Genomic DNA, 72,089 nt, shown 5'->3' on the forward strand with positions numbered 1-72,089 from the left:
GAGTGAGAAGATTCCACCTTCGCCAACAAAGGCAGGATAGCCAATGCTATAAGTCTTGGAATTTAGAGAGCAATTCAGGAAGAAATAAAGCCTGGGCTAATTATACTGAGTGGATAAGTCCCTTAGATAATTCCACAATTGCTCCCAAGTCACAGTACTAGGACTTGCATAAACTATAGAGCACATCTACGGGTTCGAACTGTTCCCATTAACCATAAAAGTAATGCATTGGTGCATGGAGGAAAGAATATGGACATGCAGATGGAAATCTCATCCTCATAAGATATCTTATTATTGAAATCTTCTAAAAATTGTATGATTTAAGAATTTCAAGGTAAAACATCTTCTCATAAAAGATCTTGTATTTAATGTTATTGTATTGCATGATTGCATATTAGTTTGATGTTTGAGGTTCTGAAAATCTCTAAGTTGAACCTCATCTCTAGAGCCTATATCTAGATTCTTCTTGACTTGATTCAAATTGATTCTTAATTCCCTCAAATTGATTCCTTCATTTTGATTTAAATATCATTTCTTATCATTAAATTGATTTGTCTTTGACCCCTATTCTATTTAAGCTATTCTTCTTTGGATCAAAACTCTTTGAACTTTTTTCTATATTGAGAAGCCAACCTTGGATCAAAGAAGTCGACTCATGGTTCTTAGGATGCTAGGATTCTTTCTTAGAGCTTTATGACTCTAGCAATCCAACTTTTTTTATTGCATCCGTCATCTGTCTAGGATACAACTTTCATACATCTTGTATACTTTTCATGTTCATATCACTTTGTTAATCATATTTGGCAAATCAATGAAATATAATTTTTTATGAAAATACAATTATTTAATTAAATATTAACTTAGTTTATGAAACTTTTGAAGGAGAAAAATATGTTCTTGCAAAGCTTATTTTTTAAAATGAATGAGCATGTTTTAAAAGGAAAAGAGGGAGAATTAAGAAAAATAAATTTTTTGGCATTTATTATATAAAATGGAGGAGAAAATACTATTCAAAATTATAGGAGAAATCATAATCATTTTTGAACTTAATAAGAAAAATCATTATTAATCTTAAAAAAGAGATCATTAATAAATAATTATACTTTGCTTGTCATATGGATTTATTTGAGCATTCTTATAGTTTTGATCATTTGATTCATTTTAAGCAACCATTCATACTTCATATATTTTGATCATATCATCAGTTTTTAATAATTAATTGATATCAAAAAATCATTTTTTACCTCAAAAAAAATTTATACTTTGTTCTAATTGATTGATATTAAAAAATAAATTTGAAAAATGCTCTTCTCAAATCTTTTGAAATTAATATCAAGCAAAATATTTCAAAAAAGCTATCATTTATCTTTAAAGCTAAATATTTAAAAAAATAATTTTAATTAATTGATATCAAGCAGCTTACTATTTATCTTGTGGTTTATTGATTTATTTTTTGGCAAAAAGAGAAGAATGCCTTTATCTCAAATTTAATTTTGCATATCTATAGTTTTGATATGATGTAGTTTAAGAAAAACTAAAAAAATTTCATACATTTTCTAAACTTAACTTCTTGATATTTCTTAAGAAAATAAAGAGATGATTTTTTTAAAGAATAATTGAGAATCTCTTTATGATTTGCTTTAAATATTCTATTGATATCAAGCCATATTTGAAACATGTTTTCATATTATATTATGATCAAGAAAATGTCTAAATTTAAAACTTGATCTTTAAATCGCTAATTATGCCATGATGGGTTATTTTCAAGAAATGATTTTAAAATATGTTCTTTTTAAATCTCTAATTGGTATCAAGAAAAATATTCAAAAAACTTGCTGTTTGTGCTTATTTTCAAAATAATTGATATAAAAAATTGGTATAAAGCAGTTTATTTTTACAATTGGTATCAAAAAACCTATCTTTTGATTAAAAAAAAATATTTTATTCTAAGCTTATTTTGCTTTGATATCATATTTTGCTCAGCTTCATTCATGATACCTTTTCTAAATTTAATTGATTGATACTTATTAAGAAAAGAAAGAGATAAGTTTCCAAAAATATCTCATGCTTGGCCTTAAAACTCTAAATTCTTAGTATTAAAAAGCTCTATCTCTCTTGAAATATTTAAAGCTCAAATCTAATTCCTAACTAAATTTGAGAATTTATTTATTACATCTATATTATTAAAAGGGGAGGATATATTTTTAAGACTATATTGTTCAAAAATGCAATCTTCTATTTTTTCTAAGAGAATCGACCCCTAGACAGCTCCGGTCGACCCCTGAGGAACTAGGTCGATCTCTGGCACAGGATCTACAATAACAGTTAGTTTTTTGTACTTCTCAAATAGCTAGTTTTCTACTTCAATAGCTAGTTCAAGCCTGCTAATGGCCAAAATTCATTCTCCAACCTCTTCTAAGCATATTAAAGATTAAATTTGTTGCTCAGCTATGCAACCCAAGAGGGGGGGTGAATTGGGTTTTAAAAATTTTAAGCTTAACTAATTACTTATGAAAAGTATTTGTCAAAAGCTTGATGAATGAGGAGAAAGACTTTAGTTCAAGATTAATTACCTAAAGCAAGAATGCAAGGATATAATGAAGAAATAAAGAGAAACAATAAAGCACACCACAAACACAAAGATTTATAGTGGTTCGGTGCCAACCTTGCACCTACATCCACTCCTCAAGCTCCTACTTGGGAATTCCAATCCACTATACTTGTATTCAACTCGAATACAAACGTCGGAAACTCTGACACTAGCTATCCCAAACTAGTCCACTTGTTTTTCGGGTACAAGCCAACCCAATACACTCCGATTTCAGGCTCGGATCAACCTTTTCTTGTTTTGAAAATCCTCCAAAACAAAAACAATTACTCACAAAGAGTAAGACAGTTTAGAGCATAAATAAGAACAAGAATAGCTCCTTAAATGAGCGAATATAACATTAAATACACTTTACTCAAATGAAAAAGCCCCTTTTGGATTTCCTCAAGGTGGATGAAGAGTTGAATGAACGCTTGAGGAATAGGTGAGCTTTGATTGAAGGCTTCTTGAAGGCTTTGAAAGAGCTCTTGATTAAGGTTGAAAAGTTGGCTTGAGAAACCCTCTCTTTGAATGCTCTTGAATGCCCTCTAGAATGCTCTTGCTTTTCTCTTTCAAGATCTCTTGTATGTCTCTTGTGTATATTGTGTATCTCTGCTTTGTTTTCCACCTTTTGAAACCTTTTATAGCTTTAAGAAACAAGGAAAAACATTCTAGGCAGAAAAAGAGCCGTTAGAGCACTTAAAGTGAGCATTAAAAGCAACTAAAATGGGCAAAAAAACTAACCGTTGCGGACAATTCCCGTCGCAGGGGTCGACTCATGAGTCGACTCATGCTTCAGGGGTCGACTCATGAGTCGACCTCTGTTGCAAAAACCAGAGATTTGGGTTTCTGGATATTTTGGCCCAAAACAGCAGAAGTCGACTCATGAGTCGACTCATGCCTTGTGGGTCGACTCATGAGTCGACTCACAGGTCGTGCCAAGCCAGAAAACCAACATGCCAAGAGAAATTTTAGCATGCCAAGCAGCTCATTGTGCCATGAGTTGACTCATGAGTCGACTCATGCACTTCAAACATTCATAACTTCAAAAATATAAGTCCAAAAACAATGAAATTTTCATCAATAGATTACAAATCATTTGTTCTACCAAATGATACTATCAAATCAGGGTTTTAGTAAAATTATGATTTTGCCCCTGAAGAGCATAAAGACTTTTTCAAATAAAAATATTTGTATCCCTTCAATCTGCTTTATAATCATCAAAATCAATCTAGGAGCAACAATCTCCCCCTTTTTGATGATGATAAAATACTTGAACAAAAGCATTTATGTGAATGCATTATAGATTTATATGCTTGAAAAGAGTATGATTCTTTTGGCATGTGATATAAATGGTCATATGCAAAAATAATTTGCCCATTTGCTTAAAGATTTGAAGATATGCTCATTGGATTATGTGATTTTGATGTTAGAGCAGAAAACTTATTTTTGTTATCAAAGTAAGCTGTATTTTGAAAATTTGCTCATTCTCATTTGATTTTAGTTTTAGCATCAGAGCAAAAATAATTATGTGTGCCAAAGCATGTTTAAGAGTTGATTTGGAAAGTGTATTAGAGCATTTTAAGTTTAAGATGTATCAGAGCAAGAGAAAAAAAATTTTGCAATGTATCAGAGCAAGAAAAATAATTTTACAATGTATCAGAAAAAAAAATTTTACAATTTATCAGAGCAAGTTAAAAATTTTAAAATGTATCAGAGTAAGTTAAATTTCTTAAGATGTATCAAGGCAAGTTGAATTTCTTAAGATGTATCAAGGCAAATAAAATTTCAAAAGATGTATCAGAGCAAGTTGGAAGTTTAAAGTATATCAGAGCATATTTAAAGAAGTAATTTAAAAGTTACTTATTTGCATTGTACTTAGCACTGTATTTTTGATATTGTTCTTTAAATTCTCCAATTCATTCATTAATTTCTCATAATTTGTAGTTTTGCTTTTGATGGGTTGCTTTTTCTTTAATTGCTCATAATTTATGGTTTTGCTTTTGATGGATTTTTTTGTTTAATTTCTTCCCCTTTTTGACATCATCAAACATGGTTAACTCCTCCTTTTTCTGAAACATTCTTTAATTTCTCCTCCTTTAGAGTTTATCATAGATGTTTGCTCCCCCTTAATACAGCAATTATTAACAGCAAACAACAACAAGGAGAATATATATAACCAAAATATGATCGACATCATTACAAAAGGTAGAAATATAAGTAAAAGATGATACCATAAAACCATAATTGTATCAATACATAGTTCATAATATAAAAGTCAACCAGCTAATTGTCAATACATGGCCCCAAAATATAGATCCTAGAACAAGACACTAACACCTAGGATCTAGTAATGATCATGACAAGTCATGGATCGGAGTCATCAGATATGGGATGAGAAGCTGATGGATCTCGATCAGAAGTGCGTCCTCTACCCCGTCTGCCTCTGGCATGAGCAGGAGAGCGAGATGAACTGGGTGGCTGAGAACGCTGAGAGGCTAAGGACTGAACAAAAAGGGTGAGTCTGATGGAATCAAGTACGTTCAGTGCTCTGGAAACAGACTGAAGTAGAGTAGTGAACTGAGTGGATGCATGCTCACTCGATCCTCGGATCTCTCTCCTCAGTAACTCATATCCACCCTCCAGTGCTCCTCTGAGCCTGCCAGCCTCTGCAGTGAGGTCTGTGACCTCAATAGTGGACTCCTGTGGCTGAGGATGGGCCAAAGCAAGGACTTGCCCCTGCAAGTCAAGAACTCTGCCAGTCAGTCTCCAGACGGTGTCCTCAAGCTGCTGAATCTGGATGGACTGATCTGATATCATCTGAAACACAGTGGATATGTGGGGAGTCATGGTCTGATCAGAAGAAGTGGCTCCTGGTGCAAAAGTAGTACTGCTCCACTGACTAGATAGCAAAGAGGCCACACGCTGTGATATCTGCTCGATCTGATCGTCAGCCAGTCTGAACTCTGATTGAGGTGCTCTGCTCTCTGGCTGATACACTGGTGTGGACATCCTAGTAAACTCTGAAGGGCCAGCCTCTGTATCAGGAAAGAACTGGATATTTGGTGATGCTGCCCTGAAGTCATGGATAGGAGATGATGGACCTTCTTCTTCAGCTCTGTCTTCAGTTCTGTCTTCAGCTCTCTCCTCAGCTCTCTCTTCAGAGCCCTTGATCCAACCACCATCAGTCTTTGTAAATCTCATTCGGTGCAGGGTGTGTTGGTTGAAAGTGTCCACATGAGAGAGCTTAGTAGATGCCTCCCCCTCACAGCTGACTCCAAACCTCCTAAATACTCGAGTAAGGGCCATACCAAAAGGCAAGTGTGCCTTGGATCTGTTCAAAGTCTCTCTCATGGCCTCTATCATAAGTGCAGGGAGGTTCAGGGGGGTCTGAGTGATGACATGAAACATGATACAAACATCTCTGCTGGAAAGTAAATCATGCCTACCACTCCTAGGAAAGAAGAGCTTCGTTACCATCTGATGCAGGATCCTCATCTCAATGGACAAAATCTTTGCTTCCAATTTATTTAAACTCCCTGAGTAAGTTCCCCCTAGAATAACACTGATCCCCTCTTCTTTTACTGGGAGTTCCATATAAGAGTAACCCTCACTAGGCAAATGAAGTATTTCTCCCAATATACTAGAATCCAAGCAAATATCAATACCCTTGACTGTTGAAGTCACTGACCCATTTTCATAATGTAGATTCTGGTAGAATTCTCTAACTAGGTCAACATAGATGACTTCCTTAAGGGAGCAGTAGAAACCCCATCCTTGGTTTTTAATCTTAGTTGCAAATGTAAAACCCTCTTTTTCAAAGAACCAAAAATTTATATTCTTTTCGGTTTCAACTTTTCTATCAGATAGAGGATTCTTACTGGGGCTTAGGGAGGATTGAGGGGGACCTTGAGCAGATACTGAAGCTGGAGTGGGAGCAGTGGAAGACTGAGCAGCTTGCCTTTTCTTTCGGACATTTTCTTCAAGCTCACGGACTGACTTTCTTCTTTGGGGAACTTCATCTTCGGAGCCATATTCACTACAGTAGCAGGCAAGGAGACTTGGAGGAACAAGTGAATGAGTGGAGGAGGGATCACAAGAGAGTGAAGAGGAATTTTGGTGGAGAAAAGAGGTAGATTTGGGAAGAACGGTGGAGTGCTAGGGCACGCTCCAACCGTGTCAAACAATGGGAGAAAGCACAAAAATCCCTTTCCAAGGTGGCGATTTTTGGTGGAGAGGAGGAGGGAGAAGTGCCTCGAGCTAGATCCTTGGATTTGGAGCAAATGGAAATGGGGAAGTCGGCTTTTGGAAGGAGGAAGATGAAAGGATGGGTCGGCTCACGAACAGGATCCCATATAAAAATAATGAGCCCGTGGGAAGTTTGAAGAAATAACAAGTTTGCCATTGAGTCGACTCATGGGGGTCGACTCATGAAGTTCAGAAATTCAGAAAAAATATGAATAAATTCCAAAAAAATTTGAAATTTTGGAAGAAGGAGTTTTGCTCAAAGATAAGTTTTTAGAATAATAAACTTGAGCTTTTGGGACCAGGATAGATGTTGAAAATTGAGCTCTAAGAATTTTTGACATCAATTCTTGGAAATTGAGAAAAATTTAGGCATATGGATCAAGAATTCCTAGATTTCTCTTAATTTCACAGAATCTATCCTCACTAAAGGCCTTTGTAAAGATATCAGCTAATTGATTTTCAGTGCAAACATATTCAAGAATTATATTTTTGTTTTGAACATGTTCTCTTATAAAATGATGTCTTATTTCAATATGTTTGGATCTTGAGTGTTGAATTAGATTTTTAGATAGATTTATGGCACTTGTGTTGTCACATCTTATTGGTATTTTATTAAGTTTGATTCCAAAATCTTCGAGTTGTTGCTTAATCCACAAAATTTGAGCACAACAACTTCCGGCTGTAATGTATTCGGCCTCAGCCGTAGACAGTGCCACCGAATTTTGTTTCTTGCTAAACCATGAGATTAGGTTAACTCCAAAAAATTGGCAAGTTCCACTTGTGCTTTTTCTATCTAATTTACATCCAGCAAAATCAGCATCTGAATATCCTAATAAATCAATTTATGAGTTCTTAGAGTACCATAACCCTAGAGTTTGAGTACCATTTAAGTATCTAAGGATTCTTTTAACAGCATTCAAATGAGATTCTTTAGGATTAGATTGATATCTAGCACATAAACAAACACTAAATATGATATCAGGCCTACTTGCAGTTAAATATAATAATGAGCCAATCATACCTCTATAGTATTTTAAGTCTACACATTTACCTTCATCATCCTTGTCAAGCTTACATGAGGGACTCATTGGTGTGCCAATTGGTTTGGAGTTCTCCATTCCAAATCTTTTGAGTAGTTCCTTGGTGTACTTGCTTTGGGTGATGGAGATTCCCTCTTTTGATTGTTTGATTTGGAGTCCGAGGAAGAAGGTGAGTTCTCCCATCATGCTCATCTCGAACTCCCCCTGCATAAGCTTAGCAAAGTCTTGACAAAGGGATTCATTAGTAGACCCAAAAATTATGTCATCAACATAAATTTGTATAACTAGCATATCATTTTGATTTCTTTTAATAAAGAGGGTTGTATCTACATTACCTCTTGAAAAACTATTATTTAGTAGAAATTTGCTTAGCCTATCATACCATGCTCTAGGTGCTTGTTTTAATCCATATAAAGCTTTATTTAATCTAAAGACATGATTAGGAAAAGCATGATTTTCAAATCCAGGGGGTTGTTCTACATATACTTCTTCAGCAATATATCCATTTAAAAATACACTTTTAACATCCATTTGAAATAATTTGAATTTCATAAAGCAAGCATATGCAAGTAGAAGTCTAATAGCTTCTAATCTAGCAACAGGTGCAAAGGTTTCATCAAAATCAATTCCTTCTTCTTGATTATATCCCTTAGCAATCAGTCTTGCTTTATTTCTAATTACATTACCATGCTCATCTAATTTGTTTCTAAAGACCCATTTTGTGCCAATTATTGAATAATTTTTAGGTCTTGATACTAAGGTCCAAACATTATTTCTTTCAAATTGATTAAGTTCCTCTTGCATTGTATTCATCCAATTATGATCATTTTCAGCTTCTTCAAAAGTTTTAGGTTCAAGATGAGATACAAAAGCACAATAATTAAATACATCTCTAAGTGAAGAATGAGTTTTTACCCCATGCATAGGATCACCAATAATTAACTCCTTAGGGTGGTTGTGAACATACCTCCATTCCTTGGGTAGGTCATTTGTACCTTGAGGTTGTTCTTGAATTTCTTCACCTCTCTCATCTTGTTTATCTTCTTGATCCTTATCTTTTGGAGTTGCTGAATCTTTCAGAGTGATCTCCTTCATACCTTCTATTAGTGGATCTGCATCATCAACATCCTCATTCTTCCTTGAAAGAAGATCGTTAGATTCATCAAAAACAACATGTATGGACTCCTCAACTACTAAAGTTCTTTTATTGAAAACTCTAAATGCTTTACTAGTGGAGGAGTAACCTAGAAAGATTGCTTCATCTGATTTTGCATCAAATTTACCAAGTCTTTCTTTGCCATTATTTAATACAAAACATCGGCAACCAAAAACATGAAAATATGCAATATTTGGTTTTCTTCCTTTCCAAAGTTCATAGGGGGTTTTCTTTAAAAATTGTCTAATCAAAGCACGATTTAAAATGTAACATGCTGTGTTAATTGCTTCCGCCCAAAAATATCTTGGAAGGTTGCTTTCACAAAGCATGGTACGGGCCATTTCTTCTAAGGTTCTATTTTTTCTTTCAACTATCCCATTTTGTTGGGGTGTCCTAGGAGCAGAGAAGTTATGGCCAATTCCATTTTCATCACAAAAATTTTCAAAGTCTTGATTTTCAAATTCAGTTCCATGATCACTTCTAATATTTTGAATTGAAAACCCTTTTTCATTAGTGACTTTTCGGTGAAATTTAGTGAAAATATGAAAAGTTTCATCTTTGTGTGCCAAAAAGAAAATCCAAGTAAAACGAGAGTAATCATCTATAATTATAAAACCATATCATTTTCCTCCTAGACTAGTGGTTCTAGTTGGTCCAAATAAGTCCATATGCAAAAGCTCTAAAGGTCTAGAAGTTGAAACAATGTTTTTGGATTTAAATGAAACTCTAGTTTGTTTACCTAATTGACATGCATCACAAATTCTATCCTTTTCAAAATTCAGTTTTGGCAAACCAAGAACTAATTCTTTCTTAATTAATTTTGAAAGAGAATGCATGCTTATGTGTGCAAGTCTACGATGCCAAAGCCAACTAGTCTCATTAACTTTAGCATTCAAGGAAACTAGGCATTGCATGTCTAATTTAGCTAAATTATTTAAATCTACCATATAAACATTGCCATACCTATGTCCTATAAATTTAATGCCATCGTTAATAGGACTAGTCACAATGCAAACAGATGATTCAAAAATAACTTTATATCCTTTATCACAAAATTGACTAATGCTAAGTAAGTTATGCTTTAAACCTTTAACTAACAAAACATTTTCAATGTATTTGGAGGGAGTGATACCAATGTTACCTATCCCGATGATCTTTCCTTTGCCAGTATCTCCAAAGGTGACCATCCCTCCATCTTTAGCATCAAGCGTGATGAATTGTGATTCATCACCAATCATGTGTCTCGAGCATCCACTGTCAAGATATCATTTCCTGTTTCCTCCTTGGGATGCTAGACACACCTGCAAGCAAAAGTCAAATTTTTGTCTTAGGTACCCAAGCTTTCTTGAATCCTTTTAGGTTAGTCAAAATGGTTCCTTTTGGAACCCACATTTTCTTTATAGTTGTGTTTGCAGATTTGTTAAAAAGGCATGTGTATGATTTATGTCCTATTCTACCACATTTGAAACAAGTAATATTTGTAGACTTGTTACTTGAATAATTTACATAAATATTCTTCAGAAATTTTTGTTTCTTCAAGGGGTTATAGCCAAGTCCAGCCTTATCATAAACAGCTTTTTGATTATCAAGAATCATATTTAGTTTATTTGAACTTAAGGTGAACTTATCTACTATAGGTTTCAGCTTGTTAATTTCATTCTTTAAGCTTTGATTTTCTTGAAGCAAGGTGGATTTTTCAATTGAAAGGCTTTCAGCTTGTTTTACTAAGGACTGATTTTTCAATTTCAGTTCTTTATTTTTCATCCCTAGTTTCTTTAATTCATCAATTAAATCATAGAATGCTTCATGCAATTCTTCAAAAGTAAATTCACTAGGGGATTCAGAAATTACCTCATTTTCGTGTGCCATAAGGCACAGGTTGGCTTATTCTGTTGAGATTTCCTCATCGGAGCTTGAGTCATCACTCGCACTCCAAGTCGCCATCATTGCTTTCTTTTTGAACTTTTTGAGACCTTTCTTCAGTTGTGGACATTCGGATCTGAAATATCCCGGCTTCTTGCACTCGTAGCATATAAGGGGTTGATCTTTCTCTTTCTCTTTGCTTTGTTCCCCTTTTGTGAATGACTTCTTTCTCATCCCCTGTTTCCTTTTTCTTAGAAACTTCTTAAATCTTCGGGTGATGAGTGCCATCTCTTCATCCTGTTCTTCATCTTCAGTGTCATCCGTTTTATCATCAGGCGAAGCTGTGGATTTGAGGGCAATGGTTCTTTTCTTTTTGACTTCATCCTCTTGATGTTGCTTCATGCTTAGTTCATGAGTCATCAAGGATCTAAGAAGCTCTTCTAGAGGTAGAGTGTTCAAGTCCTTTGCTTCTTGGATGGCAGTCACCTTGGCTTCCCAAGTTCTTGGCAATGACCTGAGAATCTTCCTTACAAGCTCACTGTTAGTATAAGATTTGCCAAGACTCTTCAAACCATTAATTATATCAGTAAAATGAGTAAACATAGCAGTTATGGACTCATCATGCTCCATTTTAAACAATTCATATTTATGCACAAGCATATTTATTTTAGACTCTTTTACTTGATTTGTTCCCTCATGGGTTACTTCTAACCTATCCCATATTTCTTTAGCAGATGCACAAGTAGAAATGCGATTAAATTCATTTGCATCAAGTGCACAATAAAGAATATTCATAGCTTTAGCATTTAATTATGCCAATTTCTTATCAACCTCATCCCATTCTTTCTCGGATTTGGTTGACTCCTCACCATCTATAATCTTGGTGGGTGTGTGAGGACCGTTCACTATGATACTCCACATATCATAGTCGAGTGCTTGTATGAATATCTTCATCCGAGCTTTCCAATAGGTATAATTAGACCCATTGAAAAGTGGAGGTCGGTTGGTAGATTGCCCCTCGGCTAGAGAAGTACCGACATGGGTTGTCATAGATCTTTGGCTCTTTGATTGTTAGATCAAAGAAGGGCTAGAGCACCGGGCTCTGATACCACTTGTTGCCCAGCTATGCAACCCAAGAGGGGGGGTGAATTGGGTTTTAAAAATTTTAAGCTTAACTAATTACTTATGAAAAGTATTTGTCAAAAGCTTGATGAATGAGGAGAAAGACTTTAGCTCAAGATTAATTACCTAAAGCAAGAATGCAAGGATATAATGAAGAAATAAAGAGAAACAATAAAGCACACCACAAACACAAGGATTTATAGTGGTTCGGTGCCAACCTTGCACCTACATCCACTCCCCAAGCTCCTACTTGAGAATTCCAATCCACTATACTTGTATTCAACCCGAATACAAACGTCGGAAACTCCGACACTAGCTATCCCAAGCTAGTCCACTTGTTTTCTGGGTATAAGCCAATCCAATACACTCCGATTTCAGGTTCGGATCAACCTTCCCTTGTTTTGAAAATCCTCCAAAACAAAAACAATTACTCACAAAGAGTAAGACAGTTTAGAGCACAAATAAGAACAAGAATAGCTCCTTAAATGAGCGAATATAACATTAAATACACTTTACTCAAATGAAGAAGCCCCTTTTGGATTTCCTCAAGGTGGATGAAGAGTTGAATGAACGCTTGAGGAATAGGTGAGCTTTGATTGAAGGCTTCTTGAAGGCTTTGAAAGAGCTCTTGATTAAGGTTGAAAAGTTGGCTTGAGAAACCCTCTCTTTGAATGCTCTTGAATGCCCTCTAGAATGCTCTTGCTTTTCTCTTTCAAGATCTCTTGTATGTCTCTTGTGTATATTGTGTATCTCTGCTTTGTTTTCCACCTTTTGAAACCTTTTATAGCTTTAAGAAACAAGGGAAAATATTCTAGGCAGAAAAAGAGCCGTTAGAGCACTTAAAGTGAGCATTAAAAGCAACTAAAATGGGCAAAAAAACTAGCCGTTGCGGACAATTCCCGTCGCAGGGGTCGACTCATGAGTCGACTCATGCTTCAGGGGTCGACTCATGAGTCGACCTCTGTTGCAAAAATCAGAGATTTGGGTTTCTGAATATTTTGGCCCAAAACAGCAGAAGTCGACTCATGAGTCGACTCATGCCTTGTGGGTCGACTCATGAGTCGACTCACAGGTCATGCCAAGCCAGAAAACCAGCATGCCAAGGGAAATTTTAGCGTGCCAAGCAGCTCATTGTGCCATGAGTTGACTCATGAGTCGACTCATGCACTTCAAACATTCATAACTTCAAAAATATAAGTCCAAAAACAATAAAATTTTCACCAATAGATTACAAATCATTTGTTCTACCAAATGATACTATCAAATCAGGATTTTAGTAAAATTATGATTTTGCCCCTGAAGAGCATAAAGACTTTTTCAAATAAAAATATTTGTATCCCTTCAATCTGCTTTGTAATCATCAAAATCAATCTAGGAGCAACAAAATTATCAATTGAAAAGCAAGACAAGAGGATTAAAGAGTGAAATACTTCTAATTGAGTGAGCATTATTGCATATCATTGAAAAGAAAAAAGAGAGAAATTGAGTACACAGAATTGAGTAATCTTTCTATAGCAATATTTTTCATCATCTGTCACATTCCTTCATGCATCAACAAGAGAAGTTCAAGCTACACTTGAGCCATCCATCAACAACTTCTCCACACTGTAAAGAGTTTAATTTTTCTATTTTATTTTAATCTAAAAATTTTTTATTTTTTATTTTTGCTTTCTTTTCAAGTTTTTTTGGAGAAAAAAAATTTGAGATTAGGCTCATCCAAGTCCGAAATTGGATATTATAAATTTTGATCGGTGAGTTCATAAAATCAATTGGATTGATTGTGAATTCAAAAAATAATTGATGTATAAATTATAGTTGATGATTTCAAAAAATTAACTAAATTTGTTTATGATCTCGGATAAAATAAACACAATGTAATCGGGCTGATTATAGCAAAATTCTCAAAAAGAGCTTGGATAGTGGATGTAGATGCAGGATTACACTGAACCACTATAAATTGCTTTGTGTTTATGCCTTGCCTTCTTGCTTGACATCATTTTAATTCTTATATAGTCTTACTTATTTCTTAATTCCACTACTATACATTATTTATACTTTACAATTACTTAAGTTAGCTTAATTTGAAGCACGTCATTGGTTAGATATTGATTTGGCTGAATTTTTTAAAGAACCTAATTCACTCCCTCTCTTAGATTGCTAATCCTTTCAGGCAACAACGGGTCAAATCAAAAATTTTCTTTTTAGAAAAGACTTTGGCTAGATGTTATCTTCCAATCTATAAAGAATTAGACAGATTGTAATAGAAGATAAAGTTGATATAAAAATTAAGATCTATATCCTATTGGTTTTTAGTATTTTTTTATAATTTTTTTTATACTAATCATCTTTTTTTTTGGAGATCTAGTCCTATTTGAACTAAGAAGCAGAATTCAATCCAAATTGTTCAAGAACAGATATCCTTTTAGAAACTAAGAAAAGGAGTCTTATAAAAATTGTGCAAGAACGGATCTTATTATTATAAATAGCGATTATATAACTTAGTTTATGAGATATGTGTGGATCAATCAGCGAAAAAAAAGGAGATTAAAGCACTACTTTTGCAATTCTTTTAGCCTCTTCTAGTTTTTTTATTCTCCTAAATCAAATCAAGTTGGTATTAGAGCATTGGTCCTCTAAATCTATATGGATCTTAGTTAATAGTCCAAATACATAAGCAATACAAGCCATTAGGAGAAGGGTTATCCTTGCTTCAAGTACATCGAATAATAAAGACGAGTATAGCTACTAGTTCTTCCTCGATAAATGATGAGATGAAGAGATATCTCATATAACTAGAGGAAAAGAGTGCTTAACCCACTAAGAACATCTCCAAATTGTGAATACCTTCAGTGCAAGCATTAGAAAATTCTATTGTGAAGCTATCTCCTATGTGTAGAGATAAAAACCGTCCATCTAATAGGAGGATGAGTGATCTACAGGTACACAAAATCTCTCTCTTCAATCATTTAAAGTTAAAATAAGAATCGAGATTCTCATATATGATAGGATTGTTGATACAGAATAGCTCGATAACTGGCTAGACTATTTGGAGACCTACTTTACTATCTCTACTTTAGTATCTAGAAGTTAGCTTCTGCATGTCTCAAGCTTTCTAGCCATGCTTTTATCTAGTGAAGTTCGCACATGGAGAACAACGACATTCCTAATATAATGTGGAGCAATTTTATGGGCCTAATCAAAAAGCAATTTTATCCAATCGATTATGAAAACAATCAGTGAATCAAGTGACAGTACCTATAATAGAAGTATGATCAATCTATGTAAGACTATACCATCGAGTTTCACAAGCAAGCAATCTCCCTTAGAATCTCCATTGATGATCGTATATCATCGCATATTTCTCATAAAGTTCATTGGAGGTTTCCATGAAAGCATATGAAAGGAGCTTAAACTATAATATCCCAGATTCTTGGCCTTAGGCCACCCTAAAGAGCCCATAGAAGTAATGTGCATCGCATGTGAGAAGGGGGTGGGAAAGAAGACTCCGAATTGGAGTCTTCTTCAATCATGATTTGTCGGAGATCGGGAGTCCTATGGCAAGTCGAACTTGGCTAACACCATAGGATTTCAGCTATAAAAGAATGCCCTCTCCTCCTCTTAGGACTCCACCACTGAAATCCTTAGAAGATCACTGCCAATTTCGAGTTCTATTTGGGTGAAACTATCTTTGGTTTCTCCATTAATCCAACTGCGATGCCTCATCGGACTTAGGTAATGAACCTAGGACCTTCTTCTTCTCTCTTTTTCGACCTCATGACCATTATCAAATCTTGATTGGAGCTGATGAGTCGCTAGAATCATATTTGAGTAGAGGCAGCCTTGTTTCAGCATTCCCTTAATTCACCACTACTAACCACCGTGGCTAAGACGGTCGTCGAGTTTCTTACCAGAGACCCGCACCGTGGCCACTACCATCGGGGTTCAACATTGTGGGGTGTGACCAATTAAGAGCTTTTTTTTTTCCTCTGTTTCTCTCTTCTTCTCATTTTCCATCAAGCTAGTCATCATCTCTAGACTTGGTCAAGATCAAATTGCCAAGGGTTGGAGCCGCTGCCGCCACTGCCACCAAAGGTGGTTGCCAGCCACTGATTGATTCATTTGAGAAAGGGGAAGTTCCTCTTCCTTAAGAACGAGGAGAGCTCACTCTTCTCTCTCTCTCCTCTCTCTATCTTTCTCTCTCTCATCTCTCTCTACCTTTTTTTTTCTTCTTGGATTTAGGGCTAGGAAAAGGAAAGTTGGATTCACAAGACTTGATGGTAGACTCGAGGTTGATCCTAATAGAGGATTCTGGATTAGCCCTTGTGTGACTATCTTACATGATAGGTTCCACCAGGTCAATATTAGACATCCTTGAATCTCATCATCAATGACCTTGTCCTGCCCTCCTTATTTCAGTCTACTTGTTTGATGATCCTTTGATTATCGAGATCTAGACCACTTGGGCCATTGGAACACTATCACATAGTTTGTTATATCTTGATTTGCCCTGTAATCAATTCTAATTGTTATAAATTTTCTGAATATTGATTTGGTTCCATGGGCATGTAATCATCTAGATGAGAAGATGTTCAACAAAGGGTTGACACTCTAGTTCCTAGATTGAGGTAAATTCCTAAATCTTTATTTATTAATTAGTTAGCATTAGGTAGGGTCGAGAAATTCTGAGATTAGGAGGAATTTAGATAGTAGAACTTTGAAACTAGAAATCTAATAATAATTCATTATTTCTTGTAATGATAGTTAATCAAGGATGAGTTGAATTTATATGGAGGGACATGCTAGGCGTAGACTGATAGACACAGTACCTGGATTTGGTTGATGATAGAGATAAGAATTTTTGAACATTAATCATCTATTTATATAAAAATTATTTTATGCATCAATGATTTTACTCTATATGATTTTTGATAATCACATGTTATATACTTATTTATTAAGTATATATGACTATGTATGAAGTTATACATCATATGTTAGTAATCCTTGTTTGGGTGAACTTTGGTATTTGTGTGCATCAAAATTTTGCTAAAGCACAATATTGAATTAGAATTTCTTGACAAGCATAAATTTGAATTATATGACTGAATGATAGGTTATGATTTTCTAGACTAGTCATATTGTTGATGCCGCACCGTAGGCTAGAAATGTGGTTGTGGTAGTATATGGGACTAACCACTATATTGATATCCCACCATGGGTCAAAAATATGATTGTGATAGCTTAGAGTTGAGCACTTATAATTCTTTGAACTAGCTATTTATTGGTGGCCCACCATAGACTGAAAATGTGATTGTGATAGTCAGAATTGAGCACTTGCAGTCCTCTAGACTACCCACTATATTAATATCCTACCATAAGCTAAAAATATAGTTATGATAGTCCACGAAACTAGCCACTGTGTTGATACCCTACCATGGATTAGAAACATGGTTGTGGCAGTCTAGGATTGAGCATCTAAATATTATCGGATCTGACGTACCATAATTTGAGAAAAGTGTTTGATGTGATTTATTACATGAAAAGATGTACATATTTGTTATGTATGTTTTGAAATCATGATATCCTGTGGTATGAAATTTATATGAGCAACAATCATTATAAATTTCTCATTTATTAGTATTATATTGATGTTGCTGTATGAAAATTCTTGCTAGTTGTAAAGCTAACAACCTCTTTCTTTCCTTTTCTTTTTCAAAGTTATGAGATATATGTATTTGGCTATGGTTGGGATCACGATTAAAAGAATTGATTAAATAAAGCATCATCAATACCAATTGAATAATCAAGTTTTGTAAAAATACAAGATTTGATATTTGTTAATATTAAACATTCATTATAAATTGAGATAAATAGTGTTCATGAGATTTGAGGTTGTAATGAATTTTAAGAATTTGCGTATTCTTTAAAGTTGTGCCTTAGAGAATGTGTGGCCATCGCATGGCCATCCTGCATGTTGGGTTTAGGGTGTGATAATAACTCTTCAAAGTTGAAGGCATCAAGAAAGCCAGCATGAGAACCATAATAATTGAGGAGAATAATCAGTCTAGGGAAGAAAAGAAGGATGACAACTTCAAGAAAAGTGGTAGAAATCTGAGCTAAGAAGGGGAGTAAAATAGAAAGTGTGTCAACATGACTCAGAAAATTTATTATGATCACTGTAACCTTCATTGACACACCAAGGAGAAGTGTTAGAAGCTCCATTTCAAATTGAAGATGAAGTGGAAAAAGCTAGAGGATAATAATCCCAAGAAGAAAGGGAAGAGAGTTCTCAATACTATAATGGTTGAGAAACTGCCCGAGCTTGATCAATTAAAAAACTCCAAATTGAGCTTGATGATGAGGGAACCCAAAATAGCAACTAAACAATCTAGGGATGTGAGAGAAGCTCTTCTATATGAAGATCTAGGTGAAATAGAGCATCATTGAGGTTATTCTAGATTTTAGAAGCCAAAAGAATCTTATATCTAAAAATGTGGTTGAAAAGCTAGGGTTGCATATCAAGCCTCATCCATGCCATTATCCTTTCAATTAGACTCAGAAAAATATTGAGTTAAAGATCATCAAGTAGTATACCTTCATGTTCGCCATCATTGAGAGGTATGCTGGCAAGGTAATATACGAAGTAGTTCCTTTAGATGTTTGTCAAGTTATACTTGAGAGCTCACATATTTGGAATTAAGATACAATCTTCTATGAGCGACAAAGGAAGTATTATTTGTAAAAGATAGGAAGGAGTTCATGATCCATGCCTCCAAAATATAAAGTAACATTGACCTCACAACTGTTGCCTAGATAAAGTGGCTTGTTAATATTTATATCAAGTTTGTGATAATGGTATGAAAGCCTATACTACTTATGAGAGGCCAAGCTCTTGCGGCATAGTTTAACTTATCGCTTAGTCAAGATCGAGATCGAGGAGAAGTCTCTGACGATCAATAGATGATTCAAGAGGATCCTCAGATTTGATGTAGATCATTTTAGTTACTATAAGTAGGACTAGATAGGATTCAAGACTAAAATCCATCACATCAAGAAGTTGATTGCATACCAAACTTCAGGAGGCCATAACTTAGTTATTAAATCTGGATTGAGATAATCTTTCTCTAAAAATAGATATTTTTTTGAGATCTACTAACTTTAGATCAAAAAAAATAAATCAAAATAAAATTCCATCATTGGAGCCTTGAAATAGGTTAGTCAAACCAAAACTTTCATTTTTAGAAAAGATTTTAATCGAATATTATCTTCTAATCCATAAAGAATTAGATGGAGTGGTAAAAGGTAAAGTTGATGGAGAAGTCGAATCTACCTCTTGTAGGATTTTAACATCTTTTCATGATTTTTTATATTAATTATGTTTTTTGAGATATCAAGTCCTATCTGAACTACGAAAAGGAATTTGGCTCAAATTGTTCAAGGATGGACATCTTTTTAGAAATTAAGAAAAAACTCTGATCCAAATTGTATAAAAGCAGACTTCACTATTATAAATAGGAGTCATGTGTCTCAATTTATGAGGTGTGTGTGAATCAATGAAAGGGATTTAAGACCTCATTTTGCAATTCTTCCATCTTCTTCTAATTTTCTTTTAAGAAACTAACTTGAACAAATTAAAAAAAAAATCTTTTTTCTTTCTAATCAGATTAGTGAGAGGCTGAAGGTGTGGATGCCTACCAACTCTCGCCTCTGACTAGCTTCTCTCTCTTTCTCTACCATCTGACAGCTCCCTATTTGGTTGGTCCTCTTTTCTCTCTCTAAAATTTTTCTATATTTTTTTTGAAAAATTTTCATATCCATTTCCAAAGGGCATGCTAATGACAAAATTGGATACTATTTGACCGCATGCAAATGTTGTAACACTTCATAAAATATTTATAGCCAATTACAAATGGAACGATATGCTAATATTGAAAAAAATACTTAAGTACATAATTTTTTAAGATAAATAACTAATTAAGTCTACTTTCAACTCTACTTAAAAATATAATTAACTAATTAAGTCTTAAAAATATAATTTAAATTATAGAGAACTAGAGATAAATCTCCAACTCTACTTTCAACTTAAAAGCAGCTCTCTAAATAAGTTTTATGTAAAAATACCTACCCATTCTAAATATAAGTTAAAAGCAATTATCTATTTTGACTGAAATTATCCTTATACCATTATACCCTTATACCCTTTAAAATACTACAGTATTACTGTCACACCCTTTATCCGAGATTGTGAGCTGAAGGTCATGGCAACTATCGCATATTCATAGAAAACTCTTTCCACAAGCATGCAAGGCATCTTATTATACTATCATAAAATAATAGCAAAATAATTAGTTAATAATTTAAATCCAAAACTTAACAATCTAAATTTTAACTTTAATATTTTAATAAATTCAACAATATTCAATAGATCTTACATCAATTATACCTCAAATAACAATCCTATATGAATATAACAATAAATCTATGGTATTGTCTCTCACTTCTAGCTCACTTTCAAAATAGTACCCATATTTGTAATTTAGAATCTAAATCTGAAAAATAAAAAAGAGAGATAATGAGCTAGATAACCTAGTAAGTAATGATCATTTTAAGTAGATTTCATCAGGCAATAAAATAAAATAAATAATTATTTATAGAAAATAAGCATATATAGTTTATCAATTTGAAATCAATTTTAATTATACAATATAATTTATACCAAATCCAATTCTTTTTCAAAAATTTAAGTTTCTTTCAAGAGTTAAATTTCTTTTATTCTCAAGTTCTTTTCATCAACCATAAGCTATGACTATATTTTTTTATGATAGGATCATAACACCACGTATTATCTTACGGTGAGCTACAAATCATCTGACAGCAAAGTCTTTCGGAATCACTGATCTCACTAACAGTTTGTTGCTGGTCTCATTAGTGACATAAACCCTCAGAATAAATCAATTGCTAACGTATTTGCCTCCATTGGTGGGATTCTTTACATAGTCAGGTTGTCAATTCATATCATTCTTAAATCAAATCATGTCTTCCATCATAAACTTTAAACTCAAAGATTCAATATTGCTGACCATGTCAAAATAATCCAAATAATTCAGATCATCATGCTTTCGCTGCATACTTAAATTTATATCCATCAACATATTTGTATTAAATCTAGGGTCTCTCACAATCAATATCAGTTATCATCCCAATATCTCTAGTGTCTACCCATCCACACTCATGTCAGATTCTATGTCATAATTCATCCACTTATAGTTTGATACCATAATAATTGTCACACCCCTGACTTGAGATCATGAGTCAAAGGTCAAAGCAACCATCGCATACTCATAGGAAAAACTCTCTCCATAAGCATGCAAGGCATCTCATTACGATATCAATGCATCACAATAAAATAAAATTTAAATAATTATTATTTAATTTTAATTCAAATAACTAAATCAAATATCTTATATCTAATAAAGTTCTACTAAAAAATAAAATAATAGATCTAAGTTCAATGAAGTTGACAATACTAAATCTCGCCTCTAAAAGCTCTGTCCCAAAATTAATATCTACGCTCGTAATTAATTATCTGAATCTGAAAAAAATAAAAAGAGAGGTAATGAGTTAGATAGCCTAATAAGTAATAAATATCTTAACTAGATATTTTAGATATTATATAATATTTAAAAATAATATTATGAATAAATATAAAAATATATTTCATGCTAATTCAATATAAATCTAATTTTTAAAATATTTATATATAATATAATCATAAATTCGATTCAAATCAAAACACTCATAACTCAACAGCCACGACTATGATCAATGTTTAACCCTTATTGGTGGGATCCCCTGAATACTAGCGCACAACCCCCATTGACAGAGTCCACTGAATACCAACGCACAACCCTCACTGACAGGGTCTATTGAATACCAGCGCACAACCTCTACTGATAGGGTCCACTGAGTACCAATATATAATCTTCATTGATGAGGCCTACTTAAACATAGTTAGACCGAGAGCATAAATCCAATCTATATCAAAATATTTTTGTATCACAACATATCATAATTTTCACTGAACATATGCATAATCAATAAACCATAGTATTTTAGAATCACTTTTTATTCAAAATATAATTTCATAAATCATGCATAATTTCAAAGAATAATTATTTATTTTTAAAATAAATATGAAATATCTCAAAAGGATGATTCATTACTTATCTTTTACAGACCACTGAACGAACAAATTGATTAACCTTTAAGAGATTCTTGCATTAATTTTAATTCAAAATTATATTCTTATATTAATTTTAATTTAAAATTAGATCTAAACAAATCCTAAATCAAAACTCCACTTAGGATCGGATCTTTCACTAAACTTGATCAAAATTATCAAAAAGAAAGTCTTTCACTGGGCTAATCTTAGAAAAATAACTTCAAGAGAGAAAAATTCACCAAGAGAGAAAATCAATCTAGAGAAAAAAAATTCTAAAGAAAAAAGATAGAGAGAGAAATAAAACTTTTAGAGAGAGAAAGGTGAAAATTCATATTCAGAGTAATGAGAGAGAAGAGAGAGCATTGCTCTGAATATGAATTTCCATCTTTCTCTCTCTAAAAGTTTTATTTCTCTCTCTTCTCTCTCATTACTCTGAATATGAATTTCCATCTTTCTCTCTCTAAAAGTTTTATTTCTCTCTCTACTTTTTCTTTTTAAAATTAACTCTCTCTTCTCTCTCATTGCTTTGAATATGAATTTCTACCTTTCTCTCTCTAAAAGTTTTATTTCTCTCTCTACTTTCTCTCTCTAAAATCTCTTCTTTTTAGATTGATTCTCTCTCTTGATATATTTCTCTCTCTTAAAGTTATTTTCTAAGATTAGCTCAGTGAAGGACTTTCTTTTTGATAATTTTGATCGAGTTTAGTGAAGAGTCCGAACCTAAGTAGAGTTTTGATTTAGGATGTCTTTAGATCTAATTTTGAATTAGAATTAATGCAAGAATAAAATTTTGAATAATAGGTACTGAAGAATCTCTTAAAGGTTAATCAATTTGTTCGTTCAGTGGTCTGTAAAAAATAAGTAATGAATCATCTTTTTGAGATATTTCATATTTATTTTGAAAGTAAATAATTATTTTTTTAAAATTATGCATGGTTTATGAAATTATATTTTGAACGAAAAGTGATTCTAAAATACTATAGTTTATTGATCATGCATATATTTAGTAGAAATTATGATATGTTATGATACAAAGGTATTTTGATATAAATCAGATTTATGCTCTCAGCTTAACTATATTTCAGTGGACCCTATCAATAGAGATTATACATTGGTACTCAATTGACCATGCTAGTGGAGGTTGTGCGCTAGTATTCAGTGGATCCTGCCATTGAGGGTTGTGCATCAGTATTCAGAAGACTCCACCAATGGGGGTTAAACATTGATCATAGTCATGGCTGTTGAGTTATGAGTGTTTTGATTTGAATCAGATTTATGATTATATTGCATATAAATATTTGAAAAGATTGGATTTGCATTGAATTAGCATGAAATATATTTTTATGTTTATTCACAGTATTGTTCTTGAATATTATATAATATCTAAAATATCTAGTTAAGATATTTGTTACTTATTGGGCTGTCTAGCTCATTACCTCTCTTTTTATTTTTTTTAGATTAGATAATTAATTGTGAGCGTTGGTATTAATTTTGGGATGAAACTTTTAAAGGTGAGATTTAGCATTATCAGCTTTATTGAATTTATATCTATTATTTTATTTTTAGTGAAACTTTATTGGATGTAAGATATTTGATTTAGTTATTTGAATTAAAATTGAATAATAATTATTTAAATTTTTTTCACTATGATGTATTCATATCATGATGAAATGCCTTGCATGCTTTTAGAGAGGATTTTTCCTATGAGTATGCGGCGATTGCCATGATCTCTAACTCATGATCTCGGATCGGAAGAATGACAATTATATTATTATAATATATAATTCTTTTATAATAAGGTAGTATTACATTATATTAGTGTAGTATTTCTTTATAATAATATAATATTACTTTATTGTATTATATTAGTGTAGTATTTTTTTACAATAAGATAGTATTATATTATATTAGTATAGTATTCTTTTATAATAATATAGTATTATTTTATTGTATTATATTAGTATAGTATTTTTTTACAACAAGATGTATTACATTATTATAGTGTAGTATTCCTTTATTATAGTATTACTTTACAATAATACATTGTTGCTTTATAATAGTGTAGTATAACTTTATATTAGTGTAATATTATTTTATAATAGTATAATGTTATTTTTATTATAGTGTGGTATTATTTTATAATAATATGATATTATTTTGTAATAGTATAATATTATTTTATAATTATAAAAATAAATAAATTATTTTATTTTATTTGAATAGTTGTTTTTAAGGTATGTAGAAGATTTTTTATTTATTAAATTTAAACATATTTCTCATTAATGTTTTTTTAAATTATTATTTTAAATTATATGTGAAGAGAGATTACAGCTCCTCACGCCGGGCCTCTCTAGACATTGCGGCGTGAGCTCGTCGCAAATATAAGCGAGTGTGTTCTGCTCATTTCCACCCCTGGACGGTCCGTGTTTCCACATGTTCAAAACAGCGCCGTAAACGAGAAATAACTCATCCCTCGTCGACGTTTCTCCTCCGAAGGTATGTTAGGTTTCCGCCTCCTTCCCTCTTAATTTCGCTTGCGTTGCCACCAAATGCTGATTTCTAGGGTTTTTGTGGCTTAATTTCTGTGCAGTAGGCTTCGAACCATGAAGCTCGATACCAGTGGTCTCCAATCATTTGTCCCTCTCAGCGCGCCCATCGACGATCTCTGCCCCGATCTCTCTGCCCCGCCGACCTTCGATCTCCCCCGCTCTGCCGATGTGAGTTCTTTGGCATGTCTCCCCGACTTCCCCCTTTTTTTCTGCTTTTTAACTTTAATGATAGATTTAAGATTTGAGTGGAAGATGTTAAGACTTTTTTTTTTTTAATTTTTTTGGTTTCTGGTTTCCTTCAGTTTGATGGATTCCAGAAGGACGCGATTCAGATGGTGAAACCAGCGAAAGGGACCACCACTCTTGCTTTCATCTTCAAGGAAGGGGTTATCGTTGCAGCTGATTCTCGAGCTAGCATGGGAGGATATATTTGTGAGAATTTATCTTGTTGATTTTTTTTGGTTCATCATTTTCTCTTTTTGTTCTTGTTGATGTATAATATTGTAAGTTTCTATGCTTGGTGGATGGACTCTACTGTGTTGATGAGAACTTGCAAGCTAAAGAATGTTCTTTTATGATTGTAATTGGCAGTCAAGTAACTTTGATATTGGGCTGCAATGTATATATAATGTGTTTTTTTCTTTTGTTGTATAATTTCCATGTAATATATATTAAAAAAGATTAGTGGGTAAGGAGATCATAATTTGAATGTATAATCTTTTTTGTTGTAGAAAGCAGTTCATCATTTTGGATTACTGAATATCATAATTTATGGTGTCTCTTGGTTTAATATCACAAGAAGAAGCTGATTATCTTGCTTGGTGGATCATTTTATATTTTATTTACATAGTGCAAATAATATAAAAGGAATAAGTGGATAGGTGCTTATTCATGTGGTTGCTTAATTCTTAATGGAGTTCTGTTAACTGTCCTTGTGCCTCTTGCCTTGATCTTGCAAAATCTATGATAAATTGATAAAACTTCATTTTTTTTGTTCCATTTGGTTTGAGGGAGGGCGAAATATGGTGGTGGTATTAAGAAGTGATGGAACTTGGGTTGAGAGCATTAAAAAAGATGCCTATGAGGTGTCTGATGGAGAGCAGGCTAGAGCATATTTGTGATTGGCTGGTTCAAATTGGAAGACACTAGGGTAGAGAAAATAAGCAACATGAAGATATTGGTTTTGAGAATGTGAAGAGTAACCTTATCACCTATGTTTGAAGGTGTCATTGGTGATCATGAAGATGGAGTTACTAAACATGAACTTGGGTTCAAAGGGAAGAAAGTCAAGTGACTTGTTATTGTTGAGCTTTAGATCAAACTTGAAAGGCAAGGTTATGAGGGGTTTGATTAGCTGATTAATGTTCATAACGTTTCTTAGGTTTCTCAAACATTGTTCAGATTTTGCTTTGTTATTTGATAAGAAAGAATCAAAAGATGTTTAGTTCTTTACCAATGTGCAAACGAGGAAATTTTTTTCTAATGCAAATTAATAGAGAGAAATGACAAACAATTCGAAAGGTAAAGGACTGGGGAGTTTCTGAAATTTGGATTTTGAACAAGTTAATTACAGTTGGTAATGGGAAATGATATGTGATAGAGCTGAAAAATCTTCATAATGAAGATTTAGTTCAAAGGCAAAAACATTTTGTTCAAATGAGCATGATGAGAAAAATGTAGTATACATTTGTGGAAAAATTTGACTAGAGTAGACTTGAGCATTGACCTGGTCCTGGTCAAGTTCTATTTGTGAGTTAGTGTCAATGGCCTCAACATAGCTTGACATGGCCTGGGCTTGAAATTCTAAGCTTGAAGATGGACCCACCTTCTAAATGCCGGCCTGAAATCGATCTAGCTTGAGGTATAGGTCATAGGTCAGTCCATTCCACACAAGAAGGGGTGAGGGAGTTTACAGCTAGTTTCGAGTTGATGAGTTGTCATTGATGAGGAAAGTGAGAGAGGAGAAGAAATAGAGAGGAGTTAGTTGTGGTAATTTGTTCCTCCTATGTTGTTGGGAGCGAAGAGGAGGATAGAGAGAGGAGGCAGTGGGAATTGTTTCCCTGGTGCACCATTGCTCGATGGAAGGGGGGAGAGAGAGGAGGTGGAGAAGAGGGTAGCAGCTCATTCCTTATAAGCAAGAGAGAGCGAGAGGGGAGGTGGGAGAGATTGGGAGAAATGGTGATAGATCTTAGTAGCCTGAACCATGAAGCCCCCGCCACCAAACCCAATTTTGAACCATGATTCCACATGTTCGAACTGCTTGGGTAGGCTCAATATCCCAAATCACAAATCCAGAGAAGCACCATTTTGTGTCACCTCAATACAGCAAGATGAGAGAAATACCACTTTGTTTTTATTTAGATAATGTATCCTATAAATTATAAGTCAATATATAACTTTTATAATTATATTGGGCTATATGAGGTTGGCTCAGGCCAAAACTTGGCGAGCCCAAGCAGGGCTTGACTTTATGTCAGGCATGAAATTCTAGGCCAGACCTTGTATAACTTAGGTGAGGCAGGCCAGGCTTTTTCAGCACGGGACTGGGCTAGGGATAATTTGTGAACAATGTCAAAAAATCAAGATACTCAAAGTATAGGTATGGAAATAAATTGAGGGCTTCTATTTAGAAGGTCATGCCAAATAATTTGGGAGGCATTACTACCAATATTGGTATAATTTGCCTCCATAGTAAAGCATTTGTTTATCTTTTATGACAAGAATAGTAACAATGCGGTCAAAACTGCGTATCATGGCTTGCATATAGCTTACATTTTTCATTTTGGTAGGTATTAAACTCAAAGTCAGGTGTTGTAAGTATGCACAAATGAATTGTGTTTATAAATGAGTGCAGTCTGCTGAATTTAGAAGGCCTTGGTAGCAAGCACAACTTGGGGATGCGATTTAGCTTTCTAACAATGAAGGGGTTTTGTTATGAGAAATTGACCAAGTTGATAAGTCCTATATCCTAAATATTTTTAGAATCAAACTTGAAGCCACACTTCAGTGGTCTAGCACTTGGAACCTAAAGAGTTCCTTCTAAATTTTTTTCTATTGTAGGAAATTCAACATTTCATGGATTTTATGCTGGGGGCATCCTTTCTTAAGAAGTAGATTAGATAATAAGCCCAAGGGTATGATCTTGAAAAGTATGAGAATGCATGCAGACGTAACACTTCTGCCAAATAAAGATGCAATGTGCTTTATGCACATTGATAGAGCTACAAATAGAACCACTGGTAAATATTGATTATATCCCATGCCTTGACGACATGCTAGATGTATTGTCAATTTCTCAAGTATGTTGCCAGCTACAAATTGAGAATTGGATGCCATGAATGTTGAATATGGCTGGGAAATGAATGAATAATTGCATTAAAAGTGCGTGCAAGATGGTCTGTCAATGGTTTGCTGTACAAGATGGTCTTTGTCAATGGTTTGCTGTGCCATTCAGGCTATCTCATGCTTTGATTATGTTATATATGTCAGAGTTAAGTTGTCAAGTCCTTCAATTTAACACCATTTATGGTAGCATATTTTGATAACATTCTGGCCTTTAGCCTCAACCATGTGCAACACAGTCAATCACCTCCACCAAAATTTAAATTTTGTAAAAGTCATATCATATGTGAACCTCAATATTGGTGAATACATGAAGGATATGCTATTCTTATTATATGCTATATTATCTTATTTGAAGGCAGCAATGATGCTGAAGTATAGCTATTACTACCTGCCTCATTAGAAAAGATACATGTTGTGAGAGGTTTTCATGGGTTGACAGGCTCCATTTGAAGATTTATTAAGCAGGCAAGCTCCCTAATATTACCAAAAGCTGATTCTTTAAGGGTTGGGTGGTGAAGTAGAGATAAATGATTATTAAGAGTGACCAAATCATATGTACTTCTTATTCGCTTGCAGGAGTCATATAAACTGCAGCTCTGCTTGTTTGTTTGGTTGGATGGCACAGACTGTTAGGTCATCATTGTCTTTGTGCCTTCCTAGGTCTTGTTTGTGGTGTAATAGAGTTGTTGATATTTTGTCCATAGCTCCTTAGCCATTCCTTCTCACTTGTCCTCTACAAACAAGGGTCTATGAATCAATTCCAAGAAGAGCTTTGGATTATGTTCTCAATGGAAGCAAGCAACTTGATTTTCATGATTCTTGTCATCAATTCCTGGGTTTTCAATCATGCAAACATAGTTCATGGAGGAGGATTTGCACTGTGGATCTGAGGAGAGGATGTGTGGTAAAAGAAGCTGCTCAATCTATTGCTATTTCAGCCCAAAGGCTTACCTTTAAGAACCATCATTGCAAGATCTGCATGTTCAGTGGTATAGTTTTAACTATGGATGATTGCATGATTGCCTAGGATGTCTTTCACTGAAGCCATTTCCTTGTGTAAGTGTACAATGTCTTGCTTGCTGCCCTCGAATCATTAAGAATGTTCTCAAATTAAATCATTGAATTCAGCATCAATGATCATGGTGTGTTGGAGGGAAGAAATCAATGGAAAGAAAGAAGAAGAGTAGATAATAGATTATCTGGAAATTTTTTTTATCTAGGTTGCTGTTTTTGCTTCAGAACTTTCTTAGGAAAGTTACCTCTATACTTGCATTTTGAACTTTTCCTATTTTAGATTCTTTTCTAAATATTACTAGATTTGAGGTTGTTCACAAGTTAGATGGTTTGTGGACTCAATATAGTGCTTAATAGAGTGTTAAGATCAACCATTCAAAATATGATATGTCAAAGGTCAGATTAGTTGGAAAGGAATAGACAGCAGAGATTGAAGAAGAAATCAGCATTTTGCTTAAAAGGAAGATATGTAAACAATTATGGTTTAGGAATTAGGAGATTGTATGGAGTTGAGGGAAGATATGGATTGATTGAAAGAAAGAGGAGGAAAAAGCAACCGAACCTTGCTTCTTTTATTTTCTTTTACCATATAGCTGCACTAGGTATAGCTCCTATAGCCTCTCTAGCTTCCCATCCCCCCTCTTTCTATACCTAGCAGCCATACAGAAGTACCAGATTGGAGTCTTTATCTCTTATAGATCATATTTCCTAGAATGAATTACTTTAAAGGCCAAATAATTGAGTCCACTGTTCAAAAACTTGGCTATCTAACTCGAAGATCGCTTGATCCAGATCGAATAGGAAAGATTCCTTGTTAGATCGCTCATCCAGTTTGCTCATATCTAAGTGATTCAATCAAAAGCCAGATGATCCAGCTCAGTAACTCAGCAGAGTACTCGGCTGAGTACTCAAGGGGATCAATGATCCAACTCAATCAAATTCTTAGAATTGTCATTATGAAAACATGTCTGCTTTATATTACATGCACTGACATTTATATAAGTACTAAATATTTTATATTTATATTTTTTGATTACTTTATATTAATTTGATATTATTTAGATATAATATTATATATTACATAATTCTTTTTTTGTGTTGACTAGTAGTTAACTTGCCCAAGTCACCGATCCACTCAAATCATTGAAAATCTGAGTAAACTGAGTGTACATGTTTTGAAGCATTGATTTACTCCAAGGGACTCTCACAGAGAAAGTAAAGGGGTTCATTTAATACCTGAACCCAAGACTAATCTGCGACTTCCCATTTGTCTTGTACTCCAAAAATTACAAAAGAAAAATGAGAGGCTGGCCAAACACTAAGTGTTAATCTTCAGATCTTGTATCAGCTGTTAGACTACAAATTTCTAGTGTAGATCTTAGTTATTTTGCTTATTTTGTTTATTTGTCTTGTTAGTGGGTTTATTGAGTTGGTGGAGATTGCAAGATGGCTTTGAAGTTCTTGATTAATTGCCAATGTGGTATCACATAACTTAAAAAGCTACACCAGCAAGTAAAATAAGATGTTGAGACCATAGGGAGTGTCATTAATGAGAAGAAGAGGTGGAAGAAGATAAAGGAATGTCTATCCCTTCTCTCTTCCCATTTTTACATTTGTATGCCCTGCTTTCATGATTTAAATTTTCAAGGGTTGTGCTATCTCAAGGTGCTCTATTAGTGATTGTAAAATTGGGTGAAGGATTTTCTTTATTTAAGGCCTCTTGCAATACAGTGTAAGTAAGAAGCACATGCCATTCTTTGGCCATCCAGTGTTCCTTTTCCTCTTGTCTCTCAATATTTTTGTCTTTCTCATTCTATTTATTTGCTATTTCTTTCTGGCTTTTTCATTGATTTGCCAAAATATTTCTTATATCTACTGTTAAAATCTTATTTGATACATATGTAGCAGATGTATTTGCTGTTTTATGATTGCTTAACCCTTAGATATTAATCTTGTGATTTGTGCACAAGTTTTTGCCTTTTGCATTCCAAAATTTCAGAACAGCATCATGATTTGAGACTTAACTCCATCTAGTCTTCATATTTAACCTCTAAAACGCTAGTAAACATCGGTCCCAGTAAACATAAATCCCGCCAATTGCCCTTTTTTATTTTGCTCGTTACGAGTTCTGGCATATCTGGACAGCACCCAGACTTTGATCTTGTTCCACACTAAATCTAGTGAGTATCCGGCCCTTCTGTTGATAAGTCCCAGACGTTGAACTGCATCACCATGCCTGCTAAGGTGGTGGGCTTTTAAAGCACCTCTTCGGGGAATCCAAATTTCAGAAAAGCATGGGCTTCATTTCAGAAGGGTCTTTGCACTGGCTTTATCCTTCACCATGCATACTTTCTCAAGGTAAATGACCTGTCCATTCCCTAATGTTCTGTGTGAGAGTAAAATACTCAAGAAACTCATGATGGTTGTGTTGGTTTTGGAGAACCTTAATAGGAAGTTGGATCAGGGCAACACTTTTAGCTCATGGGGTAATGAAAATCTGTTGGCCACTTAGTGCAGAGAGCTTCCTGGATGGGAATTCCATCATGGAAGTAGACATCTGAACTTCTCTATTTAGTTTTCATTTTAAATGCCACTGGTAAATAAGTTTATGTTGGATCTACTCATCCTTAACTTTCACAATCACCTACATGACTTGAATGCTTACCAAAATGTCCTGGAGCGTATATACATATTGCTTGTTTTATAATAATGCTTCTTATTCCCTAAGTGGACTTATGGCACTTTGAATATTCAGCTACATTATCATGATGCTTAGCTTTGACAGCAAGCAATGTCACTAAAACATGGAAGCCATTCTTATCGCTGATAAGTTTAGTGAGAAATTAATTTATAATTATTTAGCAAACTGAGAATGTCTTCTAAACAAGGTGGACAGAGATTCCATTGTAAAGAGAAAGCTTGTTATAAAAGAGAGGAGTCTTAACTTTAGAACTTGATTTTAATAAAATGTTTTACATTTGTTTAACATAATGAGCTGCTTATTTTTGAATTTGTAAGTGGAGGCCTTCCTTTGATGATGATCCTCGTGTGCACATTTTATACAGCAGGGAGTCTTACTCATACCTATTTGACAACATTCTAGTTTATTCCTTATTTTCTTGTTTTGCATGATAGGCACTGTGGGACATTTTGTTTTATTTTATTTTGGGCTATGTAAAGGGCATAAAATCTGCTTTTGCTCTAATGACATAGCGAATTGCATGATCCAATTATTGTTTAATTTTCTGAGCCTCATCTTTCCTCGTGCCTCAAGGCAAGACTCTCCAAAGAAATGTGAGACAGGTAGGTGTCCAGTCTCCAAATGTCCAAAGGAATCGAACACAATAAACTTCTTAAAAATTAGATATGGGGACTCATCTGTATCTTGTACATGTAGAAAAGGTAAACATGTACTGAGATATGTTTATATGAATATGAACTAATCGTACACTACTTATGTTCGTAAGACTTGATACAATGGTTGTTAATTATTTATGTTAGAATCAAAAATTTTTCATTTGGAAGTGCAAAAGGTAGATATGATGATGATTGTATCATTTTTTGATGGTATGAAGTATCGAGTGTCAAGATGTGCCAAGAGGCCAACATGTTAAAACACCCAAAATTTGGAGTGTCAAAATAACACTATCAAAATGCCTCGAGTGTTGTTGATGATGCTTTATAACATGGAAGGTATAACATTAAGGGATCACCATGAAGCATGGTTTGTCATACTATCCGTACCATTCGGTATGGAGCATACTGTACCATACCAGTACCAAACCAATACACCATCTTGTACTATACCGACACTCAATATATTGCCTCATACCGTATTGAATCGTGTATGGATATTGTAATAGGATGGTACTGGTACAAGGTCCAATACCGAGTCGGTGAACCTTGCTATGAAGGGTATACCTTGTATCTTTAAGTGGCTCATTATAGAGGAGCACACAAGGAATGCCCAGATTATTTCATAAAGTGGGAGAGGAAAATAAAAAGAATAGGAAGCACATAGAAAGCTAGTAGGAAATAAGTTTTTCGAAAGATTCTGAAATGGTTACAACTTACAACACCCTTAATAGAGTATCATGCTACTAAACTAGAAGGAATTAACTTAATCTCTTTTATTTTGAATGAAATTATAGACTCAAATTACAAATATAGATGTATTCAAATACGTTATTTAAAACTAAATGTTAGGATTCATGCATATTTGTCATGGGGAATGTGTGAACTGAAACAAATTTTAAAGTTACATGAAAGCAAAAATCCACATCATTTATTTTCCTTATTTTGGCAACCTTGTGTTGCATTTTAAACTTTTTAGGAAAGTCATAAGGCATACACCTTTTCCTCCTATACCTTGTCTTTTGATAAATATATAGAACTATCAAGACGGGCTGGCCCGCCCCGACCCGCCACAACCCGCCTCTAAATGGGGTGGGGCGGGATGGCCTGTTTAACTGGTGGGTTGGGAAAATCCCAACCCAACCTGACCCGTCATGGACTGTAGGTTAAACGGGCCAACCCACCAAATTTTTTCAAAAAAAACAAACCTTAGTGACGACGGCAGCCGACGAAGACAGATTGCAGAATTCCTCTCAAAAAAAAAGTAGAATTCCTCCAGAAAGGTGATGCCGATGAAAGTGGAGTACCAGAAAGACGACGCCGATGAAGACAGATCACAAAATTCCTTCGAAAACTCCAACTCCGACCTCGCGACTCTCCGATTCCAGGACAATTAGCCCTTTGGAATCACCCAGATGATGCTAAAAACCGACCTTTTTACCTCCAAGTTCCCCCCTTTCCCTCTCCAAACACCAAATCCCATGGTTTGCCATCAAGAGATTCCGTATCTCTCACCATACCCCTTGAATTCCCACCTCCAGACATGGAATGTCCTGAATCCAGTAACCAAACCACTAACAATCCCCAAATCACAGCCCAAAAAATAGATCTCCCCCGATCCCCTGCACCACCACCCCAACCTCGAACTCCGCTTCAAACCAAGCTCAAATCCCTCAAAATCCTAAACAAACCTCAAAAAAAACATCATTTTCTACACCATCGCGCTCCTTCCCCTGCGATTCCTCTACATACCCAGCTCCATCGCGATCGAGAACCGAATCTCTTTTTGAGATGAAAGACAAGGATGCCACAAGATGGGGGAAGAGAGAAAAAGAGAGAGAGAGAGATATCGAAGGAAACACATAAAAGGTGTGAGGAGAGGCGACCTGGGCCCTCCTTTGCTTTCAAAAAAAAAGAAAAAAAAAATAGGCTAGCCCGCCCCGACCTGCCAACCCAAACAGAGTGGGTCATTTAACCCGCTTTTAAACAGATTGCTAAAACATGAACCCAACCTACCCCATTATATGGCGGGGTGGGCCAACCTGACGGATCTAATCCAAATTGACAGCTCTATAAATATACCATCTTGACTGGTGATGCCATCTTTTAATCATTGGTAATAGCTAACAAAGTCTGACTTTCCTTTATCCCACCATTACCCCTCCCCCTTCCATCAGAAAAAATAAGAGGTTTTTGTCGATTTAGGAAAATGTAGTGAATGCAACTAATTGAGGAGTCCAACAAATGCCTAGCCAAGCTGATAAAGAATTTCCTACATTTCTGTGGTGTGATGTCCCTCTGTAGGTGCAACATTTTGCTCTGTATCACTACTTGTCAGATATTCGATGAAGCTTGTTTGACAATATGTGTGAAACGTTAGTTACATGGGCAGTGATAGCTATCATTGCATTGCTGATCATGAAGAATATATGTTTGACCATCCACTCTAAGATTAGATGTGTGGAAGATGCAACTAGGTTATCTAGGATCAAGCAGACCCCTCATCCTCCATTCCAAACAGGTGCACACATACAAAGAAATGGAAAAAAAGAGATGGAAAAGAGAACCCCCCCCCCCCACTCCTTGGCCCTGAATTTTTAAATGTTAAATTTAAATATTAAATATTAAAACAAGAATATATTAAATATTAAACTTAAGCTGGGGCATCTTAGCTGAATTTTTACAGTTAGAAAATATTTTGGGTTATGTTTGGATCTAGGAAGCTTGTGATGGCAAGGGATGCTTGTAGATTAGAAAGTGTTAATTTAATTACCCTAACCATTTGAGTGACCTTCATGGTATATTGGATATGTATTAGATACATCCATCAACAACTGAGGAGCTTAGCATTTTCAAATATCAGATTATGTTCCTAGAGTTCTTACTTCTCAGTTTGCGCAGCTGATGGGCTTTCAGATCTTGGAAGGCGCAATAGAAATATGTAACAGTTGGAGCTATGGTGGTCACCTTCTAAGGAATTTGTGGACTTTAAGTAAAGACAGACAATTTTCATTAGTTATTCTTTATTTTTAATTGCCTGCAAGCATTTTTACAACCAGGAAATTGGGAGGTTGGATGAGCAGAACAGATACATAGATATTGATATTGAGGTGCATCTATGGTGGAATTAGGAATAAAGGTGAGTTATTATCAGAAGGTTTAGAAGCACCACTTTTTGAATGAGAAGAATCGGTATGTGATTGCGATTTGGTTGCATACAATTGATGGTAAATAGCTCTGGTCAGGGGGGATTTTTCTAGACATATAGGTTGAAGGGTTGGGAAAGAGTTTCAGGTGTTCAGATATCACTTTGATGAAAGTACTAGTATATCTTATGACACTAGTTTGCATTTCAAGGACTTGCTGCCCTTTGATGAGAACTAATGAAATATGTAATCCATGAACTGAGCAATAGACTTGGATTTTGTGTTACTGCATATGTTTATGCAAATAAGTCTCACCATAAAAGAGATAATGTGTGGTCATTAGGTGAGGCAAGCATGAGGTTTCAGTTGTGTGGTGGTAGAACCAATTTCTAATGTTCATCCAACAATGGATATTTGTGACTATAAATTAGAGGTGTGAGATGAAACTAAATTCAAGATGTCCATTGTAAAGTGATCTAATGGGTGCTCACCACCATCTTATTTATCAAACACTAATCTTTTGTATTAGACCCTAATCTACCTGACTCATATGATTGTGTTGCTTGTCAATTGCTGTATCAATACTTGTCTGGTTGTCTTATCACTGGATATCCACTTTTGTTTGCAGCTTCTCAAACTGTCAAAAAAATCATTGAAATAAATCCATACATGATTGGAACGATGGCTGGAGGTGCCGCAGATTGCCAGTTTTGGCATAGAAATTTGGGCATCAAGGCAAGTCGATATTATTTTCTCGTTTTGATATAGGCCTAATCTCCTTATTTGTACTTTCTAATTCCTGTCCTGTTATGTTCAACCTAGTTATTCATCTAGTTTAAATTCATCAACCTCTCAAGTTAGTTTCATTTTGGTTGTGCTTAGTGCCGCCTACATGAGTTGGCAAACAAGCGAAGGATTTCGGTTGCAGGTGCTTCAAAGCTGTTGGCCAATATTCTATACTCATATCGTGGAATGGGCCTTTCGGTTGGGACCATGATTGCTGGATGGGATGAAACAGTATGGTTTTGTGTCTATCTGTAATCGTTGCTCTTATCCAATTCAGTTATTTTACTTTTATGCTCTGTTGCATGCAATTCAGGGGGCCGGTTTATATTACGTTGACAGTGAAGGGGGGAGGCTTAAAGGCACAAGATTTTCTGTTGGATCTGGGTCACCATATGCATATGGTGTGCTGGATAATGGGTAGGTAGCTAAACATTACTTTGTATCGTTATATTATAAAGTTTAGCTTTACTGATCGAATATTTTTATTATCACATCAGGTATCGGTATGATATGTCAATTGAGGAAGCTGCAGAGCTGGCTCGCCGTGCCATTTATCATGCAACCTTTCGTGATGCAGCTAGTGGTGGTGTAGCCAGTGGTATGCTCTTACTCATTTCAAACCATGGTAGCCTATTCAAGCAATCATATGCCAATATCAGTTATGCACCTGCAGTTTTATCTATGCTATGGTTGGATTGCTTTTCCTCTTAAAGACATCTATGGGAACTGGTTCAGTTTGATTGATTTTTATAAACAATGATCAAACTGGTTTTATTTTGTTAAAAATCCTTTGCAATTAGTAAATGAACTAAATTTATGCACTGCACCTCATGATCTCCATGCCCTGTACCGCTCTCTGTTTGGAAGCTGCAATGATACTTTATTTTATGGCAGATTTTCTCACTTCATTATGGTATTTCAGTGTATTATGTTGGACCCAGTGGCTGGAAAAAGCTCTCAGGAGACGATGTTGGGGAGCTTCACTTCAGATACTACCCAGTTGCTCCAAACCCCACCGAGCAGGAGATGGCTGAGGTCTCACCGGCCTGAGGGCTCTACCCATTAGATTGCTCTGTTTTCAACAACCTGATCGATCATTCTTTTTTAGTTAAATTGGAAACTCTAGTTCTCACTGACTCAATTTATAATCAGGCCAACTTTGTTGCTTGATCTGAAAACTTGTTTTTGAATTTAAATATTTGAATACTAGGCTTTTACTTTGATTGTTAAAATATGTGGAGTTACTTCATTCCAATGCATTCAAAACCAACAACTGCCGTTCATTTTCAAAGCAAGCAGATTGCATTTTTCAGAACATATCTGTGTTGCTGATTGAAGTCTCTGGTTTGCTTGAAGTAGCGGAATAGAACCCCCAACCTCACAGAGAGCATGATTGTTTTGGCGTTTCCTCAAGGGTGTTATTTGCTTTGGAAAAAACATTTCTGGATCACTCGAAGCTATTTCTTAATTATTTTTTGAAATGAAAGGAGGAAGTAAGAGACTTCCACCGTAGTTATATTATACAGTATAATAGCTGATTACAGAATACAGAAAACAACAGGCTCTGGGATGCAGGCGATGCCCTTGTTGGTACAAGGGATGCTTTAGTCTGGGACCATGATTATCAAGTCATACAATGTTGAACTGATGACTGGAAACCCCTATTTACAGTACAGAGATTGAGTGCTCCTCTCAAGCGTTTACATGCATTGGTTGCGGTAGAGGCTCAGGAGGTGACGTCGGACTTCGGAAGGCTTGCATGTGGTGAAGGAGGTCCATTCACAGTATAACCATGCTATCCGTTGTATAACACCTACTTCAGTAAATGCTTCAAAATTGAATATTCTGTTATTTCTTTCCTTCCAAATACATCAGAAACTCCCTGCTAGAATAGAGTCCAATTCCTTGATTGGGTGCTGGTTTCTTATATTAGGCCTCCAGATATGCCAAAGGTCGAAGATGCTTTCCGGAAAATGCTGAAAATTTGTGCTATCAAGGATTTTGGATCAGGATTTTCTGACAAAAGTACAGGTCAACATCAGGTGATCCAAGTTTTCGGGATGGCACGAGCAAAGAGGGCATGAGCGCGGACCTTGAGCTCTTTTTTTTTTTTGTAGTATGTCATCAGTAAGCACCTTGTTGTGATAACAAAGTCAGCTAAAGATTTTAACCTTTTCAGGTAATGGTGTCTTCCATATGATTTTGCTGAAGAAGGAAGTTATGCCACCATGGATCGTGAAGTAGCAGCTTCTCCTAATTGTAAATGAACCAGAAGGATGCCATTTCCACCACCTCTTATCATTATCTGTCCCGAGGGAAAGATGGCTCCTCACCTCTTCCAGTGACTGAAGTTCCTTGTTTGCAGCTGAACTTAGAGACTGTCTAGAGAGAGTATCCCAATTTTGAATGCTGTGAAAATGATGGATCGATCCAAAGTTTTGATGTGCAAACATGAAGAGGTGGGGGAAGCGTTTGGCCAAAGATAATTCCCGTCCATGTGTCATGCCAGAATGAAATGAGTCATCCATCACCTATATGTATACCCGAGAAGAGTTGAGCCAATTCTTTTGTTTGCAGCACACTCTTCCAGAACGGCGATGCGATCTTCATGCATGTAGGTTGCGGATCACCAGGGGTGGTTGAAGTGTAGTAAATTTGTAGGATCAATGAACGCCATGGGCGGCCAACATCGTTAAAGAGCTTAAACCACCACTTCATGAGTAAGGCATTGTTTTGAGTTTTGAGGCTTTTGATACCAAGACCTCCCAGCGATTTTGGCCTGCAAACCACATCCCAGCTCACTAGGTGTTTGACTTTACCGCCATTGCCCAGTGAATTCCATAAGAAGCTCCTACAACGGTGGTCGATTTTTCTGATAATCGCTATTGGCAACTTCAGCACTGACATCTAGTATAATGGCACTGCTCTGAGAACGGAGTTTATTAGCTCCAGAAGCCCAGCAATAGTTAGTGAATTTTTTTTTCCAGCCAGCTAGCTTCTCGTCGACTTTGTCTATCAGGAACTTCCAGTCAGATTCATTGAGAGCTTTGTGGTGAAGAGGGATACCCAGGTAAGTGAAAGGAAAAGCACCAGTTTGCCAACCCAATAATCTTGCTGCATTTGCTAACTCCTTGTTTGTGATGCCTAATCCCATCACTTTAGTTTTTGAGAAGTTTACTTTTAGCCCGGACATCAACTCAAATGAGTACAAAATTAGTTTCAGATGCTTTATGTGCTGCTTTAAATGACTACAAAATACTACAGTGTCATCTGCAAATTGGGTGCAACTTACCTGCCCTATGCTGTGAGGGAAAGCTTTTTCTTAATTAAGCAAACCAATCTTGCGCAAGGAAAATAAAAGATAGGTTATGTCCCATGCAGTTATGCAAGATGTCTATCATGCAAGTTGGTAATGGAATTTCTTTGGTCTTTTCTTGGTTCCTGCTAACTCTCAAACTTAGTTTAGGGTCAACACTGAAAGTTCGGTTAATATTGCTGCAATCTGGAGGGTGAAACAAAAGTATCCTTCCTCTTAATTTCCCGACCCTCTCTTCTTACTTTATCACTTTTCCTTTGAACTTATCCTACTACCCTATCCCACTAACCCTTATGTAACTTCAACTAAAGCAAGGTTTTCATATCTATGCGAATATAATTTTTATATTTTATTAAAAAGAAAAATCCATATAGGAAATGGGAATGTCATTTTCCTACTGGCTAGAAATTAGGATAATTTTTTTGAAAATTATTCTTAAGCTCTTAAATAGGGAAATATCTTTTTTTTAATTAAGAGCATAACATATATTTTACATAATTTTTTTGAAAAAGTAAATGCTTAACCACCATTCTGCAATATGTTATTTTTTTATGATCTATCAAGTATCCAAAAATTATTTAATCAGGCATGAGCTTTTAAATATTCCAATAAGAAGCAATTCTTTCCATAAACCAAATGAGTCCTTTGAGGGAAAAATACTAGGATAGTCCAATGCATATATATATATATATATACACACACACACATCGTATGTGATAAGATTTAGCGAAGCTAACCCCTTTTGCTGTCTACAACCAATCATAGAATCATCTCTCTCAATCTAACCTCTTTATTTTTTCTTTCATCCTTCTCTTTGCTTTTTTTTTTTCCTGTTAAGACTCAATGCTATTTCGTTTAGCATTGAAACTCGGAGAGATTGTTGGCCTTTCCAGCTTCACAGCCACAACTCATGATTGGGATGACATAGAGCAAGAGATTTAAAAATCAAGCAGTCCTGATGAAAGCAAGGTGAACTTATAGAGATCTTTAAAAGCTCATTTCAGTTGAAATCCACAATAAAATCATTGAAGAGATTTTTTGTCATGCCATCTAAATCCCAACATGTTGAAAGGAAAGATCCTGTATGTTAGATCCATCTCATAATATAGAAAATTGGGAATTATAACAATTGCCACCAGAATAAAAGGAATGACCTGCACCATTTTATTTAAAAATGTTGACATTTGACTGTCTTAATTAGCTACAACGGAAATATAGGACAAATAATTTAGAAAAATTTATTAGCCGGGTTCCTTAAAAAAGTAACGCATGTCTGGGAAAATGGGTTTGTTTTGTCAGATGATGAAGATTAATCAGAAGAAATGGCTAAGATGGATCAGATCATGACCCTGTAAGAATATCAAACATATTTTGAGTAGCACTTTTAATCAATTCATCCTTGAGAAATTTGTAGTTAGTTGTTACTTTAGTGGCTTCAAAGTATTACTTCATATGACGAGTAAACTGGAAAACCTCCCATTTGAATTTTCAAGAAATTAACCCCCATAGAGATAAGGGAATGAAGAAAGAAAAAGCATTGCTAAAAATATGATGAACAAATTACCTCATGGCACGAACGGATGGAGTCATGGAGAGGTATTAAGAAACTATATTCAATTATTGTAGATTAAAAGCATCAACCGATGGTGAGCAAGAGATTCTTATCTTGCAGTTGACATATCATCATGATCTTTTTTGTTGGCTAAAAAAAAGTATTACCAATGGAAAAAATAGTGTAGGGAGCATATATCAAATTAAATAAGCTAATCTTAAGAATCTTTAATCTCAGAAAAAGCAACTACAAACCAATGCTTGCTTCAGCAAAAGAGAGTGAAATACAAATTATGGATCAGCATGTGGAGCTTTCCCCTTCTTTTCACCAAAAGAGAAATCAAAAATAATTTAGATTTTATTTCTAGTTGGAAACTATAATCTAGAGTGATAAAAAAAATAATAAAATGAAGAAATATAAAAAACTTGCCTGAGAATAAAAATATAAATGTAAATCAAAGAAATCATTTTATATTGTATTTTCTATTGGAAATTTATAGTATTTAAAGTAAAAAAGTTTGCCAGCAAAAGAGCAAGGAAAAATAAAAATATAAATCAAAGTATAGGTGGGGCTTTCATCTCATTTCCATCAAAAGAAAAATAAAAAATGATTCACGTTGAATTTTTAGTTCAGAACTATAACTTATCAGCACACAATCATTCCAACCCAACATTCTATTTTGGCTTGCAGTCTTATTTGGCTCTTTCCTATGTTTAGCAAGTCAACACATATTCATATTTGGCTAGCACTCCTATTTGGTCTTTCTCTCTTATTTGGTCTTTCTCCTTGTTTAGCTATTCTACATTTGGTTTCTCTTTACTTAGTATGTAATCGAGATATTCCTTCTTCTTGTAATTGCTACAATAGCTAGACCTTGTAATCTATATATACTCCTATTGGAGAACAATGAAATGTAAGAATTAAAAATTATCCTCAATAAAGATATTACCTTCTTTATGGTATCAGAGCCATTGAAGCTCCAACGAGCATCTCTTCTTCTTCCTCCTTCTGTGCTCTCTCATGGCCACCAGTTCATCTATCTCCACCTCCTCCAATCCCTCTTCTCCTCCTCCACCCAACACAACGACCCCTCTCACATTTTCATCGGCACAGCATTTTCTATCTATCAAATTAAATGCATCCAATTTTTTGATCTGGAGAAAGCAAATTAATCCCTTCTTAAAGGGTCAAGGCCTGTTTGGGTTCCTTGATGGCTCTCACCCACAGCCCACCGATTCGATTGCCGCTACTGCTTGGCAACAACAAGATGCCCAACTCGTAAGCCTTCTTGTTGCTTCATTATCTGAAGATTTGGTTCCTCTTCTTCTTGACAAAGAGACTAGTTTTGAGAGCTGGACCACTCTTCATGAAGCCTTTGGTTCAGCATCTCCTACTAGGCTCATGTCTCTGCATCTAGAGTTGCAGAATCTACGTCAAAAATCAGATGAGACCGTCACCTCTCTGCTCCGACGTGCCAAAGCTGTGGCTGATGAACTTGCTGCCTCTGGTAATGCCCTCAAGCCAACCGAATTTAATCTTCATGTATTGCGTGCTCTATGTGATGATCTACAGGATGCGGTCCCTGGCATTCTCAACCGATACACCCCTCCGACATACACTGAACTTCATGGGCTGTTACTTAGCCATGAAAGCATGCGGGCATTTAGAAAATTAACTGTTGCTGATGCCACTCCTACCAATCCTATCGTCAATACTGCTCAACGGTTTGTCCATTCTTCTAATGACCCTAGGCCCTCTATTGGCCGTGGCTTTACTAGAGGTCGTGGAGGACGTGGCAAGTTTGGTCGAGGTCGTGGTCGTTTTGGTCCACCTGGTGGCCGTGGTTCTCAATGGTGTTCGTTTTGCAATCGTAACAACCACTCTAATACCACCTGCTTCTATCGCCCTCAGCAACCATATCCACACTTTTCCTCTCCACAACCCAATGCCAATTTCTCATATTCACCATATCCAAATCCAAATCCAAATCCATCTCAACATCACCCTAATCCACCACTTCTCCCTACCCCTCACCCATCCACTGCCCTCACTTGGTACCCAGATACAGGAGCATCTCACCATATCACTCCTAACATTCATTCTATGTCCTCCTATGATGAGTACACTGGTCCTGATCAGGTGCATGTAGGCAATGGTAAGGGATTACATATATCACATATTGGTCATGGTTCTTTTTCCTCTCCCTACTCTTCTCTTTCTTTTCAGTTATCTAACATCTTACACGTTCCTTCTATTTCTAAAAATTTACTTTCCGTACAACAGTTTGCAAAAGATAACAATGTCTTTTTTGAATTTCACCCCTCTCATTTTCTTGTGAAGGATCGACTACCAAGACCATAGTGTTATCCGGTCCGAGTAAAGGAGGATTATACACTCTGCATTCCAGCCCTTCTCCGTTGTCTGCATCTGTTCACGTAGCCGAGAGCACCACTCTTGATGGCTGGCACAACCGTTTGGGCCATCCCCATTATCGCTTGCTTCGCTCCATGGTGAAGATCAATAATCTACCCTGCAAGTCTGCACATCTTCGTTCCCTTTGTCCCTCATGTCAATTAGGCAAGTCTAGTAAGTTGCATTTACCTCCGTCCCATCGTCGCAGTCAGTTTTCATTAGATCTTATTTATAGTGATGTTTGGGATCCTTCCCCTACTCCATCTTTGTTAGGACACCGCTACTACATAATTTTTGTTGATGATCAAAGTAAATATATTTGGTTTTATCCATTAATGCGCAAATCTGATGTATTCTCTACTTTCTTACAATTTCAAGCCTTGGTTGAACGGTATTTCTCTCGTACTATTAAATCAATCCAAACTGACTGGGGAGGAGAATTTCGCTCTCTTCCTCAATTTTTTCATAAAATTGGCATTACCCATCGTGTTGCTGCTCCTCACACCCATGAGCAACAAGGGGCTGTCGAACGTCGTCACCGTCATATTACGAAAACCGGCCTATCCCTTCTTGCTCATGGATCCGTGCCCATGTCATACTGGCACTATGCCTTTGAAACGGCTGTTTTTCTCATTAATAGGATGCCATCTAAAGTCTCTAGTGATGTATCCCCCTTCGAACTCATTCACAACAAACCACCATCCTATGCCTTCCTACGAATTTTTGGATGTCTTTGCTATCCTCTTCTTCGTCCTTACAATCGGCATAAAATGGAGTATCGATCTCAACCGTGTGTGTTTCTCGGCTATAGTCCCTCTCATAGTGCCTATCGATGTCTCGATTTAAAAACAAATCGTACATATATCGCTAGGCACGTTCGCTTCGACGAATCTACCTTTCCTTTTCAATCTCAGTCTTCATTAACTTGTCCACCACCATCATCTCCCTCTTCCCCACCTTGGGGCGTTATATTACTTCACCCTCTACAAGAGGCCACCCCACTACCATCTGTTCCTCCACCAATTCCACATTCTCCTTTGCATCGTCTGTCCAACTCATCATCGGCTGCATCCCCCTTTTCTCGGTCTGCCTCAACACCTTCTCCTATGACCGATCCCACTCCAAGCCCCTTTAGCATTAACGACTCTGCACCTGTTCGGACCAGATTACTTACTGACCTCTCCTCATCAGCAAAACCTTCCCTTCCTACGCCTTCCCCTACAACTAGCTCCCTGCAAGACAAAACCTCCCCTGACCCACCTGTCCAACCCACCCGTACACATTCCATGGTACTTCGACCCCGTTCCTACCAGCCATCCGCCCTCACCACCACTATCCTCACCATAGAACCTACTTGCTTTACTCAAGCCTCTAAACACTCTGAGTGGCGTGCTGCAATGACTGAAGAATTTAATGCCTTAATTCACAATGGTACGTGGTCTCTTGTTCCACGTTCATCTCATCAAAAGAATTTGGTCGGGTGTAAATGGGTGTACAGGATCAAGAGAAAAGCTGATGGATCTCTCGAGCGTTACAAAGTGCGTCTAGTTGCTAAAGGATTTCATCAGCAACTTGGCCTCGACTACAACGAGACATTCAGTCCGGTTATCAAACCTACCACCATTCGGTCTATTCTAAGTATTGCAATCTCTCAAGGTTGGTCCATCCAGCAATTAGATGTTCATAATGCCTTTTTACATGGCAACCTAACAGAAGAAGTCTACATGTCCCAACCGCCAGGGTTTGAGGATCGCAACCATCCAGATTATGTCTGTCATCTCCACAAATCTTTATATGGGTTAAAACAAGCACCCCGTGCCTGGTTTCACCGTCTCTCCCAATTTCTTCTCCGACTAGGGTTTGTTGCCAGCAAAACTGATCCTTCATTATTTATTTTAAGGATGAGATCTCATGTCCTCTATGTGCTCATCTATGTTGATGATATTTTGGTAACCAGCAATGACTCCAGTCAGATTTTTCTTCTTCTTCAAAAGCTTGCTAAGGAATTTTCTATTAAGGATATTGGTGATCTCCATTTTTTCTTAGGAATTGAGGTTGTTCAGAACTCTGCTGGATTATTATTATCTCAAAACCGCTACATTAAAGATCTTCTTTTAAAGGCAAGCATGGTTGATTGTAAACATGTTCAGACCCCAATGGCCATGACAAAGGATTCTGATTCAGGGGGTGCTCCCCATCCGGACCCCACACAGTATCGCTCCATTGTTGGGGCTCTTCAGTATGTTACATTGACACGTCCGGATATTTCCTTTGCAGTGAATAAAGTATGTCAGTTTATGCAGTCTCCTAATACTAATCACTGGATTATGGTCAAACGCATCTTACGGTACCTTCAAGCTACAGCTGATCATGGGTTACACATTCGCCGATCCACCTCTCGCTCTCTCCAAGCTTTCTCGGATGCAGATTGGGCGGGTAGTGAGATTGATAGGCGTTCCACTGGAGGCTATGCAATCTTTCTCGATCCCAACCTCATTTCTTGGGCATCTCGTAAACAGAAAATAGTTGCCCGCTCGTCCACAGAGTCTGAATATAAAGCCTTAGCAGATGCATCAGCTGAACTTATCTGGCTTGAGTCATTGTTTCAGGAACTTGGCCATCCCTTACATGGTCCTCCGATTCTATGGTGTGACAATATTGGGGCCACTTATCTGTCGGCCAATCCTGTTTTTCATGCTCGCACGAAGCATGTCGAAATTGATTTTCATTTTGTTCGTGAACGTGTTGCAAGACATCAACTATCTGTTCAGTTCATCTCCACCCAAGATCAGCTTGCCGATATTCTCACCAAGCCCTTGGGTACCTCCCGTTTTAGGTTCTTAAAGGACAAGCTGAAGATTCGTGCTCCCGATTCTTCATCTTGAGGGGGTGTATCAGCACACAATCATTCCAATCCAACATTCTATTTTGGCTTGCAGTCTTATTTGGCTCTTTCCTATGTTTAGCAAGTCAATACATATTCATATTTGGCTGGCACTCCTATTTGGTCTTTCTCTCTTATTTGATCTTTCTCCTTGTTTAGCTATTCTACATTTGGTTTCTCTTTACTTAGTATGTAATCGAGATATTCCTTCTTCTTGTAATTGCTACAATAGCTGACCTTGTAATCTATATATACTCCTATTGGAGAACAATGAAATGTAAGAATTAGAAATTATCCTCAATAAAGATATTAGCTTCTTTATAACTAAAATAGTAAAATGTTAAAATAAAAATTAGAAAATATAAAACAATTGGAAAAGTAAAATAAAATATAAATCAAAGATGTCATTTTAAATTTTATTTTTGTATTTTCAATTAAAAATATATTTTTGGAAATAAAAATTAATTACCCTTCAAATTTCCCTTGTTTTCATTTAAAGAAAATCTAAAATAATTTATAATATATTTTCAATTAAAATTTGTAACTAAAAATAAAAAATGGAAAAATATAAACAAATGTTTATAAAAAAGGCTTTCTTAAAACAAAAATGAGTTTCATTTGTAAAAAATTACAGTTTCAAAAATAAAAATAATTAAATAATAAAAATGGATAAATTTTTAAACAAAGAAATATAAAAGGTTTTATTGAAAATAAAATAGAGTATATATTGAAATAATTATTTTGAATTGAATTTTCAATTAGAAAGTTACATTTTTTTTTATAATTAAAGAAAATTTGATAATTGATAAAGGGAAAAAAATAAAAGTATGAATCCATGTAGATGTGGGCCTTTTCCCTCCTTTTAATTAAACAAAAAATATAAATAATTAAAATTGTATTTTCAATTCAAATGAAAACATTTTATCGAAGAAAAGTAAAGTTATAAGGTTATAAATCCAAAAAGTCAATTTTATTTGCATTTTGTATTTTTAATTAGAAAGTAATAGTTTTGAAAATAAAAAAGTAATTGCCCTTGAAAATAAATTGTATTTTTGCAATTTCAATGGTAAAATTATAATTTCGAGGAAAAAACTAATTAAAATAATAAACCAATGTAAATAAAAGAAATATAAAATGAGAACCTGAAGAGAAAAATAAATTATATGTGAAATGAACCATATTAAATTGAATTTTCAATTTGAAAGTCATAATTCTAAAGATTTAGAACTATCGGATAGTAGAAGAGGAAAAAAATAAAAATATAATATGAATTAGTATATAGGTGTGACTTTACCCTCCTTTTCATCCCCCCCCCCCCAACAAATAAAAAAAATGAATAAATCAAAATAACTCTGACTGGTAAGAAATTTTAGAAAATTGTTTTACAAAAAAAGATATGGTAAGAAATTTTAAATGTTAGAAAATATTTTTTCAAAAAAATAAATTTTTATTGCCAATAAAAATATAACATGAATGAGCGTATAGGTGGGACTTTACCCTCCTTTTCACCCCACCACACCCCCCACCCCCCCACCCAAAAAAAAAAGAAGAAGAATAAATCAAAATAGTTCAGGTTGGTAAGAAATTTTAAATTTTAGAAAATGGTTTAGAAAACAATAAGATGTGGTTAGACATTTTAAATTTTAGAAAATAGTTTTGCCAAAAAATAAAATTTTTTTGCCCCCACGCAGAATCGAACTACGGACCTTCAGTTTCCAAGACTGAAGCTCTGCCAATGAGCCATAGGAGCCGCCGTTTTTTCCTTGTGAATTCTACATATGCTAACTACGAGATATGAACGTTTCGGAAGTCCTTCACACCTATGAAAATAAGAGTTGTGACTAGTCTTGCAGGAATTCAAGTTTTCAAGGAATGAAGATATGATGACACAAGGTCTGATCAAAGTTGATTTTTCGGTGTTATTTTTCAAGGAAAACCAGTTTTTGGTGGTGGTGTATGTGGCACTATCACTCGGGATTTGGTCGTTTTCTCGATTTGTAGACCTAATGGTCAAAGTAGTAGATTAGGAGTTTATCTTGAATGTGCATGGCAGGTTCTTAAGTCTTTACCCATCCTTTGGATGTTTGGGAGCTTGTTCATTCAGGATGGCTTGTTCATTTCACTGGATGCCAAAATGCAAGTTAATGCACAAAAAAAGGGAGGAAATCTTGTGCTTTAACAAGGTCCGTCATATGCAACATTCTATTTGAGGAAAAGGTAAGGCCGTCAAATGTAGGTCGTAGGAGACAACTAGGTAGGTGGTTGAGGTATTCAATGTTCTGTATAATGTCTATTTCTCCACCTATACTGTGTAACAACTGGAAACTATTAGGACTTTTACAATGCACTCTGTGCCTGGAAGTTTGTTTTTTTGATATAGTTTTGCCTTTTTAGACTCAAGTGGCCTATCTTAGTACCAGACAAGGGTCTAGGTCAAATAAGAAGTTATGAGTAAAATTTAATTATAGCATCTTTTTATATGTCTGATTTTAATTGTAATTGTAGCCTTTAAAGGTTGCAATGTGACAGGCATCTATTGTAGCTAATTTCTGCATGATTTTAGGGTGCACAATAAGACATGTCTTTTGGATGTGTTTGATTCATCAAATGAGTATATTTCAAGTTTTAACCAAACTGCGGTAGCCAGAAGTGCTAAAATAGGTATATAGGCATATTAGGAATAGGATCATAATTAACTTGGTCAAATGAATGGTTAAGACTATATGAGTTTTCTTAGGATTACTATGACCTATAATGGTGGGGGTGAGATCGCTGCCAATAGATGGAAAAAGAATGGATTTTTTCTTTGTTTTCTTCTTTTTCACCATCATGTTCTTCCTTGAGGCTTGAGGATTTGGCTCTGGTTTTGGGATTCAATGCCTTGTGGAGTTTGCTATGTCAGATCTGAATTTATCTTTGGATTTTAGCAATATAACAGCATTTCACTCTTGGAACATCTGTTACCAAATCTTTTCTTCATGATTTATGGTAGACATAGTTGAAGTTCCCTCACTGGCAATGAGACTTTTTGTAACCCCGAGAAATGTGAAGAAGGTGTCTGGTGAGGCTCAACCATCACTCGGTCGGGAGTTTTGAATGGGCTTGGAATCGAATTGGCATGAGGGTTTCAATGGAGTAATCTAAACTGTGGATGTCATGTTGATAGCAAAAATAAAAAAGTTCTCTTTCTGCTCCCCCTATCTTCAGTGATCATTGTCAAATTTGATCTCTAGAAATCTAATTTAGGCCACATTATGCAACCATATCTGAAAGGGATTTATTTACAAAAGTTAGACTTCCTTCGATAGGGATAGGATTGAACCTTTCAATTCCTTGAAGGGCATCTTCTGGATCCATGTTACGTGAATATGCCTGAAAAGAATCCATTTGCAAATGTTTATTTTGTTCTCTGTTAAATTTTGCCTGATATAAAAAGGGTGGTAACTAAAATTTAGAAAAGAGAATTGGTGACAAGGAAATTGATGGGCTTTAAACTGAGGGTGTCCAGGATGCAGTTTTATTTTTAGAGCTCTGAAAGAAGAGGCACTACTTCTCAAGAAGTGCTTAAAATGGCAACTTTCATTGTTGTGCCCTAACACTAAGGTTGTAATGGAACTTTTCCATGCATTTGGTACAATGGAAACAAGGGAGGGAGGGTGGCTTGTGATCATGTTTTCCCTGAAGTTTGTGGAGGGTGGGAAATTGTGTAAATTAAGGTACAAACTCAATATTTTGAGTTTATTTATGATTTTGTTGGAGAAATTGTTCTAAATGCTTGGTGAAAGTATTTGTTGCGTACCTCCTCTCTCTTCACTCCTTTTTCTCTCTCCTTTTGTGGTTCTTATTTAGTGTTATCAATATTGTATGGGAGTATGAACTGAAATCGTTTATGATGCTTGCTCATTGTTAAAAGGGCATGGACAGGGTGGGTTGTATTTTGGGAGAAAAATTGATCTGAGATCATAATGGGGGTATCAAGATATGTTTCAAAGTCTAATCAAAGTTTTTCGAGGGTTCTACAATTCTACGGTAGTGGTCTAAGCACCTTTTCCTTTTCATAATTGTTGTATCCAAATTCCCCTTAGATTTATTTTAGGTGGTGTATTTATTGTTGAAAATAGACTTGCTAGAGTTGTTGGAGGAGGTCTCAACGAAGTGGAATTTAATTGAACTATTATTTTAGCTAATCAAAGTATTACCCTTATTTAGGAAAATATGGAAAAGAATCTAGAACATGGTATGGGCATTTGAAAAGAGAAAAGTAGCTATATATTAGGTGTGTCTATTCTTTCCCTTCATAGATGAAGCTACGTGCTTAGTGGCAAGGAGCAATATAGAAATGGTTGACCCTTAAAAGGCTCTTTTGGTTGGCAAACAAAGACTGCATACTAACTTATGAGGTTACAATTGAAAATATTGCAAACAAGCATGCCTCTCCTCTCATAGATTCCCCACTTTTCTGATTGAGAAACAGGATCATCATTTTGCATGCAATTTAGTTTCAACGATCTGGCTTGAAGTATGATGATGACTTATGATGCTATCTAAATAGAACCTTGTCTAGTTTTTGAGTGGAATTATCACATGAAAAGATTCTTTAGGATATTTTTAAATTAAAGGATAGCAACTAGGGTCACCAGCTTGGCTTTTGGGTGAGGTAACAAATGTAGGTCTTGACTTGTAACTTTTAGTTTGAAGGACTTCCAATCATTTTAAGGATTGTTATGATAAACTAAATATGGTTTTGCCAATGAAGTGTTACATGGTTTATTCCAGCTAATGTCTTAAAGTAGATTAGAAAAATGTACTGAGATTGGAAGGCAATCTGTAAGGTGTTGCTCTGTTTGAAGAATTGAAGCAGCAGCCAAATAGGGATGAAGAGAACATCTATCCATCAAATAGTATATTAGCTAGATGGTAGCAAGCATAAACGTTATTTGCATTGATAAAAGCAACCTTGTGTCCATTAATAAGCATGATAAGCATTATATCATAGGAAGAAATGATTCAGGTATGATTAGGTGGATGCGAGTTGTAATGGATGAATTCTACACGTTATTATCACTTGAAATGTATAATTGAAAAAAATTATTCTGATTCTAGTTATCTTCTGGTATTTTCTAGAGCTTCTTCCTAAGATAAGTTGATTTCATTTTAATCTTTGAAACTTTTGGTCCCTACAATAATCTGACAAAATTTTATGTGGAATTATAGCTATATTTGGTCAGTTGCTATAAAATAGCATAATTTATACGTCAAGATTTTGAATACCAGTATCGATGGCCGTTCTGACCGGTCGGCGGCACAGTTCGGCATGGCCCCATACTGGAGCGGACCGGCGCGAATCGATGAAGGAAAGGATGAATCAGGGAGGAGGAAAAGAGAGAAAGAGAGGAAAAAAGAGGAAGAGAAAGAGAGAGGAGGGGAGGGAAGGACATTGAGGCGACGGAGATGCTGTCGGTGGCCACCTGAGGGTTGCACGGGCCCTCGGAGGTCTACGGTCGCCATCGCGGCTCCGTGTCGTCTGTGGGAGAAAAGAGAAGAGAGAGGGGGAAGAATCAGACTGAGGTGGGGAAGAATCGGACATCGTAAAAGGGAGAAAGTCGTCCGTCGGAGGGCCTCCGGCTGGCCACTGTGCCCACCAGACGGCATAAACCCACCTTCGGCTCCGTGGCCATGAAATGGGAGGCTTAAAAAAAGCCTCCTATTTTAGGAACTTTTTTAAAAAAAGTCTAACAATAGTGAAGCCGGCAAACTCTTTGCTGGCTTCACTATTTTTGAGTTTTTTTTAAAAAAGTATTGAAATAGTGAAGTCGGCAAACCGATTACCGACTTCACTGTTTTTAAATTTTTTTAAAAAAAATTCTTAAAAAGTGAAGCCAGCAAACTAAGTGCCGACTTCACTGTTCATCTTTCTTTTTAAAAGAGGGCCGACGCATGAACAGGGGTGGTCCCCCCTGTTCCACAATCGTGACTCCGCCCCTGCTGCTTCCACTGTCCGATGGCCACGACGACCACCTGGAGATCTCTGGCAGCCCCTCTGCCGTCTTATCCTCCCATCTTCAGCAGCCTCCCCCTCTCTTTCTCGCTCATTGCGGTAGCCCTATCAGGCGAACCGAGCTGCAGAGGCTTCCGTGGCCCTCCAGCGGCCACAGAGAGCCACCGTCGGCCTCCGATGGCCTCTCCTTCTCCTCTTTCTCTCTTCCTCTGTTTCCCTCTCTTTTTTCTCCAGCACCGGTGGGTGCCGTTTTTTCTGTCAGAACTGTCCCAAATCTCCGTCGATTCGATTCGGTATGTCCTGAACCATCCAGTTTGGGATGGTTCTGAAAATCATGTTATACGTTCTAGAAATTTACCACCTAACATAATTTATGCTAGATATTTGGTGTATCCAAGAAAATTCAGTGACGATGGAACTTGAGATGAAGCTCGCTAGGTGGCACCCACATGGGAAAAATCTACCTCAATTGTGGGGTGAAGCTGTTAGTGGAGTACCTGGTTTCTCTACTGCCCAGGGGAAATCCTTTGGAAAATGCTGACTTGTGCATGTGGAATTCACGTGACTGCCTTTTTGTGCTCTGATATATGACTGACTTTGTGAATGCCTATTAAAAGAAGCTTCCACATTTGATAAGTGTCATATGCTTTGGATATCTGAGGTATAAGAAATGCTCCATGCTTATATGCCACCTGTGGACACTAATAGTACTAAGAAAGTATTTTTAGCTATTAATCATCGGACTAATACAAAATGTAATGGCACAACCTTTTAAAATGCGTAGCCATTTACTCTTTTGTATGTTGTTTGCTCTTGGGAAAAATGACTAGCTTGCAAGAATATTAGGTCAGAGCTATTGAAATTTGGGGTACTACATCACCTCTTCTACGTTCTGTTATCACCTAAGCTTAATATAAGGAAAGTAAATCATCATTTCTTTTGAGAACTAGGACAGAATGGAGCCTTACACAAAGTGGGTGAGCAAGGGATTGGAACCAGTTCATTGGTGCCCAACACCCAGTGACTTTACCAATACAGTCAGTTGTCACTCTCCGTGAGCAAACTATATTATTTTTTTCCCTTTTTGAAATAGCTAAGTTCACTATAGGATCCCTAGAATGAACTAGAAGTGTGCCTATGGTATTGCTTTGGTTTGTGCATCTGATGCTGTGAACTTGGAGAGTACTGCCGTGCTAACTGATTGCTACATGGAAGTGAACCAATTTGCACCTGGGTTGCTGACAGCATTTCTTATTGTGCTCATTTATAATGCCCTTTGGGGTGCACCAAACAAAAATGAGTCAACTTCTGATAAATAGTTAACTATGCTAGGTATGACATGAGGTAAGCTGAAATTTAAGCTTTTTTCTGATCCATCTGTTATGAATGCTTTTACAATAAAGATTGTTATATTTGAAGCATTTATAATTGTCTTGGTTCATTTAAATTGACTATACAATACATTTCCTTTCAGATGTAGATGACAGTACTTGTAAGTGCAAATGAATATGCTACACCATATTAACCACATTAAGACAAAAGGTTTCATCGGAACTATTGGTGCAGGAGCTTAGAGTTAAACTTTAAATAAATAATTTATTTTAATTGCGGTTTACTGTAGTGAATTACTGTTTATGGGTTACTGTAGCTCCATTATTGTTCATGGGTTACTGTACATCCATTATTGTTCACGGAAACTGTAGCTCTAGATTTATTTTGATAGTTTTCAATGGCTAAAATTTAAAATTATTAATCTTAGGTTGGTATTTAAAGAAATATTTGTAATCCTAGTATTTAAGTATTGTAACATAGATTTGCAGTCATCTTTTTCATTATTTTTTTCAATAAACTTCAAAATCTCGAGGTTTTCCTAAAATCCTAATGGTTCCTTCTTAATCATAACCTTTTTTTTCTAGCCTATAATCTGTCAATACCTGTTGTCCTCTCCTTTTACTACATCAAATTTGGGGTCAGAGCAAGGATCCTATTAGATTAGATTAGGATTTTTGTTCCTAAGCTATGGTTGGACGCGGTAGAGGTCATGGAAGAAGAAATCAAGGTCAACAAGCAGATATGTTTGAGATGTAGCGTATGATTGAAGATTTATCACGAGCTGTTCAAGCTTTATAGTGACATGATCCTGCGACGTGCTGAAGTATCACAGTCGAATGAACAAGGAAAGCTCTCTTAATTGGGAAGGCTCTTATCAAGTGGATGAGGTCGTCCGACCCGAAACCTGAAGCAGCTGGATAGAATCCTACTATAACGATTCTGAAATTCGGACACCCTACGAATGTACTATCAATGAATATTCTTAATTAAGTCTTTTCTTCTTTGTCCATAAATTTTGTAGATAAACAAGGCCCCTTACGAAATCATCTTGAGAAACAACATGACGACCTCAAAGGCACTTCGCTACCTCAACAAACGTAGCCACAATCACTTTTGGACACTTCGTCACCTCGATGAATGTAGCCACGATGACTTTCAAGCCCTTTGCCACTTCGACGAACGTAGCCACAATGACTTTCGGACACTTCGTCACCTTGATGAACATGGCTATGATGACTATCGGACACTTCACCACCTCGACGAACGTAACCACGATGACTTTCGGACACTTCGTCATCTCAACAAATGTAGCCACGATGACTTTTGGATGCTTCGCCATCTCGATGAACGTAGCCACGATGACTTTCGGACACTTCGTCATCTCAATGAACGTAGCCACAAGGATGTTTCATCATCTCGACAGATATAGGCACGACGACTACCTTGAAGGCGCTTCATCACCCTGATGAATATAACCATGAAAGGGTGCTCCGTCACCTAGATGGATATAGCCTTGACGACCTCAGAGGTGCTTCATCACCTTGACGAATATAGCTACAAAGGAAACATCTCATCATCGAGATGAATACGTCCACAAGCTCTCCGAAGCACTATCTCCGAGTAGCTAGAAGAATGCCTAATGACCTCAACAACTAAGGGATGAATCGGACCTCGGGAACCTGGAGTCTAGCAAAAAACCCTTGGACCTCAAGACCACGCCCAATTGAAAGGATGAATCACTCAACAAATGAAAGCGTATGCTAAAGCATCCATAATGGCTACCCTAACGATGCAGAACAATAAGATCGACCGACAAATGTAAAGGGATAACATAAAATTCAGCCACAAAAATGAAAGTAAGGATAATACATTAGAACAAAATTAGCTTTTTATTAACCTCAAAAGTCGGAGCAATCATGATTACAAGGTGACAATGTAATTTACAACCTGAGTTGGCAAAACCAAAAACACAGATTTACAGTTGGATAGGGACTTCGGAAGCATCATCATTCCTATCTCGCTTAAGAAGGTGCTTCTCCAAAAAGTATGACTTGTTCATCTGCCTAATATTTTCTCAGGGGCGCTTTACTTCCGTGAGGGCCTTTGTGCACTTCTTTTCTCTATCCAAAGTCCTTCGACTCACCTCGAAGGCCTTCTTATTGGCCTCACGAACTTCTTTCTGAAGAACTTCAATGCGAGCCTTAATAGGCAAAGCCTTGACCCAGAGGTGGGGTTCGTGCAAACAACTATGCAATTGCAATGTTCGCGTTGATTAGACTGAAAAGAGAGATTGCAAAACACATGACAAAATCAAAAGAAAAGCCTTGAAGGTAAAAGATTCTTTTATTAAATAAGAAGTTTCATTGTTACATGAAACAGGAAAAAGAAAAAAGATTACAAGGCTAAATCTTGAGTGGAGACATTGACCACCTTGATCCAAGGAGCTTCCGAAGAATTTGCAGCAATTCTTGTTGCAACTCCAGAGCCTCCATGGCCGCATCCTCCAACTGGGGTTGGGCTTCCTCAACGACCGTTGACTTCGGTTGGAGTTGCTCTTCGGCAATAGGCTTGACCGGTTGTTGATCCTCGCCCGCCTCGTCCTCATCCGGAAAGATAGGTCAAGGTCGGAAAGGTGGGCAATTATCCTCCTCCGAAGCATGTCCTATCGCAAGAAGAAGGTTTCATCAAAGAAAGCCACCTTCTTTTGGATGAACTCCAACGAGGACTGGAATGCCTCGACTGTTAGTCAACCGGCTTTAGCAAGCTTCTCATTGGCCTCTTGATGCCTCTTCCTCTTCAATGCCACCTCAGTCTTTGCACAGATTTAGCCTTTCTCTATGCTGCCTCAATCGCTATCTTTGCCACCTCGATTGCCGTCTTCGTCGCTTCGGTCGTTGCCGATGCAGCTATTGGGAATAGTATCCCAAAGCCAATTGTCAACCTATTGACGGTTGTGCTCATTTTTATATTTGTACATGAATTATGAATTAATAAAAATTATTTTGATATTTTTTCATCATAAAATATTTCATCTTCTAATGAACTCCTATGTTGTGGTGAAATCCTTAGGACTATTTAGACTCGACAAAAGAGGATTTGTCGTTTAGTCCTTAAATCTGTTCGCGATCAAATGATACGTTGTTACCAAGGACGACAACGTTTATCAAGCATAGGTCGTTGTATGCCATATAGGTTGGTTGTCCTCTTAACCAATGAGTGTGAAGACACTGGTATGGCATACAGGTGAGATGTAAGAGTACATCTGCACTGAATGTGACCGACTCCGGAGCTATTTCTGCTGTCAAGATTTGCTCCGATGGAATATGGGTATAAATATCCCTCCGACCTGAGACCGCCACGGTGACTTGCAAGCAACTCACTGCACTTAGGCACTGGACTACCTGAATTTCTAATTCAGTGACGGAAGGCTGTTGGGTGTAATCAAGTATTTGACTTGTCGGTGCGTGTGTCAAGATGGAATTGACCACTCCAGTTTAGGAGCTGTGTACAGTCGTGTTTCAATTTAGCAAAACCTTGGTCAGGGTAGTCCTTGTGAGGAGTCACAGGACTGTTTGAGTTGAGCACGATTCGGATGATCTGATCAGGGTTGACGGTTTAACCCTGAGTCATCCTAAACACAGGGGTCAAAAGGATGAATTATACAGTAACCATATTCATGTAGGTTCTGAGTGTTGCGATTGTGACTTTTCGACCTATCCGGATGTCGGATACCATTGCTAGATGGTCACTTCGATTAGTACAGGAATTGGTTCCTGTGCTACTGGTTTAGGTTCGAACCTGCGGGGTCACACATATTAGAGGTTCCTATCTGATCTGATGGCTGGTGTAAAATTCTACATATTTGGGACTCAGTGATCGAGAATCAGGATTCTCTGATCATGAGTTCCACACATTATGGGTACCGGGGTCAAGAGTCTCACTGGTTGGGACTTTTCGATCAGGGTTACATATGGATGAATTCTGATGTCCGATTACCCATCGGATTTGGACTCAGTATTTATGAGAGGTTTAATTAGTGATTTGATTGCTAATTAACTCAATTTGATTGAGTAATTATTTTTGGATCAAGTCTAATTGAATTGGATTCAGTTGGGTTTGACCTGATTAGGTTAAGAGTTGACCTAATCGTCGAGATGGTTTGGTCCCTGATTTGATCAGGGGTTGGGCTTAGTCAATTCTTGATTTGATTAAAATTTTGTTGAGCCTAATTAATCCTAATTAAGTTAGATTTAAATTAGTCTAATTGGACCTAACTTATTTGATTCAATTAGGTTGGTTTAAATAATGAAACCACCTTGACCCAATCTCTATGCGCTACCTCACTTCCATTGCGCCCATTTGAATTCATGAGAAGAAACTTCTCATGAATTATTTCCTCATGCCAAGCCCTCTCCACGCCCCACTTTAATGTGCCAAATGAATGGATAAGGATGATTGGTTGGCCATTCAAATTCAAAATAAAGTTTGAATTTGAGTGGGCAATGAATCTTTGTGCCTTATCCCTTTTTTTACGTTCCATTTATTATATGAGAAAAGATTTCTCATGAAATCACTCCATGCATAATTTAAGCCATGCCTCACGTCTTTAGTGGATAAGGGATGAGTTGGTGTCCATTTGAATTCAAAATTTGATTTGAATTCAAATGTGTAATTACTCATCTTTATCCTTTCTTTTGGATAAGATTTTTGACGTTGTTATAAAAGGAGGAGAAGAGTGGGGTATGAAAGAAGAAGATTTTTGGAGAAAAATTTTGGGACGTGAGAAGTCTTGTGTGTGAGAAGAAAGTCCATATCCTTCCAAGAGAAAAAGAAAGAAAAGTGGGTGCAAGGTTTCCGGTGAGTTTTCTAGAGTTTTAGCCTGGGGTTCGGGAAGTGAGAAAGTGAGCTACGAGTGTCGTGAGCCTACAAAATCTCAGAGAGATCTTTAATATCCTCTCAAGCACATCTGTTGATGATCTGAAGCATCCGAAGAATCGACAGACATCGATCGAAGAAGTTCGATCAGCATCGACCGTCAAAAGGGCTCTACAACGAGCTAGCACTCGTGAGGAGTCGATCAGATCGGAAGCTTCGTGTGGATGATCCACAGAGGCCAGACATATTGTGTGGCTGCATCACGATGATCAGACTCTTCCGACGATGATCAGATTACGGTGATCTACTACCCGCACAAAGGTATTGTGTTCTGAACACATTACAATAAAGTATTTATTGTTCAAATTCGAATTTCAAATTTAAATGCATGCATGCTATATATCATATTTAGATCCTAGTATAGGATAAATTCATATTAATTAATTAGATTAATTAATATTTTTTCACTGTAAAATCATGATTTTGAAAAAGTTTTAAAATTATCATTTTACCCCTGCACTGAATTTCCCCACAAATGGTATCAGAATGGGTTCTTAGATATGATATATATTTGCATGGGTAGATTAAGTTGTAATCTAAAAGTTTAAATTTAAAATTTGAAATTCAAAATTTAAAATTTGAATTTTGAAAGTTGTTCGAAATTCAAAATTCAAAATTTTGAAATTTAAAATTTGAAATTTAAATTTTGAAATTTAAAATTTGAAATTCAAAATTCAAAATTTTGAAATTCAAAATTTGAAATTTAAAATTTAAAATTTGGTTGAAATTTCAAATTTGAAATTCAAAATTTAAAATTCAAAATTTAAAATTCAAAATTTTGAAATTTAAAATTTAAAATTCAAAATTTAAATTCAAAATTTAAAATTTAAAATTTAAAATTTAAAATTTAAATTTTGAAATTGATATATTTAGATATACTTGATCCAAGTAGCAAGTAATCGAATTGGGTTGGTTGCCATGGCCGTCCGGTCATAGGAGAAAAGCAGGGTTTAAAGACCCTCTCCTCCCGTTCGATGGGGTCTCCTATGGCGGTAGGGGTACTGCTGTAATTATATCCCATGTAGATGAAGCAGCGAAAGAAATTAATTGTAAAGGTTCAATTGTGAAATTTATCATGTGTTAGATTAGATCTAAAAGAATATTCATGATTTATTTTGATTGAGTTATTTTCTATTATGTAATTAGCAATAGGATTGCTATTTATGAAATGTGCTGATCTATTTGTGAAATGAGTCAACATATTTGATGAACAGAAAATAAAACCTTTCAAATTTAAAAATTATTTTCGAAATGCCAAACCCTGATCCATCAGCCCAAATACTTAATTAAAAGAATTAAGTGTTGTCTAGTAGGTCTAGAATTATGAAATTAAGACCTAAGATAATTGTATAAACTTGTGGGTCAATGGGTTAGATGGATTAGGTCCATAATTGGGTTAGACCTAAGGTTAGCTTAAAGAAATGGACTAAATTAGAGTAATTGGTCAAATATAATCAAAAGTTAAATTAGATTAGGTCAAGAATACTCTAGGCTCAACTCCAATAGTTGTAGTTGAATGGGTCCATGTCTTTAACTAGACCAAGATGGACTTAATTCATGGCTACGCAGTGGAACCCTATTTAATAAGTTGATCAAATTAAAACTAATGAATCGGTTGGTGTCTAAGGTAAGTTTGGCATTTTGACTAGTGGTTTTTAAGCGGGAGCTACTCGTAGTGATTCGATCTCTGACGAGTTAATGGCTTATCCCCACCACTGATCTCACTTACCTGGCCAACCTGGTGAATTAGGTTTTGATTAGATCACTTGATGATTAGGGCTCACCCATGTCATTAGGTAAATCAGTTTGACTGATTTAGGTGCTCCTAATGCCAGCTTTAATTAAATCTTTTTTTAATCTGACTTGGTGAAGTCAGTGGGAGGATTGAAATTGGCTGGATATTTTCTTCTCATCTATCCTTTAATAAAATTCTCAAAAATTATTAGGTCCCTAAAAATGATTAAGTTATATTGATAACTAAGTCATAGCCTCCCATTAAGTGAGTGATAATGAGTCCATTAGTTTAATAATCATTGGAGGTCCAAAGGCCTTGTGCTTATTGACTAATGGAATTATCATTCATAATATGATAATTTGGTTTGAGTCTTTCTGATGGTGGTCAGGTTGGCCGGCCAAAGTCGGGCCTGATCATTTATTGATCCGATTCACCAAATCAAATCATGTTAATGGTTGGACCTAACCACATCTTTTCAGTGGAGGTCAAAGCTTACTGATTAGGTTCTGGGGCAAAATCAATTACTAGAAGTTGTTTAGAGAAACAACTGGTTATGAACCTACCCATAGATGCACATGGGTTGACCAACCAAAGTTGGGCTCGTGTGTAGTCTGTATGGATTCTAGTACCCACTAAGGAATTAAAGTAATTCCTTGAATTGGAGGTTGAGGCTACTAGTTCGTAAAAATACTGGGAGAAACTTTAGACTAAAGTCCAAGTCTTTAGTATTTATAATTTATGTACTAATAGAGGTCTGGTTTTTCTTTATGCAGCTATGGCCACTACCCTATCCCTCCGGTCATTATTAGATAATGACAAGCTCATGGGACCTAATTTCGATAGCTGGTATCGAAAATTAAAAATCGTCCTTGAGCATGAGCGGATCTTTTATGTAGTAACAGATCCAGCACCAAACGTTAGAGGGACGGTCTGAGATACTTATCAAAAGTGGCTCAACGACTACACCATCGTTCGGTGCATTATGCTGGCGATAATGAAGGATGAGTTCAGTCGCAGGTTCGAGAACGCCCAGCCACAGGAGATGCTTCAAATGTTGAATGACTCCTTTGGCACGCCTGACGATGTTGAAAGGCACAAAACTAGTTGTGCCATTTTCAATGCTCGGATGAGGGATGGAGCCTCAGTCACTGATCATGTACTGTACATGATCAAAATGATTGAGTGCCTAAGTAAACTGGACTTTCCCTTGCACGAGCAGCTCGGTAAGGATGCGATCCTTAATTCATTGCCCAAGTCCTTCCTCCCCTTCCTTACTCATTTTCGGATGACAAAGCCTACAGTGAACTACCATGGCTTGTTGGAGTTGCTGCAGAACTTTGAGAAGGATCACCAGCTCCATAAGGAGTCGGTGAATGTTGCGGGAGGGTCTTCTTCTTGTCGTCGACCCTTTAAGAAAGGGAAGAAGAAGAATAAGAAGGTACAGCTGCATGCTGGGATGTCTGCACAGGGTTAGACCAAGAAGTGCAAGCTCGACCAGAGCCAAGCGGAGTGCTTCTTTTGCAAGAAGCAGGAACAAGAAGAAGAAGAATAAGAAGGTACAGCTGCATGCTGGGATGTCTGCACAGGGTTAGACCAAGAAGTGCAAGCTCGACCAGAGCCAAGCGGAGTGCTTCTTTTGCAAGAAGCAGGGGCACTGGAAGAGGAACTGTCCTCTATACATTGCCTCCCTGGACCCAAACACGCCGAAGAAGAAGCAAGATACTTATATGATAACACCTTGCAACTTTTTCATTTGTGATACTACTGTCTGGGTATTGGATATCGGAAGCCCTTATCATATTTGCAATTTGATGCAGGGTCTGCAGGTCAGTAGGAGATTTGATGAAGATGAGAGATTCCTGAACGTTGGAGATGGAGGCAAAGTTTCAGTTCTAGCATTAGGAATCATGAACCTTGTAATCAATTCTCGAAATGTAATTCTGAGTGAATGTCACTATTGTCCAAGCTTTTTATTAAATATTATTTTTGTAGGCCTTTGGGCCATGAATGGTTATCAATTTTTAATAAAAGAAAATATTTGCAATATCATTTTGAATGGTGTTACAATGTTTGTTGGACAACTTAATAATGGAATTTACTTTCTATCACAACCTGTTAATGTGGTTCAAACCTCCGGTAAATGCCCTAGAATAGATTATGTGTCAGAAGTCTACCTTTGACACTGTAGGCTAGGTCATATCAATAAAAATAGGATAAACAAGTTGGCTCAAAAAAAAATTCTTGAAGTAGGTGATTGTGAATCACTACCAACCTGTGAGTCCTGTCTTCTTGGTAAAATGACCAAGTCACCTTTTACTGGAAAAGGTGAGTGAGCCAGTGAACTCTTGGCTCTGGTACATTCTGATGTATGTGGACCCATGAGCTCAAGTGCAAAAGGTGGATATTTCTACTTCATAACCTTCATAGATGATCTATCGAGGTATAGGTATGTCTATTTAATGAAGCATAAGTCGGAGTCGTTTGAAATGTTCAAACTATTCAGAAATGAGATAGAAAAATAAACTGAAAAGTGTATTAAAACTCTTCGATCTGATCGAGGAGGTGAATACCTTTCCAATGAGTTTTTGACATATCTTGGGAGAATGGGATTCTCTCTCAATGGACTCCTCCTAGAACACCACAGCATAATGGTGTATCTGAAAGGAGGAATCAGATCTTGTTGGACATGGTTCGATCCATGATGGGGTTTGTTGGTCTGCCGATCTCCCTCTGGGGATATACGCTCGAATCGGCTTGTTACCTTCTAAATAGAGTTTCGAGTAAGTCTGTAACCAAAATGCCATATGAGATATGGATAGGACGTAATCCAGTACTCTCGCACCTTAGGGTTTGGGGGTGTCCGGCTTATGTTAAACGTTTAATTACGGACAAGCTAGGACCTAGGTCTGACAAGTGTAATTTTATAGAGTACCCAAAAGAGACCAAAGGGTATTACTTCTACCTAGCTGATGAGCAAAAAGTGTTTGTCAGCCTTAAGGCAATCTTTTTGGAAAAGAAGTTCCTTGATGAAGGGACTGTTGCCTCTAAGGTCGAACTTGACGAAGTTTGACAGGTGAAAAAATTGACACAAGTTGCTGAACCTGAATCAAATTTGGTTAGATCAGATCTGGAGCCCATTGTTTAAGCACCCTTAAGACGATCTGGTAGAGTACCACGTCAACCGGACAAATACTATAGTTTCTTGGTCCGGGACAGCGATCCTATCGAACTTGATGAAAATGATGAGGATCCGATCACCTATATGGATGCAATGCAGAGATCCGACTCTGAGAAATGGCTGGAGGCCATGAAATCCGAAATGAAGTCCATGAAGGTCAACGATGTGTGGACATTGGTTGACCCACCCAAAGGAGTAAAACCCATAGGGTGTAAGTGGGTCTTCAAAAGGAAGAGAGGCACAGATGGAAAGGTGAAAACCTATAAAGCCCATCTAGTTGTCAAGGGATATCGTCAACATTATGGTATAGACTATGACGAGATGTTTTCTCCTATGGCAATGCTCAAATCCATTCGGATTATGCTTGCGATAGCTGCCCATCTGGACTATGAAATCTGGCAGATGGATGTGAAGACAGCTTTCCTAAACGGAGAGCTGGATGAAGAGGTGTATATGATACAACCTGAAGGATTCACATCCACAGATGAGTCTAAGGTGTGCAGGCTACAGAGGTCCATTTATGGACTTAAGCAAGCATCACGGAGTTGGAACATACGTTTTGATAAGACGATCAAAACGTATGGCTTCGTTAAGAATGGAGAAGATCCATGCATTTATAAGTGGGCTAATGGTTCAGTAGTAGTATTTCTTGTATTGTATGTGGATGACATTCTCTTAATCGGGAATGATGTCCTTGCATTACAGGGAATAAAGATTTGACTGTCGTCACAGTTCTCTATGAAGGATCTGGGAGAAGCTTCCTACATCTTAGGGATGAGGATCTATAAGGATAAATCTAAAAGGTTGCTTGGTTTATCACAGTCCACGTACATTGATACTATGTTGAAGAGGTTCAGCATGGAGAATTTCAAGAAAGGCTATTTTTCGATAGGCCATGGAATTTCTCTCTCGAAGAGGGATTGTCCGACAACACCTCAAGAGAGAGAGCGTATGGGTAGGATTCCATATGCTTCGACAGTGGGATCTATCATGTACGTCATAACATGTACACGACCAGATGTGGCATACTCACTAGGGATAGTGAGTAGATACCAATCTGATCTAGGAAAGAATCACTGGAAGGTTGTTAAAACCATCCTGAAGTATTTAAGAAATACTAAAGACCAGTGGCTTATTTATGGTGAATAAGACTTGAGACTTATAGGGTTTACAGGCTCTAGTTTTCAGTCTGATCACGATGACAGCAAAAGTGTGTCGGAATTTATTTTTACCCTTAATGGTGGGGCTATCTGCTGGAAGAGTTTCAAGCAACATACAGTGGCTGATTCAGTTTGCGAGGCGGAGTATGTCGCTGCATCAGATGCTGCCAAAGAAGCGGTGTGGTAGAGAAAATTCATCATCGAGCTCGGAGTAGCACCCTCCCTTGTTGGTCCAGTTCTGCTCTATTGTGACAGCTCTGGAGCCATTGCTCAGGCGAAGGAACCAAAGGCACACTAGCGGACGAAGCATATTCTGCGCCACTACCATCTTTTTCGAAAAATTATGGATCGAGGTGACGTCGATCTTCAGAAGATCGATGGAAAAGAGAACCTGACTGACCCATTCACTAAAGCCATTGCGGTGAAGGAGTTCGACAACTACAAATCGAAGATGGGTATTAGATACTGCACCGATTGGCTTTAGGCCAAGTGGGAGATTGTTGGGAATAGTGTCCCAAAGCCAATCGTCAGCCTATTGACGGTTGTGCTCATTTTTATATTTATACATGAATTATGAATTAATAAAAATTATTTTGATATTTTTTCATCATAAAATATTTCATCTTCTAATGAACTCCTATGTTGTGGTGAAGTCCTTAGGACTATTTAGACTCGACAAAAGAGGATTTATCGTTTAGTCCTTAAATCTGTTCGCGACCAAATGATACGTTGTTACCAAGGACGACAACGTTTATCAAGCATAAGTCGTTGTGTGCCATATAGGTTAATTGTCCTCTTAACCAATGAGTGTGGAGACACTGGTATGGCATACAGGTGAGATGTAAGGGTACATCTGCACTGAACGTGACCGACTCCGGAGCTATTTCTGCTGTCAAGATTTGCTCCGATGGAATATGGGTATAAATATCCCTCCGACTTGAGACCGCCACGGTGACTTGCAAGCAACTCACTGCACTTAGGCACTGGACTACCTGAATTTTTAATTTAGTGACGGAAGGCTGCTGGGTGTAGTCAAGTACTTGACTTGTCGGTACGTGTGTCAAGATGGGATTGACCACTCCAGTTTAGGAGCTGTGTACAGTCGTGTTTCAATTTAGCAAAACCTTGGCCAGGGTAGTCCTTGTGAGGAGTCACAGGACTGTTTGAGTTGAGCACGATTCGGATGATCTGATCAGGGTTGACAGTTTAACCCTGAGTCATCCTAAACACAGGGGTCAAAAGGATGAATTATACAGTAACTATATTCATGTAGGTTCTGAGTATTGTGATTGCGACTCTTCGACCTATCCGAACGTCGGGTATCATTACTAGATGGTCACTTCGATTAGTACAGGAATTGGTTCCTGTACTACTAGCTTAGATTCGACCTGCGGGGTCACACACATTAGAGGTTCCTATCTGATCTGATGGCTGATGTAAAATCCTATATGTTTGAGACTCAGTGATCGAGAATCAGGATTCTCTGATCACGAGTTTCACACATTATGGGTACCGGGGTCAAGAGTCCCACTGGTTGGGACTTTTCGATCAGGGTTACATATCGATGAATTCTGATACCCGATTACCCATCAAATTTGGACTCAGTATTTATGAAAGATTTAATTAGTGATTTGATCGCTAATTAACTCAATTTGATTGAGTAATTATTTTTGGATCAAGTCCAATTGAATTGGATTCAGTTGGGTTTTACCTGATTAGGTTAAGAGTTGACCTAATCGTCGAGATGGTTTGGTCTCTGATTTAATCAGAGGTTGGGCTTAGTCAATTCCTAATTTGATTAAGATTTTATTGAGCCTAATTAAGTCTAATTAAGTTGGATTTAAATTAGTCTAATTGGACCTAACTTATTTGGTTCAATTAGGTTGGTTTAAATAATGAAACCACCTTGACCCAATCTCCATGCGCCACCTCACTTCCATTGCACCCATTTGAATTCATGAGAAGGAACTTCTCATGAATTATTTTCTCACGTCAAGCCCTCTGCATGCCCCACTTTAATGTGCCAAATGAATGGATAAGGATGATTGGTTGGCCATTCAAATTTAAAATAAAGTTTGAATTTGAATGGGCAATCAATCTTTGCGCCTTATCCCTTTTTTTATGCCTCATTTATTATATAAGAAAAGGTTTCTCTTGAAATCACTCCATGCACAATTTAAGCCATGCCTCACATCTTTAGTGGATAAGGGATGAGTTGGTGTCCATTTGAATTCAAAATTTGATTTAAATTCAAAAGTGCAATTACTCATCTTTATCCTTTCTTTTGGATAAGACTTTTGACGTTGTTATAAAAGGAGGAGAAGAGTGGAGCGTGAAAGAAGAAGATTTTTGGAGAAAAATTTTGGGACGTGAGAAGTCTTGTGCGTGGGAAGGAAGTCCATATCCTTCCAAGAGAAAAAAAAAGAAAAGAAAGAAAAGTGGGTGCAAGGTTTCCAGTGAGTTCCCTAGAGTTTTAGCCTGGGGTTCGAGAAGTGAGAAAGTGAGCTACGAGTGTCGTGAGTCCACAAAATCTCAGAAAGATCTTCAACATCCTCTCAAGCACATCTGTTGATGATCCAGAGCATCCGAAGAATCGACAGACATCGATCGAAGGAGTTCGATCAGCATCGACCGTCAAAAAGACTCTACAACGAGCTAGCACTCGTGAGGAGTCGATCAGACCAGGAGCTTCATGTGGATGATCCGTAGAGGTCAGACATGCTGTGTGGTTGCATCGCGATGATCAGACTCTTCCGACGGTGATCAGATTGCGACGATCTACTACCCGCACAAAGATATTGTGTTCTGAACACATTACAATAAAGTGTTTATTGTTCAAATTTGAATTTCAAATTTAAATGCATGCATGCTATATATCATATTTAGATCCTAGTGTAGGGTAAATTTATATTAATTAATTAGATTAATTAATATTTTTCTGTTGTAAAATCATGATTTTGAAAAAAAATTTAAAATTACTATTTTACCCCTGCACTGAATTTTCCCACAGCAGCTTCAGTCTTCTCCAGTGCCTTACTTCGGTCTCAGCATCGTTGGCCCTTGTGTGGAAGGCCTCGGACTCCTTGCGGATGTTTGAGACCTCCAACCTAGCCACCTTCGTCGAGCTAGTAAACAAGGTAACATAGTGATCAAGTTGCAAAAATGATCAAGTTAACTATCGAGGATGCAAAGTAAGGAGGAAAAAATTGGAGAACTCATGCAAGTGTAAGCATCAACAACATCTTTTTGCTTGGTGTTTAGGCCTTGGTCCTCCAGTTGATTAGTGTCCACTAGAAGAAGAAAGCTCCAGAGCTGCTCATGAGCCACTCTGTGGTCTCACAGGATGGAGCTGGAGGGAGCGATCGAATGGCCTTCAACCCCTAGCTAGGGAGAGGAGCTGATTCTGAGCTGCTCCTTTTAGCTTGGGGAGATGATTCTGGGACCTATGGGCAAGGTCTGGAGTCGGAGCTAGCAGTCGAACTATCGATTCCCGAGCTTGCACCAAAGTCGGGGGTGGTGGATGAACTACTAGCACCCGAGCTTGCATCGGAAAAGCTTGGACCACCTCAGCAGGCGAAGGAATGCCCATGTGGGCTGCTTCGTCTAGGTAGTTGGAGCCTAACACGGCTTCTTCGACAAGGCCACGCCAGAGGATGAATCCAGAGCCTTTCTTTTCTTCAGGCCCAGCTTCTTCATTGCCTCAATCTCCTCGGGCCTCATTTTTGCGACAAACCAAAACAAGTCAAAGAAGAAAAGAGAAGAAAAAAAAGGAAAAAGCATGAGTCGGCCAGCCCGATCGTTATCTCAGGGGTCATCTAGGTTGAGGTCGACGTTAAAAAGAGTTTGCTCTGACAACAACTCTGATAATTTTGGAATTTTGTACTCACGCAGCACATTGAAGCGCTGTCAGTTTGCATGCCCCAACTTAGGAGCTCAGAGATCAGATCTCTTAGGTTAGTCCCAGCTAGCAAAACCCCAATCTCTCATGTCCGAGCAGAAAACATAAAGGAAGCACCTCTTCTAGCCGTGAACCAATGAAGGGGCATCTCAGATCAAGGCACGAATCCCCTTTGGGGGGGAAGGTACCATTAGTTGTCGAAATAAGAGTGCCTCTTAAAAGTCTAGAAAGATCGAAACAGGTCGATGGATGGCTCAATCTCTACCAAAAAACATGCAGTCAAAAAGTCAGACAAAACGCCATGAGTTCAGGGCCAGCAAACTAGGGCCATATCAAAAGACAAGAAAAGCTCAATAACAAAAGGAGGGAGGGGGAGTCTAAGATCAGCACAGAACGACTCATATAAAGAGAGCCAACCAGGTGAGGGGTTGCAAATCCTACCAGTTGGACTCAAAAAGCTCTAAATCGAACTTAGATGGAATGCCAAACTGGGTCTTAAGCTGACTGAGGTCGTCTTGATCTAGTACAAGGTATGCTGAACCAGTACCATCGATCGTTTCGATCGGTCGATGGTATGGTTCAGTATGGTTTCATACCGTACCGAATCGATGATCCAAACTGGAAGAAAAAAAGAGAGAAAGAGGAAGAAAAAAAAAGGGAGGGGAAGGAGCCAGCGGGGCCGTCGGACGGCCTCCGACTTGCCGTCGTGGCCGTCGGAGGGCGCAGTCCACGCGCGCGGTGCCGCAGGGTGAAACAGAGGCATCGCCCCTGTTTCGTAAATTTTTTTAAAAAATATGGTTTTAAGTGAAATTGGCAAATGATTTGTCGGCTTCATGATTTTTATTTTTTTAAAAAAAAATTCTTAAGTCGGCAACCCAATTGCCGACTTCATAAGTTTAAAACAAAGAAAAAGAAAAAATCAAAACAGACGTCGTCTGTTTCGAAAAAAGAAGTGGAGTCGCGGAGGGGCTCCACCCACTCGACCACCCTCAGACCGTCGGCATCGGCTTGTCGGCCACCGGGAGCCTCGCAACGAAGGCACCGTCCGTCCGGTAGATTCTCCACCCCCCTTCAAGCACACTCTCTCTCTTTTTTGCTCTCTTGAAAGCCTTATCGGGCGATACGGGGCTCGAAAGCCCTCCGCCGGCCACCGTTGGCCTCCGGTGGCTCCCACCTCCCTCCCCTCCCCTATCTCTCTCTTTCTCACTTTCCGTTCTTTTTTCTTCGGTACCACCGGTGTACCGATTTTACCAATCGAATCGTGCCAGTTTGTCATCGGTTCGGTACGAGATGGAGTGTACCGGTCGGTTTGGTATGGTATGACAAATCTTGATCCAGTATAGAGAGATTTTTCAGGCACAAAATTTTCACCCCCATACTCAACACCGACTCCCTAGGGTCACCCCCCAAGGGAGAATCGGAAGGCTCTCTCACCACTATTTCTTTCCTCGATCTATCCATCTTAAAGCTAATGGACAATACTAAAACCACAAAAGGTGAAGGAAAGAAATGCAAAGATGAAAAAAAAGAATGAATGGACACAGAGAAAAACAAAGAAAGCAAGTGACTAGGGAAGAACTCCGGGGGACCAACCTGCACACCAAGAGAAGATTTCTAAGAAGATGGTTCGAGAACTGCTAAGGGAGCTTTGAACTTTAATGGAGGGACATGGCTGTGACAAGTAAGAAGATGACTCAGGAAAACAATAAGGAAAAAGGCAGAATAAGAGAAAACACTCCTATTTATAGAAGTTTCGGATGTGGCCCTTGATTCCACATTGAATCGACTCAAATCACTAATGGCTGCCATGTGGCAAAATCGAATTAGCTGAAATGATTTCTCCAGGAGGCATATTTATGGGCGCATCTCTAAAAGCGCATGTGACATTTCAAATCCGATCAAATCTTTAATAACCATAGTCTGATGCCTATTCGCCTAACGTCTTTTTACGAATCCTACCAACTCTTTGACACAGTAGTTCGAAAGCTGCGGATGTGCCATTTTGATCAAAGAATGAAAGCTCAACACATGTCTTTAGCGAACACGAAATAATTTGTACTTACACCTGATCCCAGCTCAGACTAGGAAGTAGGGGGCATATGTTATGGGTAGAACTTTGGTGCCTGATTTGAAGACACGGATGGACTTTGGTTATGGTCGACTCATACATCAACCACCGACCCATATTTAGGCCTTGCGGACCTGTACACAGTTTTTCGATTTTATCACCAATCTCTATGTCCACATTTGAGCTACCGACCCCAGCATTAGTGGCTGAACCCATCTTCAAGCACTTTAGATTAGTGATCCACACATTGAACAATCTTACTCATCATCAGAATGACATCTGGATATCGGACATCGATCCAGAAAGGGTTCCGACCCCAATGTCATCTTCAACCAAGGGACTTATCGCTAATCCTCCTATCTAACAACACAAGTGGCGAGACGTCGAGCTACGTTCCCTTCGACCTCTGTGGATCGTCTTATTCGAGAAGGTTGACAAGAGATCCCTGTGCAATCCTGTCAAATCACGTTATTTTTAAGAGCAGTTGGCAGTGCGCCGGACAAGATAACATCAACCGCTGCATCATAAAAGACCCCCATGCAATCCTGTCAAGTCACGTCACTTTTAAGAGCGGTTGGCGGTGCATTGGATAAGGTAACACCAACCGCCGCATCCCAAAAAATCAGATCAAAAATCTTAGAATAATGTGCCCAAAGTCAATCTATAAATAGAAATAACTAGTGGACTCCGAAGGTACGCCATTCGTAACTCTCACGTGTGCTACTATCTGTTTTAGATTTCTGATTTGAGTATCGGAAGGTCTCCATCGGAGTCAATTTCTTTTAAGGACTTGTTTTGCAAGTCTGGTCACTATCATCTCAACCAGATGCCATTTCACTCCAGCAACTCTGGTCTTAGCCGGGAATCTGTCGCAGCAGATAGTAATCTTGTGATGTGTGCACAAGTTTTTGCCTTTTGCATTCCAAAATTTCAGAATAGCATCATGATTTGTGACTTCATCTAGTCCTCATATTTAACCTCTTAAAGGCTTAGCAAACATCAGTCCCTAGTAAACATAAATCCTACCAATTCCTCTTGTTTATTTCGCTCTTTATGTGTGCTGGCATATCTGGACAGCATCCAGATTTTGATCTTGTTTCACACTAAATATAGTGAGTTTCCGACCCTTCTATTGATTAGTCCCAAATCTTGAACTGCATCACCTTTCGGTTGGGACCATGATCGCTGG

General features: G+C 37.0%; 1 protein-coding gene, 1 non-coding gene and 1 pseudogene across 3 annotated transcripts; 2 read left to right on the top strand and 1 right to left on the bottom strand.

Annotated features, from left to right (window-relative positions):
- Positions 1-24,581: 24,581 nt before the first annotated feature.
- LOC105038112 (proteasome subunit beta type-5) lies at positions 24,582-37,681 on the top strand. Of its 2 annotated transcripts, none has more exons than XM_010913805.4 (8): positions 24,582-24,734; positions 24,829-24,955; positions 25,090-25,219; positions 36,275-36,381; positions 36,529-36,663; positions 36,746-36,849; positions 36,930-37,030; positions 37,355-37,681. In XM_010913805.4, the coding sequence occupies exons 2-8, from the start codon at positions 24,842-24,844 to the stop codon at positions 37,480-37,482; spliced, it is 819 nt and encodes a 272-aa protein (XP_010912107.1). In that variant the 5' UTR covers positions 24,582-24,734; positions 24,829-24,841; the 3' UTR covers positions 37,483-37,681. The 2 variants fall into 2 exon arrangements, with proteins under 2 accessions (XP_010912107.1, XP_019704349.1); XM_019848790.3 differs by having other exon boundaries at positions 24,589-24,734; positions 24,832-24,955.
- Positions 25,226-36,268, top strand: LOC140857188 (uncharacterized; annotated as a pseudogene).
- Positions 37,682-48,274: 10,593 nt separating the features above from the next.
- Positions 48,275-48,346, bottom strand: TRNAP-UGG (transfer RNA proline (anticodon UGG)). The gene has a single exon. It is a non-coding gene; the product is annotated as a tRNA-Pro (tRNA).
- Positions 48,347-72,089: the final 23,743 nt, after the last annotated feature.

This window comes from Elaeis guineensis, chromosome 1 (assembly GCF_000442705.2).
Source record: "Elaeis guineensis isolate ETL-2024a chromosome 1, EG11, whole genome shotgun sequence".
In the NCBI taxonomy this organism is placed as follows: Eukaryota; Viridiplantae; Streptophyta; class Magnoliopsida; order Arecales; family Arecaceae; genus Elaeis; species Elaeis guineensis.

Bases quoted from the DNA above. Each gene is read 5' to 3' on its own strand.
- LOC105038112 (XM_010913805.4), top strand. From the start codon at position 24,842: ATGAAGCTCGATACCAGTGGTCTCCAATCATTTGTCCCTCTCAGCGCG. The intron at 36,382-36,528 runs GCAAGTCGATAT...GGTTGTGCTTAG, and splicing joins ATAGAAATTTGGGCATCAAG to TGCCGCCTACATGAGTTGGC. The intron at 36,850-36,929 runs GTAGGTAGCTAA...TTATCACATCAG, and splicing joins TATGGTGTGCTGGATAATGG to GTATCGGTATGATATGTCAA.